The sequence below is a fragment of the Lactuca serriola genome, chromosome 5, assembly GCF_051521515.1.
Source record: "Lactuca serriola cultivar US96UC23 chromosome 5, Lser_US96UC23_V15, whole genome shotgun sequence".
NCBI classification, from domain to species: domain Eukaryota; kingdom Viridiplantae; phylum Streptophyta; class Magnoliopsida; order Asterales; family Asteraceae; genus Lactuca; species Lactuca serriola.
Genome location: NC_136412.1, coordinates 48,670,475 through 48,742,563, shown reverse-complemented (window position 1 = coordinate 48,742,563; position 72,089 = coordinate 48,670,475). Strand labels below are relative to the sequence as shown.

At 36.7% G+C, this 72,089-nt stretch overlaps 3 protein-coding genes across 3 annotated transcripts; 2 read left to right on the top strand and 1 right to left on the bottom strand.

The window, feature by feature from the left end:
• Positions 1 to 2,521: 2,521 nt before the first annotated feature.
• On the top strand, positions 2,522 to 9,115 carry LOC145052428 (formin-like protein 20). Its single transcript, XM_079000248.1, has 17 exons — positions 2,522 to 2,659; positions 2,879 to 3,579; positions 3,655 to 3,876; positions 3,985 to 5,963; positions 6,070 to 6,193; positions 6,310 to 6,381; positions 6,466 to 6,564; positions 6,662 to 6,703; positions 6,781 to 6,861; positions 6,965 to 7,015; positions 7,110 to 7,191; positions 7,258 to 7,352; positions 7,427 to 7,498; positions 7,586 to 7,702; positions 7,780 to 7,848; positions 7,933 to 7,999; positions 8,213 to 9,115. Exons 1-17 carry the CDS (start codon positions 2,587 to 2,589, stop codon positions 8,365 to 8,367), a joined length of 4,101 nt encoding a protein of 1,366 aa, XP_078856374.1. The 5' UTR covers positions 2,522 to 2,586; the 3' UTR covers positions 8,368 to 9,115.
• A 48,711-nt stretch (positions 9,116 to 57,826) lies between these two features.
• On the top strand, positions 57,827 to 61,387 carry LOC145052427 (SNF1-related protein kinase catalytic subunit alpha KIN10-like). The gene is made up of 11 exons (XM_079000247.1): positions 57,827 to 57,979; positions 58,603 to 58,793; positions 58,890 to 59,074; positions 59,208 to 59,390; positions 59,585 to 59,716; positions 59,841 to 60,026; positions 60,138 to 60,227; positions 60,307 to 60,390; positions 60,703 to 60,831; positions 60,915 to 61,094; positions 61,183 to 61,387. The coding sequence occupies exons 2-11, from the start codon at positions 58,607 to 58,609 to the stop codon at positions 61,300 to 61,302; spliced, it is 1,476 nt and encodes a 491-aa protein (XP_078856373.1). The 5' UTR covers positions 57,827 to 57,979; positions 58,603 to 58,606; the 3' UTR covers positions 61,303 to 61,387.
• A 152-nt stretch (positions 61,388 to 61,539) lies between these two features.
• Positions 61,540 to 65,518, bottom strand: LOC145052426 (zinc finger (C3HC4-type RING finger) family protein). Its single transcript, XM_079000246.1, has 17 exons — positions 65,176 to 65,518; positions 64,693 to 64,791; positions 64,412 to 64,579; positions 64,232 to 64,318; positions 64,098 to 64,159; positions 63,807 to 63,994; positions 63,662 to 63,722; positions 63,408 to 63,585; positions 63,295 to 63,333; positions 63,143 to 63,204; positions 63,014 to 63,050; positions 62,813 to 62,862; positions 62,649 to 62,718; positions 62,459 to 62,534; positions 62,012 to 62,091; positions 61,858 to 61,926; positions 61,540 to 61,764 (listed from the first exon to the last, which is right to left on the bottom strand). Exons 1-17 carry the CDS (start codon positions 65,410 to 65,412, stop codon positions 61,705 to 61,707), a joined length of 1,623 nt encoding a protein of 540 aa, XP_078856372.1. The 5' UTR covers positions 65,413 to 65,518; the 3' UTR covers positions 61,540 to 61,704.
• Between the last annotated feature and the right edge of the window lie 6,571 nt (positions 65,519 to 72,089).

Genomic DNA, 72,089 nt, shown 5'->3' with positions numbered 1-72,089 from the left:
TAAAAAAAACCAACACATACTAAATGATGAACGTTTTTATCTCTAACGAGTGAGTTATAGGGTGAAGAAAATAACATCTGCGAATTGTCAAAGGATATTTTTATATAAATTTAGAGCTATTTTTATTGGATTATACTTTAAATGAATTAGTTATTTTGGCTATTAAAATATAAAATATAAGCTTTGAGAATCTTGATTTAAACATTTTTTTTTAAAACATTAAGGTAATTCATTTAAAAGATTTAAGGTAGTTCTTAATTTTTATTTCTATAAAACTTGTTAAAATAATAAAAAAAAATAGATCGGTCAAGTCATCCACTTTTATTAAACTTATCCTCGTACATACCTAGTTCTTTTGACCTGCAAGTCTAAGTTTTGCTCTAGTGGCATTGTGTACAACATAATCACTATCATACATGACATATTCTATAAGGAAAATGGTAAACATTTTTTTATACATTTTATTTTACATAATACACTTTAATGTCCTCCAATACTGCTATCATTGATTTTTTTGTTATAATTGATAATCTTGATTTTGATAATAATTAACCGATGTGTGTTATAATAATAAGTTCAGAGTTGAAATGTTTACGACTTTCAAATTATAAAGTCGAGGAAGGTGAAATGTTTACCACTTTCAAATTATAAAGTTGAGAAAGTAAAAGTATATTATTTTGATAAAATTCACTACTCAATTTTGGAAAATGCATCAATAAACAACCCTTAAATAAACTATCCATCGAATAAGACCACTTGTCCATATTTGTAAATTGGGTAAGGCCAATAAACAGTGTTAGCCTTAGCCGTTAGGTGTCAAAAATATTTTAATTGACAAAACGTGTTTTAAGGCCCCTCATGTGAAATGCTATTATACTTCATGGTGGTTAAGATTTCAATTTTGATAATAAGATCTAGATCCTACAAATTAAAAACGATACCGATCACATTATGATCCAATTTCACCTCATTGGTTTTATTATATAGTCAAGTCTCCAAATTCATCTATTCAATTTGAAATCGAACATCGTAAGTTGCAAAAGTCTTGTAGAACATTACTATGACATCAGATTTAGGCATAACATACTCATAAGAATCCACTTATGATTTTTTTTAATTAAGATGTCTTCTTAATTTTTAGGGTTTACAACAACAAAAATTATGATTCATACTTAAGAAATTAAAATTGATTCCACTATACATGTATTTCTTAATCAATATCAAGTTATAATGTATACATCACACCAATGATTTTGCGAGCAAATTTGATATATAAGTTCATTTTGATAGGATATTTCGATCCCAATCATAATTTTGGAAAACATGAAACGATATCAGGTAAGATTTCGATCATAACAACCTTACTTCTAATATATACATATTTCAATCCAATTTTACCTGATTTCTACACGGATTATAAAATTTGTAAAGATTAGTATTTTTTAATTGAAGAATGTTATATTAAAGTAAATAATTCTACACATTTATTTTTCTCTCTATTATACGTCAAACAAGAACTTTGAAATCACCTTCAAATTACGGATCAACCATAAATCAAATTCAAGAGTATCATAAAATATATATTTTCAAAACGTATGTCAAACAACATTATAATTGCGACAACTTTGGAATATACGATACGATGAAACGAATGTTGGACTTTATGTTTATGAGTTAAGTAAAACATAAATAAGATATACGTATAAATAATAATTTAAAACATTTTGATCCAAGTAAATATATCTAACTTAGTGAAATTCGTTTAAAACATATAATTAGAATATTGGGACCACAAATATAAAAGTATTAAATAACTTAAAACGTTTAGAACGTGTGATACCACTCTTATGCAGTGCAATAAATAATATTATATTTTATTCTTCGTAAATTAACAAAGAATAAAGAAAATTACGAGAGATCATAAAAGCATTTATTATTTTTGTGTTTATATTGTTGAACTTAAATTAATTAATCTTATGTTGTTTTTCTTAATAATTTACGAATAACGAACTGAATACAATAATCGGAAAAGCTGGTCAGTGTTCTTCCTTCCCCCTTTCATCCCCCATAATCTCCTTTGTGTTACGTCCAACAGAAATCAAAAAAATTTCAATTGCAGTGACGAAATTCCCAGAATCAATTGCAATTTTTCCTCACTCCCCTCACTTGATAGATTTCCCTAATCATCGAATTCCATATAATCAATTCATAGTTGTATGCAATTTTTTCGATCGTCATTATCGTGCCCATGATTTCTCAGAAAACCCTATCAATCTTGCTGTCACTAAACACATTAATTTCTTAAATTCTCTCCATAACCTGAATTACGTGCATTATCATAATCATAATACCTCATCTAGACACAATAAAAACCCATATTTTGTGGGTGTTCTTTTCAATTGAATTGGTGAATGAAAGCTTTCCGTGATCACATTCATATTATTGTTTTGTCTTCAAATTTGACGAAAATTGGAGGATTTCAAGATCGGTTTCTACATGTCATGGTCAACATTTCTGAACAGGCGAAATTGGGGATATAGGGAATCAACATTTGGGATCCGGTCGGGAGGGTAACAGCGCCATTCAATGGCGCTGTTCAGACGCTTCTTTTATCGTAAGCCGCCGGATCGCCTCCTTGAGATCACCGAGAGGGTTTTCGGTACGTACGCTACATATTTCACGTCCAATTCTCCCTCAATTTTCTAACTCATGAAAAGCAATCAACCTCCTCAATTCTCAAATTCGAGTTTTAAGCTCATGCATGATCATAATTTATATTTCGTTTTTTATTCCTTGATTGGATTTACGAAGCTGCGTTTGCAAATTCCTTAGTTCAGCTACCAATTCAGCTACCAACCGTGTTTCTTTTTGTTTACAGTTTTCGATTGCTGCTTCTCGACTGATGTAATGGAAGCAGATATATACAAGACCTACATGGGGGGCATTGTAACTCAACTCCAAGACTATTACCCTGAATCCGCCTTCATGGTCTTCAACTTTAAAGAAGGTGGTGACAAAAAGACCCAACTTTCTGATGTCTTATCTACATATGAGATGAAAATCACAGAGTACCCATGGCAATGTGAAGGGTGTCCGATGTTACCATTAGAGATGATGAATGAATGTTTAAAATCTAGTGAGAACTGGCTATCACTTGCAGGAAACAGAAACGTGCTTTTAATGCACTGTGAAAGAGGCGGGTGGCCTGTGCTTGCTTTTTTACTTGCTGGGCTTCTTTTGTTCAGAAAACAGTACACCGGTGAACAGAAGACTCTTGAAATGGTGTATAAACAAGCCCCTCGTGAGCTTCTTTATCTTTTGTCCCCTTTGAACCCTCAGCCTTCACAATTAAGGTACCTTCAGTACATTACAAAGAGAAATTTAGGGCTTGAATGGCCACCATTAGATGCACCTCTAGCTTTGGATTGTATCATACTTCGTGTTCTTCCTGTAATTGGTGGAAAGGGTTGTAGACCTATAATCCGTGTATATGGTCAAGATCCATTTTCATCAGTTAAAAGTTGTAAGCTCTTGTTTTCAACCTCAAAAACCAAGAGACATGTTCGTATGTATAGAAAGGTAAACTTATGAAAGCCCAAGTAATTACAAGTTTTTCTGTGACATAGATAGAATCTTATAGATGAAATTTTGCAGGATGAATGCCAACTGGCAAAGATAGATATTCATTACCGTGTAAATGGGGATGTCGTTCTTGAATGCATACATTTGGATGATGATCATGTAAAGGAGGAGATGATGTTTAGGGTTGTGTTCCATACAGCTTTCGTCAGAGGATATGTATTGATGGTAGGACATGATGAAGTTGACCATATGTGGGATGCACGCGACCAGTTGCCAAAGGACTTCAAGGCGGAGGTAGGCCGCCGGCCGTTGATTTTTTTTTTATTTGAAATTTTTGTTTATTTTAACAAGTTTGGTAGAAGTTAAAAAAAAATGCATACTCATATATATTTGTATCATCAGGTACTTTTTGTGGATGCTGATCATCTACCATCTATTATCACCACAGCAGGAGTTGCAGAAGATGAGAATGAGTCAGAAGGAAGTAATTCAGCTGATGAGTTCTTTGAGGTAGAAGAATTATTTGATGCATTCGACTCACATCATGACTTTAAAGAGGAACCTTTTTTCCCGGAAGAAAATGAGCCGGATGTCGAAAGTGAGGAGGTTGATCCTGGTATCCATTCGGTCAACGACGTTGACTTGAAATCTACAGTGGTATTGAAAGAAGTTGATTCAAAGCCTATGGTAGCAGAAGGTGTTGATTTGAAAGCTACGGCGGTGGCAGTGGAGGATGTGGATTTGAAGGGTAAAGTGGTGATTGGTGACGAATTTGACAAGATGGAAGTAAAATCGGAGGGTGTAGAAAAAGAAATAAAAAGTAAAAAAGACGGAGAAGAGAATCAAGAGGTGAAGAGGGTGGAGGATTTGCAGGGAAAGGCGAGTGGCCGGAAAAGTTCGGCGAACTCAAAAGCAGGGACAAATGTAAGACAGGCGAAACCAGATGCTCTGTCTAAATGGATTCCTTCTAATAAAGGATCTTATACGAATTCAATGCATATATATTATCCTCCAACAGCATCGAGACATGTAAGTGCACCTCCTGTGCTAGCTCAATCGAAGGATCCTAGATTAGTGGAGAAGAAGGTGGTTGGAAAGGGAGGGCGTGTATCTGGGAAACAAGCTTCATGTCCGCCATCGTTGGATGTTGAACGAGTTAAAGTTGCAGCAGGTGCTTGCCGACCTTCTGATGGATCACTTGACTTGCCAAAATATTTGAACAATTTAAAATCAGATGCGGGTCCGGCCCATTCCCAGGTTCAGGCCCAAGCCCAAGCCCATAACCATGTCACTCCATCACCGGTAGCGGCAGTGGCACCTCCACCTCCAAGTTCCGTTGAGCTTGAAACTTCAACAGCGAAAGCTACAAGTCAGATCAGTCTTCCACAGCCACCACCGGTAGTCCATGGGGTTATTCCGAATGAATCAGCAGCTGGTGTTTCTAAAATTGAAAAACCTATACAAGCTGGTGTGGTTGTTCCACCCAAGGATAACCTAAAACCTCAACAACCGGTGGCTCCTGTATCTCCACCTCTTCATGAAGCTCCATCTAAACCTCTGGTACAAGTTTCTCTACCAAAACCTGCACCTACACCCCCTACACCTCCAGTGTATGATGTTCCTACGACTCAAGTATCAGCACCTACACCTTCCCCACAAGTTGCTCCATCAGCGCCGCCTCGGACTCCTCCACCAATTAGCCATGTAGTTCCATATGCCGCACCACCTCCAACGCGGGGACCCACACCTCCACCACCACCCCCCATGATTGAAGTTCCCCCTCCAGCTCCGCCGAGTAGAACACTGCCTCCCCCACCCCCGGTCCCTGCACCACCTCCTCCTCCTCCGTTGCCTGGAGGTGGTCCACCGATGTATGGAGCGCCACCACCACCTCCTCCTCAACCGATGTATGGAGCACCAGCAGCAGCTCCACCTCCTCCGCCACCTCCGCCAATGTATGGTGGAGCACCACCACCACCACCTCCACCGATGTATGGCGGAGCACCACCACCACCTCCTCCACCAGGTGGTTTTGGAGCACCTCCACCACCTCCATTACCTGGAGGAGCACCTCCGCCTCCACCGCCACCTGGAGGAGCACCTCCACCTCCACCGCCACCTGGAGGAGGACGTGGACCTCCTGGACCTCCACCGCCGCCTGGAGCACCTGGACCTCCACCGCCGCCCGGAGCACCTGGACCTCCTGGTGGGCCACCACCTCCACCTGGAGGAGGGCGAGGTATGGGACCAGGTAGAGGACGAGGACGTGGAGGACCAGGAGCACGAAGATCTAACTTAAAGCCATTGCATTGGAACAAAGTGACGAGGGCATTGCAAGGAAGCTTGTGGGAAGAATTGCAAAGACATGGAGAGCCCCAAAGGTTTGCTTTCTAATTCTTCTTTTGTGCTTCACTTCACATATTACATATGATAACTCATGACTCATGTCATTAATTACCTTCCTTTGCAATTGCATTGGTATTGTAGTGTGCCAGAATTTGATGTATCAGAACTTGAGACACTCTTCTCTGCCATAGTCCCAAAGAAAGCTGCTTCTAAAGAAGCCGACAAGAAAAAGGCTGCAGGTTCAAAACCTGAAAAAATCCACTTGGTAATGTACATTGAATTGAGTACCTACCTAATCAATCGCATTTTGCTTTCTTTTTATGTGTCTTTTAGTTTTAGATGGTCCTTTAGTTTTCATGGTTGCATTCTCAATTACTGTAGATTGATCTGAGGAGGGCCAATAACACAGAAATCATGCTTACTAAAGTTAAGATGCCACTTCCTGATATGGTGGTAAGTGTGTGCCCTCTAGTTAATTGACTTGTGTTCCCTTTTCAGTCAGACTAATGTAACGACACCTTTATCCCTCATCTGCAGAACGCAATGTTAGCTATGGATGAAGAACTTGTAGATTCCGATCAAGTTGAAAATTGTCTCAAATTCTGTCCTACCAAAGAAGAGATGGAGCAACTCAAGGTGAAGAAGCATTTACTTGGTATTCTTTGTAGATAATATTCTTATGTAAAAAATTCTTGTACTTGTACTGATCTTCTTCTGCATTGTGATTGTTCAGAATTTCACAGGTGACTATGAGACACTTGGCAAGTGTGAACAGGTCAGTATCAACCCACCATAACTTTGTATTTCATATCTTTCAAGAATTTATCTTATGGAAATGAAATTTTACTGCAGTATTTCCTGGAGCTAATGAAGGTGCCACGTATGGAGGCCAAATTAAATGTTTTTATGTTCAAAATTCAATTTAACGTTCAGGTTTGTGTTTCGTCAGCTTGTAATTGTTATTTGTTAATGTAATATTTTGGAGTGATTATTTATTGTTGATTTTGATTATATTTGAGTTGGGATTTTGTTTCAGCTTACAGAATTCAAAAAGAGTCTAAACACAGTAAACTCTGCATGTGATGAGGTGAGGTGGTCTACTATAACGAATTAATTCTACCCTCTTCTACTTTTACTAACTTGATAGGAGTATTAATTAATTCTGTTGTTGGATTTGTTAGGTGCGGAAGTCCACAAAGTTGAAAGAAATCATGAAGAGAATTTTATATTTGGGGAATACATTAAATCAAGGAACTGCTAGAGGTAACAACATCAACATCATTAGATAAATAAATTAGTTTTATTGATGTTAATATCCAAAATTTGCAGGTGCTGCTGTTGGATTCAAGTTGGATAGTCTTTTGAAACTGACTGATACAAGATCTTCAACTAGCAAGATGACTTTAATGCATTATCTCTGCAAGGTGTTAAACTACTCCATACAAAATGTGACATATTTAATGCCTTAAAATTATTAATCATCAACATTTGTGTATAGGTTCTTGCCTCCAAATCCCCAAGCCTTTTAGATTTCCATGAGGATCTTGTTAGCCTAGAAGCTGCAACCAAGGTTTGAGTTTATTTTTTAATCTGTTTAATTGCACAGATTTATCGCTAGTATATAATAAAACCAATGGAGGCTTTTTAATTTGCACAGATACAACTAAAAGTTTTAGCAGAAGAAATGCAAGCCATTCTAAAAGGGCTAGAAAAAGTTAAACAGGAACTAGCTGCATCAGCAAATGATGGCCCGGTGTCTGAAGGTTTTCATAGGGTAGGACAACTAATAAAAAGTTTAAATTTAAATCTATAAAAGATTAGAAATTCTGATGAAGGATTTTGTGCCATTAGACATTGAAGGAGTTCATTGGGCAATCTGAAGCAGAAGTGACAAGTGTAACAAGTTTCTATTCCATTGTGGTAAATAAATGGCTGAATTCACCACCTTTTCTTTTCTTTTCTTTTTTGGACCATTTTATTAAATGTTACATACATTATATACAGGGTAAAAATGCTGATGCATTGGCCTTGTATTTTGGTGAAGACCCTGCTCGTTGTCCTTTTGAACAAGGTAACTTTGGTGATGTTTGTTTTATACTTAATGGACTGAACAAGGAAAGAACATATATGAGTATGAGTGTTTCTTTTTTACTTAATACAGAGAGAGAGGGATCAATAATGTCACTAAAAGCCAACTAACCAACTAATTCATAAGATTATTTAGAGAATAAGATGAAGATAATTGTTGATTTATTGGTTTGGGGTTGTGGTTGTGATTGTGCAGCTACTCAGACCCTTTTGAACTTTGTGAGGCTCTTCCGAAAATGCCATGATGAGAACGTTAAACAGGCGGAACTTGAGAAAAAGAAAGCAGAGAAGGAGGTGGAAATGGAGAAAGCAAAGGGTATTAATTTAACAAAGAAGGGTGGTGACAAGTAGGGAAGCATTCAAATTTTTACTTTTTTTAAAAAAAGAAATCCATGAAAAAAAATATATATATTCATGGATTTATTCTTCATAAGATCAAGCAAAAAAGCGTGTGGTCAATGAAGAATCTACTGCAAGCCAAGTAAGTGCCAACAGAAGATCCAAAAGGAATTGTTATTCAAGTGAAACAAACAGGGCTCAGAGACCTTGAGGTGGCTTGGCTTGCACACACAGCTCTGGTGTAAATACACACACACACACACACATACTCACAGAGCAAGGTGAAAGTGAAGTTGCATTCACTATTGAAGGATGCAGACCATGAAACCATAACACAACCATGGTGATGGAGATGGGGATGGGGAGTCTGTGTTCTCGGGAATGATACAATGAAACAACATTTGGACTTTACACTTGGCATCTCATGGAGTCGGGTGGATCCATGGTGTATACTAGCATAACCATAACCACAACCATGTACAGATAGATAGATAGATTTCTAACCTAACAACAGTCCACAGCCTCACTTATTCATTTATTTATTCATCTTTGTATCATAACACAACACAAATTATTTCTTTCTTTGGTTCCCATGTAACTAGGTTAGATTTTTATTATTGGGAAACCAAACCAAAAATTGTTGTATATAAGACTAGGAGTAGAAGAGCGAGAACAAAAAAATATATATATATAGGCTATTTGAGTGTAATTTTTTTGTATACATTATAGGCGATTCAAAATGAGGAATTTTTTTACTTCATTATTTATTTCTTGGATAATTTTCGTTTTTTACATTAACATTATTACTTTACATAAACAAAATGTTATTCGTCTATATCAACATCACTTTATGCCTTGTTAAAGCAAATGCTACTCAACTTTTATTCTCCTTAATGGGACCTATTTTTTTTCTCGTTAATGGGACTAGGGTACAAAGTAAGCAAAAACAGGGAGAATTTAAACTGAAAAGTTGAAAGTTGAAACAAAAAACTAGAAGGACCTTTTTATTTTTATTTCGGTTAGATTTAGATTTCTATTTATACCAAAAATACAACTCCTTTAAGATAACATGTGAATTGCCTAAACTATCCCTAATTTTTTCACTAAAGCCCGTGGACTTATTGTAGGTCACAAAAAAACGCCGGCAAATAGAGGAGCTCTTTAGTCTATTCCCATTGATGATCTTTTGAGATTGGCTCACCAAAAAATTAAAAAAGAAAAAGAAAAAAATAAAACATTTCCGGTTCACCAAAAGGTTTGTGCATTTTTATTTCTTTATGTTGTCAAGTCCGGTTCACCAAAAGGTTTGTGCATTTTTATTTGTTTATGTCGTCGAGTGTCCCTTTTAGATAGATGGAATTAAATTAACTTTTATATTTAAATTTAATTTAGTTAATAACTATATTTTATACTTGGTAAAAAAATCAAATAAAATATACTAAAATATATAATTTATTTTTCTCTACAAAACAAGATCAATATTAATATATTTTTTAATATAAAATTGGATTGGTTTGGATTGCTAATAGGTATGAATAAGACCGGATGAAATGATGCGTGGGGAAGGCTGCGGGACTCTTCCCGCACGGTGGAACACCACACCATCGGTGCGGGAAAGGGTGGTGCAGGGAAGGGTGGGGGATTAGGTTGCGGCATTCTCCCTCCTTCGATGATTGGTGTAAATTTTTTTTTGAAGTATCCGTTAAATGATTGTAAAACACACACACACACACTAGTCGTATACCCGTGCAAAGCTGCGGTAGCAAATAATTTCTTTTGGCAATTAGTTCCATTCGACAACAAATTGTTTTTTTTGTGTAATATTTTTAGGCGACGATTTTTTTTTGGCACACTATTTCAGTTTAATAGTTTCCTTTTCACGGATATTTTCTTTTTAAGAAACATGTCTTCGAGTTTTTAATTTCATTCGGAAATCAAACCTTCAAGTTCACTCCAAAAGCATAAATTAAAAAACCAAACATTACCTAACCTAAGTATTAGACGGGTGGGGAGAGGGATGGGAGAATTATTTATCTTTCGATTTTGGTTCTTGTTTCTCGCCACAATCATTTTATCTTTTGATGGGTGATGAATAGTTATATTTCGACTAATCATTTTTTTTCCTTTTCCTTGTAAGATAGATAAGGCCGCAGGTGCTCGATTCGATCTATTTCTTTACCTCCCCGTGAATCGTATGTTTGTAACAATATATGTTATCCATTTATCATCAACATTTATTATGAATTAGAACCTGACATTCAACGCCCTAGCTTCTTAATATTTTAAAATTTACAAATGTTTGTTTTATATTTTGGTGACCATAATGTTGTTGAATATTATAATATTTAGTACAAATCAATGTGTTATTTGAATAAATGAATTAGAAATGGACAAAAAAAGTATATCACCAAATACAACGCATATATTTTAACAATTTGTAGTAATTTGTGTGTATATATATATATATATATATATATATATATATATATATATATATATATATATTAAATTATTAAATTTTCAAAGTTTATTTTTAATAATAAGAACATGTTTTCTTGATTTACTTTTGATTACAATACACAAAACACAAAACGTAAAAAGAACCAATATGCCCTTAACCATTAGTCAACTTAAGAAAAATGTTTAAACCATAAATGGTATATAAGATTTCCATTAGGGTATACTTTATTTCTTTAAAAAATACATATATTAGCAAAATAGTAAAAAAAAATGAGCAACAAAAGGTTCATAAAATGGACATTGTTCTTCATTTTGCAGCTCATTTAGAGCACATATTGTAACCTACATCAAGCAATTTAGTTTTTGGACGATGCTAAGCTACCTTTCTGTTGGTTGTTTTTTATTTAAAATATTATGTTGCTGATATTTATTGCAAATAATAGTATGGGGTCATTTTGGGATACAAATAAAAATATATTGATATTTATTTATTAAAAACAAAAGTAAATTGTTTTGGGTTAAAAATAAATTTGCATTCTTGTTCTAGGTAAAAATAAAAGTTTTCTTTCCTTTGACTAAAAAATAAAAATACATTTTTGTTTTCGGACTAAAAAAAATATTTAAACAAATACCCATAGGTCAAAGAAATAGTAAAGCAAATATCTAGAATTAATTTATTATTCGATTATTCGTTGACATAGGAAACTATAATTTTTAAAGATTCGCATACAAAGTAAACTTCATGTGGTTAGCGTCCCATTTTATGAATTTTAGATATTTAGATATACATAAAGTCGTATCAAAAAAATATACAACAATAAAAGTTTAATGACAAACCGTCAATCCCATTTCCAAGAACAGAACGTGTTATTATTGAATGTATATGTTCGACCCTTTAATTAAGTTTTACATATCCTCCCTAATAATAATAATCATCTCTAATAAATAAAAATAATTTTGTCACATGTCACTCTCTTATTAACTTGGACACATATCATTTTTGGTATTTTTTAATATATGTTTTTTTCATATGTCATTTTCTCATTGTTTGTCTTTTCTTAATTAACATATCATATTTACACCTCAATTAATAATTACCTTAATTGAAAATAACCATTAAATTACAATATTACAACTCATATACTATTGAATATGTTTCCTATTAAATTCAAATTTTAAATTTTGAATTTCAAATTTAAATAATTTTTTGTTTAAACCTTCATATTTAATTTTTTTTGTTTTATCCAACCCGTATAACATACGGATATCACAACTAGCATCTCCAATAAACAATAAAAAATTGGCCAATTTGTAATTCGAATTTGATGGGAACGATACAAATAAAATGGTATTTAGATAATCAAAATGTACAATGCTATATTAATTGAACTAATAAAGGAGAACCGGGCAGATCATATCCAATAAGACAACAATTAAACACACACCACTTGCATAATTGTAAATAAACAAAAAATATCATCATGTTTATATAAACAGAAATTCAAATAGTATAATGCTATATTGCTTCTTGGGGTACGGTTCCTTCGAGATTGTTGTCCGAAAGCAACCTGATGAGAGCTTTTAGTGACTTAAATGTACGAATTTGGGAAAAATAGAAAAGATGGGAAAAAGGTAAATTTATTAACTATAGTACTATACGGGGTGGATGGAGATAAAGAATGACACATGCCATGTCATAATTTAGGTCCATAAATTGTAGCTAGAGATTAATAATCTCCAAGGAGTTAAAACATTATAGAGCACATAAAACCATATTGTCCAGTTTTATAATGTATCAAAACACTAATATTTATGGAAATGAAAGACAGCTAGAACTTAGCCAAATTTTTAGAAGTGAAGCAATACCTTATCTTTGAGATTGTGTTTTGAAGGGAGGAGGAAGAGTTGAAAGACCTACATAACGCCAAAAAAAAGTTGATCTTGCATTTAACGTTTTAGCAACGATGAATGAAAAAAAAATCCATGATTACCATAATCATGCAAACCAAAAAGTACAAGGTGTCACAGCTAGCATTTTAGCTAGGAAATTCTATTCTTGTGTAATCATTCAACTATTGTAAATCATTTGCTCTAGGTAAATCTCATGCAATGCTCTTATAGACCCATCAATTATGTTCATCAAAGAGTCTGAAAACTCTAGGAATCCCGGTTTAAGTCCATATTGGACTAGAATTTCCTTATTGGGCCTAATGGACCAATAAGCACCCAATTAAACTTTATTGGACTTAGAAGCCCTAATTGGATCCTAATTGGACCCAATTCATAAATCTAAAACATTTTGGACCATTTGGGCCTAGAATGATCCATTCTAACCCTAATGGGCCTTATGGGGTCATAATAATCCAATTAACCTTAGTGGGCCATAAGCACATTCTTTTATTCTAATTGGGCCGTGAATGCTTCCAAAGGCCCAATGGGCCGAAATTTTTTATGTTTAGGATCCAAATATCCTAGCTAAAGTTAATGGGCCCAAACTACTCCATCTTTTCTTCTTGGCCCAAAATCTCAGCCCATGTATAAAAGAAAATTAGGGGGTTGACTTTGGAGGTGTCACCTCCATAATACTCAACATACATCAATGTTTAGACCATCATGCAACCAAGCTAGTCACCTTACCTCTCTCTCTCCCCTTTCATCTTCTACTCTCGGCCGAAGACAACACACACACATTATACCAAATTCTCTCTATTACTCTCAAGAATCATTCATCTTCTTCCTCCAAAATTCTCAAGACTTTGCTTGGGTTTCAAGAGGATTTTCACAAGGAAATCATCATTTCCTGGTAAGTCTTTACACATCCAAGTTTTATAACTCCATTTTCATGATGGATTACTCTTTTAAGCAAAGTTTTTGGTGATCATACTCCTAGAAATCTTCTTAAGTTTGAGATTTACCCAAGGGAGTTTCTAGGGCCAAAAATCACTTCATCTCTTTCCACTTCTTCTTTAAAAAAACGAACATCAAGCAAAAGGTGAGTTCATACCCCCTTATTTTTAGTTTTCACATGATTTTTGGGGGAGAATGCAAGTAAAATGTGTAGATCTATGTGTTATATGCATGTTTTGTGTGAATTCTTAGTTTGTTTGGTGACAATGGGTTAGATCTTAGCAAATCTTGAAATTTTAAGTATTATTTAACAAAGATCTATGAACTATGAAATTATATACATTACATTATCAAGCCAAAAGTGATTACATGTTTAAGATGCAAAAGAATTCAGCAAAAACCTTATTAAAGGTCAAAATTGTCAAGAAAACAAAAGATAAGGGTAAAAAGTGAAAAGTATGTTTTTAAAAGGGCCAAACAGGTGCTACATGTATAAAAAGGTATTTTTATGCAAAACATACTTTAAAAAGGGCCAAATATGCAATTTTAAGCTTAATGGGCCAAAACTTTTGTACCTCACGGTTTTGGGCCCAATTTGCAAAAAAAAATAAAGTTTTGGGGTTAAAAATGTTATTTGGCCAAAGTTTGAGTCATAAATATAAATAAACCAAATTTAGAGGTGAAAATAACATTTATTATCAAATTTGACCAAAAATGTAAAATTTTCCAAAAATTGGGCCAAAAGTGTAAACTTTTGCAAACAAAGGGCTGAAAATGTATTTTTCTGCAAAACAAGGTTCTAAATGTGAAAATATAACTTTTTTGGGTTAAAATCGTAAATTTTTTAGACATTTGGGACAAAATTGCAAACTTTTATAAATTATGGACTAAAGTGTCATTTTTACAAAACTTTTGGCCTAAATTAAAAATTGGAGGATTATTGGTCAAAAACGTCGTTTTTTACAAAAGAGAATTATTTTTTTATCATCAATCTATTACACATCGAGCTTAAACAAACCATAGAATAAAGCAAACGAACGAAATACGTCGATAACTATTTACTGGGCCTAATATACACGTTACTTGGTCATTGGGCCCTAAGGGCCCAATTAAGTGTATATTGAGCCCAATGTTTTCCATGACGTGTTTATTGGGTCTTGCGACCCACTTACATGTTAATTTGGGCTTAAGTTATGGACTACATGTTTATTGGGCCTTTGTGGTCCATTTACATGCCTATTGGGCCCAAATTACCCTCTTACATGTTATTGTGTCGTTGGGGTCTAATTACATGCTAATTGGGCTTGGAATGGAATTCATATGCTAGTGGATCATAACTATACCTTTGCGAAATCATTAAACATCGTATACTTATATATGTACCTTTTGAATACAAAAAACGTACCACAAATACGTAAACATTAAACATACTAAAAATGGGTTAAGAATCTAGTGAGACATGTCGGTTGGCACCTCTAAGTGTACAATCGTAGCATGTAGTTATAATTAGAGTTTCCTGGTAGGAAAGCGGGAGTTTGTGTATAGATCTATACGGGATGACCCCCCACGCCTTAGTTGTTCGCTACAACTACACTAAGCTAGTCTAGGGCGACAAAATCCTTATCAAGACCGGCATTTGGAAAAATACCAAGACGGGCGACCTAGTCATTATCATGCATGGTTATAACGACTCATATAGGGATTCGATACCAAAAGTTTAACCTTTTGAAGATAAACGCTTTAATTGTGTCAACGCAAGACGACTTACTTAACGATACAAGAATCTAGACGTTGTTATAAAACAAAAAATATCGGATTTTCGGGGGAAATTATTCATACACACTTATCATTATTCAAAATGCAATGAATCTAAACTACACTCATATAAGTTATAACTATGAAATTCACACATGCATTTATACTTTATTTTTACATAATTTTCAGACATTTTACAGAAAATATCTGATTTTTTGGGTTTTTATGAAAACTACAAAGACTTTTACTCAAACATACTTATGAACTCACCAACATTATATATGTTGACCGTTTTCAAAATGACTTGTATTCTCAGGTAATCGTTAAGCCGGAAGATTTACAAGTGTGTATGGTTTCGTTTATGTAATAGCACTTATCGTACTTTTAACAATTAAAACTTATGTATTTTAACAATGTACTTGATGTGAACAACGCTAGTTGTATTATGTAATGTTGGTGATGAATGTGTTATGATTCATGTATATTCATTGTGATGATTATTCAATTGTTAGTCACACGAGCCCCCGGACGTTTCTGTCGTCTGGTTTTAGGTGTGACAGGTTGGTATTAGAGCAATGTTTATAGTGAACTAGCATATCTAATCATATATGATATGCAACTATAAACACAATGGGACTAAATAACTTTAAACAAAACAAAATTTCACACTTATGTGCGCATAGTAGGATAATAACCTAACAATAGTTAATAAAAGCTTCTGGAGGAAATGGAACATTATGATTAAACCTGGGCAGTTATATAGTTATATTAGGAATAAATATAGCTTGATCAACTATATTTATTCAGAATATAACCGACATGTGTTTAGGAGTAATCATAGCAGGAAATGAATCCATAAGCCTACCCCACTCTCCAATAACTCTAGGGAACCCAAACACAAATAATTAAAAACACTATGAGAGTAATTAAAAATGACTTATATACATGCACTCCTGTGTAGTCAATATGGCCGGTTTCCACCTCCCGGGAGATCCCTACTTTCCCAATCAGGGAAATAACGGATGGATAGAGGAATCCGACAAGGAACCTGAAGAGGAACCTAAAGAGGAACCTGAAGAGGAGCCTGAAGAGGACCTGCGGAACCCGTGGCTGACGATGGTGAAGAAGAGCTTGGTAATGACAGCGATGATGATTCGGACTCAAAGTCCGAAGTCAACAACCCACCATACCCAGTGAGGGTGTCGGCTCATCAAATGGGCCGGCAACAGGGACAACGACCCCCGTTTTGCATGGCACGTGAGTTCTATGACCTAAGGGAGGGAGGACCGGCTGATCGAGCCCTTCCAATCGTGGTGAGACGATTGAGGGATACTGGCGATCTGGCTCAGAGCACCGCCGATTAGATGCACCAGATGCAGAACAGGGTTGAGCGGGCGGAGCAGGAAACGCGAGAGGTTATCCGAGAGTTCCAAATGAGGTAGGTGAGGTGGAAGACTTGACTCCGAGACGCAGAGCGACAAGTGTATCACCTTCAGGGAGCATCCACTTCCTCAGCACCACCCCCTGACACATCCCACCATCATGACTAGGACCAGATGTATCTTTCATCAGTATTATGTAATGTGATCTATACTATGTACCATCGACTCTATGTTTAAGTGATTACACTACTCATAAAGTCATTATGCTGCCGAATTTTATAGTTCTATGCACTGTATGCCTCTTGGAAAATTTTCATGTATCAAAACTATTAGTATTAATGAAAATGATTTATGTTTATCATGACGTTGTTATCTGCTATGTGTTTTACTTCCTTGTTTTATGTCAATGCATGAAATAACTTAAATACACATACTATACACATAGTCTATAGGATCACAAACTCGCAAATACCCTAGGCACTCAACATCTTTACGTTCCATGACAGAAAGATGCCTCAAAGACTCAACCGTGGAAACAACGCAACACCAACCCCGCCGGAAATAAACTCGGTTGCATTCCAGGCAGCAGTGTTCGCTGCGGTCACTACAACACTTGCATAGATTCGTAATGGAAACAACAGAGAAGGCAACGGGCAGGGAGCCGGAAGCATAAATCAAGGGAAAAACCATGGAGCCGCACGATCATGCACCTGCAAGGATTTCACCAACACCAAACCTCGGACCTTTAATAGGACAGGAGGCGTCATAGCTCTGAAGAGATGGATTGAGAAAGTAAAGTCTGTTTTTGAAATCTACAGGTGTCCGGATGAGTGTAAGGTCAAGTTCGCAGCCTGCACGTTCGTTGATCAAGCTCTCTCCTTGTGGAATGGCCACATAGAGGCTATGACACTCCCGGTGGAAAACGTGATGCCCTAGGAAGAACTGAAGGAGATGATGCTAGCGGAATACTATCCTAGAGGAGAGATTCAAAAGATGGAACAAGAGTTGTGGAACCTCACGGTCCAAAACTCCAATATCGGCCATACATATCCAGATTTAATGAGCTATCTCTTCTGTGTCCCGGAATGATTATCTCAGAAGAGAAGAAGATTGAAAGGTTTATCTGGGGACTGACTGAACCTATCCAAGGGAATGTCATTGCGGCAAACCCTAAGACATTGGATAGTGCCAAGAGACTGACCAAGAAACTGTACGACCACGACAATAAGAAGGGTGCTAAGATAGTGGTAGCGGAGGTTAAGAAGGAAGAAGAGAACAGGAAGGGGAAGAACAACAAGCGAAAAGGAAAGCAAAACTCGGAATCGTCTAAGAAGCAACAAACAGTGTCTGTCCATGCGGCAACACAAGCTACTACCACACCACATGCTCCAACCTCATCCACACCGAATGCTTCCAAGCAGTACTCGGTGCACACGGTGCAATCGGAAAGTCCATCACGGAGAGTACAGAGAGATGAGTTGCACACGGTGCAATCGGAAAGTCCATACAGCGAAGTACTGTAGGACTCAGCTTCAACAGAATCAGATGACAAACAACAACAACAACAACAACAAAAACACCAATACTGGAGCTAGCTATACCTGTTACGGATGTGGGAATACTAGGAATATCAGGTGAAACTGCCCCAACACGAACAATCAAGGGGCAGGAGCAGCAGGGAGAGTACTGACACTGGGTCAGGGTGAAGCAGTACATGACCCAACCGTTGTCACTGGTACGTTCTTACTTAACGACTCATATGCATGCATCTTATTTGATAGCGGAGTGGAGTGAAGTTTTGTGAGTAATAAGTTCAAATACTTACTAAAACAACAACCCCAAAAGCTTAATGAAGCCTTCACGGTGGAAATGGCTAATGTGAAGACTGAATCAACTGAGGATATCTATATGGGGTGTACACTAACTGTAAATAGTCACACCTTCCAAATAAACTTAATGCCTGCATTGGCATGGATTGGTTAAGCCCCCATCATGCCGATATTATGTGTCATGAGAAGGTCGTTCGCTTTCATCTTCCTAACCACGAAACCCTAATAATCTACAGAGATAAACTCGGCGCAAACCTTCGTCTTATCTCGAGTATCAAGGCGAAAAGGTGTCTACAAAAGAATAACTATGCGTTCCTTGCTCACGTGGTGGATAAAACCAAAGAGGAAGTGAGCATTCACGACATCCCAGTGGTGTGTGATTTCCTGGATGTGTTTCTAGAAGATCTTTCGGGAATACCCCAGAGTGACAAATTGAATTCCGAATCGACCTAGTGTCTGGAGCCACTCCAATCGCCAAAACACCCTATAGGTTGGCCCCTACAGAAATGCAAGAATTGTCAAGCCAACTGAGCGAACTCCTGAATAAAGGATTTATCAGACCCAACTTCTCGTCGTGGGGAGCTCCGGTTCTTTTTGTTAAAAAGAAAGACAGATCCTTCAGGATGTGCATCGACTATAGAGAATTAAATAAACTCACCATAAAAATGGTATCCACTGCCACGAATTGATGATCTATTTGACCAGCTTCAAGGAGCTAGTTACTTTTCAAAAATAGATCTGAGATCCAGTTACCATCAACTCAAAGTCCGAGATGAAGACATTCCTAAGACTGCTTTCCGAACTCGTTACGGTCATTACGAATTTGTCGTGATGCCCTTCCGCCTGAAGAATGCCCCCGCTGCATTCATGGACTTCATGAATCGAGTCTGCCACCCATTCCTTGATAAATTCATAATCGTTTTCATTAATGATATTCTCGTATACTCTCGAAGTGAAGAAGATCATAGCCAATACCTCCGACAGATTTTAGAAACCCTACGGGCCGAAAAGTTGTATGCAAAACTCTGCAAGTGTGAATTCTGGTTCCGTAGCGTAAACTTTCTGGGCCATGTAGTCAGTCAAGAGGGAATACATGTGGACCCCTCCAAGATCAAAGCAATCGAAAGCTGGGCAACTCCAGCAACACCAACGAAAATTCGTCAATTCTTAGGCCTCACAAGCTACTATCGAAGATTCATTCAAAACTTCTCCAAGATAGCCAAACCCCTCACCACATTGACCCAGAAAAGCGTACCATTCAACTGGACCGAGAAGCAAGAAATTGCCTTCCAATCCTTGAAGCAATCTCTCTATAGTGCTCTAGTTCTATCTTTATTGGAGGGAACCGAAGACTTCATAGTTTACTATGATGCTTCGAATCAAGGTTTAGGTTGTGTCCTTATGCAACGTGGGAATTGCTTATGCATCTAGATAGTTGAAAACGCATGAAGTAAATTACACCATGCATGATCTTGAACTAGGGGCGGTGGTCTTCGCCCTAAAGATTTGGAGGCACTACCTATATGGTACCAAGTGCACCATCTTTACAGACCACAAGAGCCTCCAACACATTCTAAATCAAAAGGAACTAAACATGAGGAAATTGAGATGGGTTGAGATGTTAAATGATTTTGAGTGTGAGATCAAATACCATCCAGGAAAGGCTAACGTAGTAGCAGATGCCCTAAGCTGAAAGGAGTATTCTGATGGGTTTGATCCATAAGAACTTTCCTATGTGCACACGCAAACCCTAATGCTTGGATCTAGGTTTCTCTAATTGAACATGCTTTGTATCCAAGACTTTGAATCATAGATGTAGTGTAAAGAAACAATTCATAACATATGAAATCAGATCTAGAAGAATACCTTGAGTTACTTGCTTGAAAACTTCTTTTCCTTGGAGCTTAGAGTCACAATTGTCACTCCTCTAATGGCTTACAAACACCTACTAGCAAGAAAATGATTTGAGAGAGGGAGAGAGGTGAGAAATCGACTCTAGGCTTTCCGCAAAAACATAGAGTATCCGATTTCTCCAACCCCTAGGGTCTATTTATACTATGAGCTCCTAGGGTTTCACCTTAAACCCTAATTGGATAACTTAGCCTCAAAGCAATCCAAAGATCCTTCTAGATAAGGCCTTGGACGATTTCTAAGATATCCATATCCTTAAAATCGTCCCTTCCCATATCCATAAGGATTCATAGCCCAAAACACAACTATCACACATTTGACAGTTTATGCCCCTTTATTCAATTAATCTCTTTAAGTCACCAAATTAATTCCTAATTAATTTATGACTTATATCAATCAAATAGTATTATTATTCCTTTAACATATTATTCTTATAATACATTAATAATAATAATATCTCTTCTCTCTATATAAATCACCTTTTCAAGTTGCTATGGTGAAGGCAACCCAAAAGGACCAGGCACAACCGGGTCAAGTACTTACCAAATATAGTTACAGCCTTAGACACTAATCCAACAGTCTCCCACTTGGATAAGTCTAGTAACTATAAATGCAAACACAATCTGATTAGCAATCGTAGCTCTCAAAGACGCTGTCAACTCTGATCTTATCAATATCATGTCCTTTAGATAAGGGATTGTACACTCCTCTGTTTTGATATCGTGCAGATAATCTCATGAAACATTTTTCATACTTATTGTCTAGCAATTATTTTCTTGATCTCAGATTTATTTGACATAGAACTTAATTGAACACATCAATTCATTCCTGACCGGGCCCGGCACATAAGTCAAATCAAATCATCGAGCGGCCGTGATATCGCTTTTACCCTCTTAGCATAAAAGTAACAAATAAACTTCGACTTATATGCATTTACTTATCCACTAATCAACTATACACAACAATGCGTTTTATAACATCAATTTACTGATGCGGTGTCGCATTATTAATGCAAAACCAATTAGTAAATAATAAACCATATATCTAGGTTTTAAGACCATATGATATTATCGTCTTGCGATCACTTGTGGTACATTCCATAAGGTGATTCCAGCAAGCGCGGGTTTATTCCAATGCTCAAAACTTGTTCATAAGCACTCATGAACGTTGTAGCAAACCTTTGCTATGTCTAATACCATTTAGACAATCTACGCACCAATTCATGACAATCTTCATTCATACCTACTTCCAACACATGAATTATTGTGGACTGTTTGAATAATTCGATTATTCCTAATAAACTCAATTATTCTGGAAGTCAAAACATGCAAAGTGAAACAATAGTTAAACAATTAACATAAGACAAAACTTTTAAATAATACTCCTTTATTTAATCATCAAAGGTCAATTACATTTATCTATTACAAGTTTCCAAACTATCTAATCTAAACTAATACCATCCTTCAGCCCAATACTCCTAGCATGCTGCAAGTGCTTAACCATACTTAGTCCCTTCGTAAGCGGATCTGTTGGGTTATCTTCTGATGATATCCTCTTAACCACGATGTGTCCTTCTTCTACTCGATGTCTAATAAAGTGATATTTTCTGTCGATATGCCGAGATCTATGGCGATAAACTTAGTTCCAATCTTCGCATCATATCTTGCATCAAAGCTCAAAAGCTTCTACGAAAGGAATGTTATGCATTCCTAGCTCATGTAATCAACAAGAAACAGGAAGTTAAAGACCTCGAGAGCATCCCCGAAGCCTACAGCTTTCCTGATGTCTTTTCCGAGGAGCTTCCAGGAATTCCTCCCAAACGTCAAGTCGAGTATCGCATCGACCTAATTCCTGGAGCTAATCCTGTAGCCAAGTCCCCTTATCGGTTAGCGCCGGTAGAAATGCAGGAGTTATCCAGTCAGCTTAATGAACTTCTCGACAAAGGGTTCATCAGACCGAGTTCCTCACCCTGGGGAGCCCCGGTGCTTTTTGTGATGAAGAAGAAGAATGGGTCCTTTCGGATGTGTATAGACTACCGCGAGTTGAACAAATTGACCATAAAAAAAACCGTTATCCTCTTCCTCGAATAGATGACCTTTTCGATCAACTTCAGGGAGCCAATTACTTCTCGAAGATAGACCTCAGATCAGGGTACCATCAGCTTCGAGTTCACGAGAATGATGTTTCCAAGCCAACATTCAGGACTCGATATGGACACTACGAGTTTGTAGTGATGCCCTTCGGTCTAATCAATGCACCGACGGTGTTCATGGACCTGATGAACCGAGTGTGTCACCCTTTTCTGGACAAGTTCTTCATCGTGTTCATTGACGACATACTTGTCTACTCCAGAAGCGAGGAAGATCACAAACAACACTTGATATTAGTGTTGGAAACTCTTAGATCAGAGAAGTTGTACGCGAAATTCTCCAAGTGCGAATTCTGGATTCGAAAGGTAGCTTTTCCTTGGTCACGTGGTAAGCGAGGAGGGTATACACATGGACCCATCTAAAATCAAGGCGATAGAGAATTGTTCGGCACCAAAGACACCCACAGAAATCCGTCAATTCTTGGGTCTTGCCGGCTATTATCGCAGATTCATCTAGAATTTTTCTAGAATCGCCAAACCCCTAACTACTATGACACAGAAAGGTGTACCCTTTTGTTGGAGCGAGACACAAGACACCACATTCCAAACGTTGAAGTGAACCTTGTGCAGCACACCTATCCTGTCCCTACCCGAAGGAACAGAGGATTTCGTTGTATTCGGCGATGCGTCTAATCAGGGTCTAGGTTGTGTACTTATGCAGAGGGGAAAAGTTATCGCTTATGTCTCAAGACAGCTCACGACCTGGAGTTAAGAGCAGTGGTCTTCGCACCGAAGGTTTAGAGACATTACCTCTACGGAACCAAGTGCACGATCTTCACCAACCATAAAAACATACAGCATATCTTCAATCGGAAAGACTTACACGAACCTACATCCAAGAGATAGTCCGACTACATGGTGTGCCTGTGTCCATTATCTCCGACCGAGATAACAGGTTTACCTTAAAGTTTTGGCAGTCCCTTCAGAAAGCTCTTGGAACTAAGCTGGATATGAGTACAACTTATCATTCTCAGACAGATGGACAGAGTGAGAGAACCATCCAAACCCTGGAGGACATGCTGAGAGCATGTGTCATCGATTTCGGAAAGTCGTGGGACACCCATTTACCCTTTATCGAGTTCTCGTATAGAGTCAAATCCCTGACAGTGCCCTCACTGGCTAGCCAAGAGTCAAATCCCTGACAGTGCCCTCACTGGTACTGAAATCATCCGCAAACCCACCGAGAAGATCATCCAAATACGAGAACAATTGAAAGCTTCACGAGACAGACGGAAGAGTTACGCCGATAAACGACGAAAACCCTTAGAATTCCAGGTTGGAGACCGTGTCCTATTGAAGGTCTCGCCCTGGAAAAGCATCATAATCCTTGGAAAGCACTAAAAACTTAACCAGAGGTACATAGGACCTTTCGAGATCCTCGCTAGGATCGGTCCCGTAGCCTATAAACTCCGACTACCCCAAAAGCTTAGCAACCTCCATCCTGTCTTCCACGTCTCAAATATTAAAAAGTGTCTATCCGATGAAACCCTCATGATCCCTCTTGACGAATATAGATCAACGAAAACCTAAACTTCATGGTAGAACCCAGCGAAATCATGGATCGAGAGATCGAAAGTACGAAACAAAACCGTATACCGATAGTGAAGGTGCGCTAGAATGCCAAGTGGGGTCCGAAATTCACTTGGGAGCGCGAAGACTCGATGAAACAAAAATATCTGCATCTCTTTCCAATTATACGGTTTTTATCTTAATTTTGAATTTCGGGAAGAAATTCCCTCTAACGGGGGGATAATGTGACAAGCCGTAAATTACTCTGTCACGGTAACTCGTTCCCGTTAATAAAACCGTTTGTATTTCCAATTTATCCGTTAACTTTTGGGTTAAGTTAGTTAAATTGAGGCTTGTATTCTAATCTCGTGAGTGTCCAAACCCATTTGAAACACGTTAAAACATCCCAATTTTTAATTAGAAAATTTTTTAGTTTCAACCACGTCGGGTTACGACAACTAAATTGGGTACCACCATAAGCCTCGTTTAACGTCGGTATCGGGTAGATTTCCACCGGGTCTCAAAGTCAAACCATATATAAAGTTGAGTGGACCTCATTTGAGGCTTTTCCACTCTCTCTCACTACTCTCTCTTCAATCCAAATCTTTGATCCAAAATCACCCATTTCAAGCTCCAAATCGGTATGTAATCCATCCTAGATCATAGTATAGCTTGTTTAACATTCAAATCCGTGTCTAAATCATCCAAAAGGACCAAAGACATGTTTTTACGGTCCAGGAACAACCCAAAACCGCAAACACACATAAATGGGGTTTTGAAGCCCCAAAACCCTTCCAAACCACTTCTGGAGCTTAGATATGACTTAGGGGCTTACATGAATGGACTTAGAACACCAAAACCTTGATATCTAGGGATTAAACATGATTTTATGGCCCAAGAACATGCTTGGACCGTAAACACCCCTTCTAAGTCCGTAAACACCTTTTAAGGTGTTAAAATGCCCCTTAAACACCTCCTATGCCTTGGAATAATGTCTAGAATCAACCACCTTTGTGTTAGGGACCTTAAGCATGATAGAAACCACCTACTTAGGAGATTAAGGCCGTAAAACCCCCAAGGAATGGTTCATGGGCCGTAAACTCCTTTATAGTGGTCAAATGGTGCCCTAACTTCCTTCCATGGCTTATACTTTGGACTAGAACCACTTATACTTAACCTAGGATCACCAAAACACAAATAGAAAGGGTATATGAGAGTTTATGGCCGTAAACTCCTAGTTTATAGCAGTAAACTCCTTAAAAGGGTCCATATGTTGATCAAATAATTTCCCTTGCCTTAGAACTAAACCTAGCATCATCCCACAAGTGTTATAAGACCATTAAGCATCTAAGAACACACCACCCATGAGTTTACGGCCGTAAACTCATGGGAATATGGTCATACGGCCGTAATATCCATTAGGAGTTTACTCTTGAAGAGCAAACTCCATATCTAGACCTTAAACCCCCTTAGATGCAACCCGGATCACTCCTAACACTTGAAATGAAGTGTTTTCGTGCCTCGGATTGTATATTCTTATTTAATTAGTAGTTCAAAGTCTAATTAGATACAATTATGTATCTCTTCATATTACATAGGAACCTCACGTGTATTCAAGCTCCGAACTGACACTTAGCATCCTAGCCGACACATTTATCGTCTGGTGAGTTCATACCCCTACACCTTTTTCTGTGTTTTTCAATGTTTTCAGGGGGAATACAAGCAAAAGTACAAGTAAATCTTGTACTCAAACTTATTATTTCATTTGAAATGTTTCATATTCCGTATACTTTTAACAATCGAAACCATATTAACCAACCGTTTGACTTGCAAAGTTAGTTTTCAAACCGATTGTAAATCTTATTATATAGTGTTATATTGTACATTTCACAAATGATTTTCCACTTCATTGTTGTTAAAAACCATTAATCTTAGAACTTTAGACGTCCACTGTAACACTCCATAGAGATACGCGAGTGGAGGACCATCTTTGTAACTAGAACTTAAAACAAGATTTTCCACATTATTACTTGTAAATTCGTTATTCTTAGGGTTGGAGACATGTCCTCTATAACACTCCACAGAGATACGCGAGTGGAGGAACGCCCTTGTAACCAAAATCTCTTAGTAGGAGAGCGTGCCTTGAGTGTATAGATCTATACGGGGCTGACTACCCCGCACCTTGCTGCTAGCTATAGTGGGACCAGCGGGTCTACGGGTGACAAAAGTCATAAATGATACTGGCCTTCCGTTGCCATATCTAGTTTATCTTATGGTTATAAAACTCGCAAACTTAGATAACGGAAATTTACTTTTAATTAATAAAGAACTTAGTAAATTAATAACTTTAGAAATTAGTTTACTATTTAATTAATAGTTTTATATACGTGTTAAAACTAGCATAGTTTTCAATGATAACCAGGCTTTCAGGAAACTTCACACAAACACTGCAAGTATGGTAGATACTTGTACACTTCATTATGGATCAATAACCAACTTTTAGGAAAATAAGGGTTTTTCCTGGGATAACTTAACTGTTCTTAACCAAACTGTGTAACATTGGATAACTAGACTTTTCTTATAAGAAAATATGGGATTTTCTTGGATAACAACTGTTTCAGAAAACTAAAGGAAACTTATTCATTTTCAGAAAAACAAACCGCTTATGAACTCACCAACTTTATGCTGATATTTTAAAACTGCTTGTATTCTCAGGTCAACATTAGACAGGTATTCCGCGTTCTTTTGCAAAAGATGGAGCCTATGGAAGTCACGTCTTTACTTTTGTTTAAACTAATGTATCTATAAAACCTGTATTATCTTACTTTCAAACAAATGTAATGATTCTATGTAATGTAATGTTTTGTGTTTACTATGCTTACTATGTACATTGGTTGTGATACTTTACATGACGTCCTCCGCCCCAGAACGTTTCCGCCATCAGTTTCGGGGTGTGACAGCTAATCTCAGCTATCTCGGCTTCAGTACTCGGATTTTGAGTCTTACTCAACTTGGCATTACTTTGTATCGGTAGTTCTCCCTTCTTCGAGTTTTCCATACTAAAACGTTTTAGTACTTTATCTAAGTAAGTATTCTGACTAAGTCCTATTAGTCTCTTACTTCGTTCTCTCACTATCCTTATTCCCAAAATATAGGAAGCCTCTCCGAGGTCCTTCATAGCGAAACACTTCCCGAGCCAAGACTTAACTTCCTGCCAAGTCGGGATGTCGTTTCCCATGAGCAGTATGTCATCGACATACAAAACGAGGAAGCTAACTATACTCCCACTGGCTTTGACATATACACATGATTCAGCTTTGCTTCGTACAAATCCAAACTCTTTGACTTTCTCATCAAAGCAAAGATTCCATCTGCGAGATGCTTGTTTAAGTCCATAAATGGACTTTTCAAGCTTGCACACTCTATTGGGATGCTTGGCATCGAAAAAACCCTCTGGACGAGCCATGTAAACATCCTCAGCCAACTTCCCATTAAGGAAAGCGGTCTTGACATTCATTTTCCATATCTCATAATCATGAAATGCAACAATGGCTAGCATCACCCTAATAGATTTTATCTTTGCAACTGGTGAGAAGGTCTCATCATAGTCAACTCCAGGAGTTTGAGTAAAGCCCTTCGCCACCAGTCGTGCCTTATACGTGTGCACATTCCCATCCACGTCGGTCTTCTTCTTGAAGATCTATTTGCACCCAACTGTCTTACGTTCGCGAACATTGTCAACCAAATTCCAAACATGGTTGTCATACATGGACTGAATCTCGCTGTCCATCACCTCTTTCCATTTTGCAGACTCTGGGCCTGCCATGGCTTCCTTATAGCTATTAGGTTCATCTAGATTTATTAGTGTACCATCACTAATATACGTGTTCCCTTCGGTAGTAATATGAAAACCATAAAACTGGGGTTGAACTCTAACTCTTTCGGAACGTCTAAGAGGTAAGGACTCGTCACTTGGTTCAACCGGAGTTTCCTCCTCGGGTTGAGCGCCAGCGGTAGAGGTTCCTTCATCACTCGACTCTTGAATCTCTTCAAGATCGATCTGTCTCCTTGGCTTATGAGTTCTCGCTCTCGGAAAACCCCTCTCCTCGCAAGGAAGACAACATTGTCACTCAGTCTATAGAAGAGATATCCAAAGGATCTCTGCGGGTAGCCGATGAAAATACATCGCTCACTACGAGGTTCGAGCTTGTTGTGAGTCTCTCGTCTTACGAAAACCTCACAGCCCCAAACCTTGATATGTGACAACGAGTGAGCTTTACCTGTCCACATCTCGTGAGGTGTTTTGGCAACCTTCTTTGTAGGGACTCGGTTAAGGATATGTGCGGCAGTCTCTAAGGCATACCCCCAGAATGAGATAGGTAGTGAAGCACGACTCATCATAGAACTGACCATGTCTAACAAGGTTCAATTACGCCTTTTTGCCACACCATTCAACTGCGGTGTCCTTGGTGGCATCAATTGCGAAACTATTCCGCATTCCTTAAGATAATCGTGGAATTCAAGACTTAGGTACTCTCCTCCTCGATCGGATCGAAGCATCTTGATTTTCCTGCCCAATTGATTCTCCACTTCATTTTTGAACTCTTTAAACTTTTCAAACGTTTCCGACTTGTGCTTGATTAAGTAAATATACCCATATCTACTATAATCATCGGTGAAAGTCACGTAGAAGCGGTTCCCATCCATCCTTTGTGGTGGATCTAAAGGGCCCACATACATCGGTATGTATGAGATCCAATAAACCCTCACCCCTCTCACAAGTGCCAGTGAAGGGTGACTTGGTCATCTTTCCAAGTAAACAAGATTCACACGTGTCATCTTCCCTATGGTCGAATGACTCCAACACTCCATCCTTTTGGAGTTGGGCTATGCGCTTCTTGTTGACATGTCCAAGACGACAATGTCACAAAGATGCTTTATCCATACCATTGGAAGAATCCATACACAATACATCATTTCTATAACCATAACAGTTTCATAAATTCCATTACAAGGCATTGCTTAAAAGTATAAAACACCATTTAGATATGCATAAATAGAACCATTCTCATTATTAAACGAATATCTAAATCCTTGTCTAAATAAACCATGAAATGAAATGATGTTTCTTGCCATATCTGGCGAGTAGAAACAATTATTTAAATCTAAACCTAATCCATTACTAAGCACTAAAGAATACACTCCAATCTTGGTGACAGGCGACGATCTTCTGTTTCCCATGATTATATTTATTCTTCCAAGCTCCACATCCCTATTTCTTCCTAGTCCCTGCAAATCAGAACAAATGTGGTAACCACATCCTGTATCAAGAACCCAAGAAATAGCATGAGATGAATCATTAGATTTAATTGTGTATATACCTGCAAAAGATGGCTTGATCTTTCCATCCTTGATGGCTTGCAGATATTCCGGGCAGCTTCTCTTCTAATGCCCTATTTTGTGGCAATGATGACACTCTGCCTCCTTTGGGTTAGGGTTGGGCTTAGCAGGATCAACCTTGGTCCCACTAGAAGAGGAACCATCTTAGGACTTTCCCGTGCAATGGCTCTTTGACGGAGCCTTCCTCTTCTTGCCCCTTCCCTGCCCTATAGCCAAAACAGGAGCAGCGGATGGATTGGGAGTTGGTGCAACAGACTTGTCCTTTAGGTTGCTTTCAACAGTCCTTAGGAGCCCTTGGAGTTTGCTTAGGGTGACATCTTCCTTGTTCATGTGGTAGGTCATCCTAAATTGGTTGTAGCATGAGGGCAAGGAGTGAAGAACAATGTCGATGGCCAAATCCTCCCCAAAGTTAACATTTAACTTGCGAAGACGATCAACATATCTTTGCATCTTTTGCTAGTGCACGGTAAGGGATTCTCCACTTCCCATTTTAGCAGTGATCATATTCGTGATGATCTCATAGCGCTCTTGCCTCACGCTTTGGTGGTACCTCTCCATTAAGTCTTAATGCATTTCATACGGATACATGTCCTCATAGGACTTTTGGAATTCTTGGTTCATTGTGGCTATCATGATGCAATGGACCTTCGTTGCATCACGTTCATGGGTCTCAAAGACATCCATCTCTTCGGGAGTAGTGATTTCTGGGTTGACTTTCTCGAGCTTTTCGTCGACGACATACTCTTTGTCCTCGTAGCGTGAGATCGTGTGAATGTATCTTATCCACTCGCTAAAGTTCGATCCATCGAAAGTCACCTTTTGGCAAAGACTCATTAACGTGAATGAGTTAGCAGCAGCGTTGTTTGCGTTCGACATCTACAAATAGAAAGGACAAAGTTTGATTAGAATTGAATCCCTAATTAAACACCCAAAATGAAAAATTAGGGCTAGGATCCAACAACATTATTCACATATTAGAAAAGGGATGTCGTAATCCAACACGCAAATAATTTGGAGGTAAGTGAATGACGACTCACTAATTCTTCACCATGAAAACATAATCTTAAGTTTTAAATGCATTGAGAATTTCTAGATTTTCTTGGAGATTCATTGAACTTTTCAATGGCATGTTTAAATCTCGATATGCCCTCTTGTTTGTGACTGGGATACCGAGGATCACAAAGTGGGTGTGAATAACCATGCTAATATACACGGTGCCTTCATTGTTACAATCACCTATTTGATGTGTCGGTAAACCACACACACTCCATCGAACTATGATAAACAATGAATCACCCTTTGCCACCTTTGCTTAGAACCAATTAGTGTGCCGGTAAACGACACACGCTCCACAAACTTCTTAGCAAGGGTGCAAAGTGTAATTTCATGGGATTGCATCAATTCACTTTTGCCTAAAGTAACTAGAATTGGGAATTTGGAAAAAAAACATGTAGTTACTTTATATTTTAACATTATACTTTTAATGAGAAGAGAGAGTTGCCCTATCATACCCGTTCGACTAACAACCCTCCACCAGTCAAGCAAGCGGTGGGTGTGAGTGTACACCCATTAAACGCCATTTTATAGGCAGCAACCTTATACCCACCTTATAGATTGGCTTCGTGAATGAGGCTTACTAACGGTAAGACTAGCATTTTAATTATACTTATATATATATATATATATATATATATATATATATATATATATATATATTCATTAAGCTTTTAATAATATAATGGTATAGGGTTGAATTTTAAATTTGTAAAACTCTAGGGGTTGAAATTTAAATTCTTCTAAATTAAACTTTTAATCACAAAATTCAAATCTCAAAACTTCGGGACAAATTTTGAACTTTTCAAAACTAAAGGGATAAAATAACAAATAATTCAAATAACTAATTTCATAATTATCTATATTTGACCTAATCCAATTTTAGTCATTAGATAATTACCAAATAATTTTAAATAGTCCATATTTATCATATAAATAACCAATATTCAAAAGATTTGAAATTATCTATTGTTATGTCAAGGATAATCATAAAATTAAGTCAAAATTCAGATTTTAACATAACAAAATGATTTAGGTATCAAATCCAAGACAAAACAGCAACAAAATCCCGAAATATCCTCTGCCTGACGCTCGGACTCGCCGAGTCCAGACACTGACTCGCCGAGTTAGGTCGGGCAGAGGCAAAGAAAATGATTTTCAGCAAGCAAAATAGTTAAGCATCACATTCAATTGAAACCAATCAAGGCTCTGATACCACTGATGGGTTTGAGCCATAAGAACTTTCCTATGTGCACATGCAAACCCTAATGCTTGGATCTAGGTTTCTCTAATTGAACATGATTTGTATCCAAGACTTTGAATCATAGATCTAGTGTAAACAAACAATTCATAAAGTATGAAATCAGATCTAGAAGAATACCTTGAGTTACTTGCTTGAAAACTTCTTTTCCTTGGAGCTTAGAGTCACAATTGTCACTCCTCTAATGGCTTACAAACACCTACTAGCAAGAAGATGATTTGAGAGAGGGAGAGAGGTGAGAAATCGGTTCTAGGCTTTCCTCAAAAACATAGAGTATCCGATTTCTCCAACCCTAAGGGTCTATTTATACTATGAGCTCCTAGGGTTTCACCTTAAACCCTAATTGGATAACTTAGCCTCAAAGCAATCCAAAGATCCTTCTAGATAAGGCCTTGGACGATTTCTAAGATATCCATATCCTTAAAATCACCCCTTCCCATATCCATAAGGATTCATATCCCAAAACACAACTATCACACATTTGACAGTTTATGCCCCTTTATTCAATTAATCTCTTTAAGTCACCAAATTAATTCCTAATTAACTTATGACTTATATTAATCAAATAATATTATTATTCCTTTAGCATATTATTCTTATAATACATTAATAATAATAATATCTCTTCTCTCTATATAAATCACCTTGTCAAGTTGCTATGGTGAAGGCAACCCAAAAGGACCATGCGCAACCGGGTCAAGTACTTACCAAATATAGTTACAGCCTTAGAAACTAATCCAACATATTCAAGTCATCGTGTGAAGACTTTATCAATAACCATCCAGTCTCATATTGCCTCACAGATCAAGGAAGCCCAATTGGACGCATTGAAGCCGAAAAATGTCGCTAGTGAATCACTGCGTGGAATGGAGAACGAGCTCGAAGTCAAGGACGACGGAAATTACTACTTCATGAATAGAATATGGGTCCCCAAAATTGGGGGACTTAGAGAGGTAGTTATGCATGAATCCCACAAGACGCGATATTCTATCCATCCGGGGTTAGACAAAATGTATTTGGATATCAGGCAGCAATATTGAAGGGCTACTATGAAGCTGGAGATAGCCACTTTCGTGGGCAAGTGCCTTACTTGTGCCAAGGTGAAAGTAGAATACCAAAAGCCCTCGGGACTAATACAACAACCAGTGATACCCGGGTGGAAATGGGAAAGGATTACTATGGACTTCGTGACCAAATTGCCAAAGACGGCAAACGTATTGGATGCTATCTGGGTAATCGTCGATAGATTAACAAAATCCGCTCATTTCCTGCCAATAAAAGAATCCTACAAGATGGAAAAGCTGACCCGAATCTACCTCAAGGAGGTTGTGAAACTCCATGGAGTGTCGGTATCTATTATCTCGGATCGAGATAGCAGGTTTACTTCAATATTATGGCAATCTCTTCAGAGAGAAATGGGAACACAACTAGATATGAGCACTGCCTACCACCCACAAACGGATGGTCAGAGTGAGCGTACCATCCAGACACTCGAGGATATGCTCCGAGCTTGTGTGATTGACTTCGGCAAATCATGGGATGCCCACTTGCCACTGATTGAATTCTCTTATAACAACAGTTACCACACGAGCATCAAGGTTGCTCCCTTCTAGGCTCTCAATGGTCGTAAATGTAGATCGCCCCTATGCGGGTCCGAGGTGGGTGACACGCAACTAGCAAAAGGGAAATCACCAGCCAGTGCTCTCATAGGACCCGAAATCATTCGTGAAACAACCGAGAAGATAGTCCAAATCAAAGCTCGACTTCAGGCATCGTGAGACCGACAGAAGAGCTATGCTGACAAGCGGCGAAAGTCACTAGAATTTCAATTCAGAGATCGCGTACTATTAAAGGTCTTTCCATGGAAGGGAATGATTTGATTTGAGAAGATAGGAGAATTGAACTCGCGATACATTGGATCGTTCGAGATTCTTGCCCGGATTGGTCTAGTGGCTTACAAGCTGCAGCTACCCGCCGAGCTTAGCAACGTACACTCGGTGTTCCACGTCTCGAATTTGAAAAAGTGCCTATCAGATGAAACCCTTGTCGTTCTATTGGAAGAGATTGAAATAAATGAGAACCTCGTGTTCGTCGAAGAACCAGTCGATATTATGGATAGGGAGGTGAAGCGTACAAAGCAAAGTCGCATCTCGATTGTGAAGGTTCGATGGAGTGCAAAACATGGACTGGAATTCATGTGGGAACGTGAAGACCAGATTCTCTATATTACTCTCAAGAATCATTCATCTTCTTCCTCCAAAATTCTCAAGACTTTTCTTGGGTTTCAAGAGGATTTTCATAAAGAAATCATCATTTCTTGGTAAGACTTTACACATCCAAGTTTTATAACTCCATTTTCATGATGAATCACTATTTTAAGCAAAGTTTTTGGTGAACATACTCCTAGAAATCTTCTTAAGTTCGAGATCTACTCAAGGGAGTTGCTAGGGCTAAAAATCACTTCATCTCTTTCCACTTCTTCTTCAAAAAATGAACATCAAGCAAAATGTGAGTTAATACCCCCTTGTTTTCAGTTTTCACATGATTTTTGGGGGAGAATGCAAGTAAAATGTGTAGATCTATGTGTTATATGCATGTTTTGTGTGAATTCTTAGTTTGTTTGGTGATAATGGGTTAGATCTTAGCAAATCTCGAAATTTTAAGTATTATTTAACAAAGATCTATGAAATATGAAATTATATACATTACATTATCAAGCCAAAAGTGATTACATGTTTAAGATGCAAAAAAATTCAACAAAAACCTTGTTAAAGGTCAAAATTGTCAAGAAAACAAAAGATAAGGGTAAAAAGTGAAAATTATGTTTTTTAAAGGACCAAACAGGTCCTACATGTATAAAAATGTATTTTTATGCTAAACATACTTTAAAAAGGGCCAAAAATGCAATTTTAAGCTTAATGGGCCAAAACTTTTAGGCCTCACGGTTTTGGGCCCAATTTGCGAAAAAAATGCAGTTTTGGTGTTAAAAATGTTATTTGGCCAAAGTTTGAGTGATAAATGTAAATAAACCAAATTTAGAGGTGAAAATAACATTTATTATCAAATTGGACCCAAAATGTAAAATTTTCCAAAAATTGGGCCGAAAGTGTAAACTTTTGCAAACAAAGGGCTGAAAATGTATTTTTCTGCCAAACAGGGTTCTAAATGTGAAAATATAACTTTTTGGGTTAAAATCGTAAATTTTTTAGACATTTGGGACAAAATTGCAAACTTTTATAAATTATGGACTAAAGTGTCATTCTTACAAAACTTTGGGCCTAAATTAAAAATTGGTGGATTATTGGTCAAAAACGTCGTTTTTACAAAAGAGAATTATTTTTTTATAATCAATCTATTAAACATCGAGCTAAAACAAACCACGGAATAAAGCAAACGAACGGAATACGTCGATAACTATTTATTGGGCCTAATATACACGTTACTTGGCCATTGGACCCTAAGGGCCCAATTAAGTGTATATTGAGCCCAATGTTTTCCATGACGTGTTTATTGGGTCTTGCGACCCACTTACATGTTAATTTGGGCTTAAGTTATGGACTACATGTTTATTGGGCCTTTGTGACCCATTTACATGTCTATTGGGCCCAAATTACCCTCTTACATGTTATTGTGCCGTTGGGGTCTAATTACATGCTAATTGGGCTTGGAATGGAATTCATATGCTAGTGGATCATAACTATACCTCTGCGAAATCATTAAACATCGTATACTTATATATGTACCTTTTGAATACCAAAAACGTACCACAAATACGTAAACATTAAACATACTAAAAAGGGGTTAAGAATCTAGTGAGACATGTCGGTTGGCACCTATGAGTGTACAATCGTAGCCTGTAGTTATAATCAGAGTTTCCTTATAGGAAAAAGGGAGTTTGTGTATAGATCTATACGGGGTGACCCCCCACGCCTTAACTGTTCGCTACAGCTAGACTAGGCCAATCTAGGGCGACAACGTCCTTATCAAGACCGGCATTTGGAAAAATACCAAGACGGGCGACCTAGTCATTATCATGCATGGTTGTAACGGCTCATATAGGGATTCGATACCAAAAGTTTAACCTTTTGAAGATAAACTCTTTAATTGTGTCAACGCAAGACGACTTACTTAACGATACAAGAATCTAGACGTTGTTATAAAACAGAAAATATCGGATTTTCGGGGGAAATTATTCATACACACTTATCATTATTCAAAATGCAATGAATCTAAACTACACTCATATAAGTTATAACTATGATATTCTCACATGCATTTATACTTGATTTTCACATCATTTTCAGACATTTTACAGAAAATATCGGATTTTCTAGGTTTTTATGAAAGCTACAAAGAATTTTACTCAAAGATACTTATGAACTCACCAACATTATATATGTTGACTGTTTTCAAAATGACTTGTATTCTCAGGTAATCATTAAGCCGAAAGATTTGCAAGTGTGTATGGTTTCGTTTATGTAATAGCACTTATCATACTTTTAACAATTCGAACTTATGTATTTTAACAATGTACTTGATGTGAACAACGCTAGTTGTATTATGTAATGTTGGTGATGAATGTGTTATGATTCATGTATATTCATTGTGATGATTATTCAATTGTTATTCACACGAGCCCCCGGACGTTTCCGCCATCTGGTTCGGGGGTGTGACACAAGGCGCAAAACATTAAAATTGTGTTTAGATAGTGCATCGCAATTTCATGAATTCAAAAGAATAAATTAATAATTGGGTTGTTATCGCATTCAATAAAACCCTCTTAATAGTTTTGTGTTCATATTTAGTATATGTTAGAATCACAAAATAGTATCAACAATACCCCAAATCAGAACCATTAACCAATATATTCATCCATCGGCCGTTTTTATGTGCAAAAAAAGAGGCATTGAATATGGAAAGAACCTCTAGTTCAACTTTTATTCCATTTCAATCCACAAAAACGAACTCATTGTACAAAACCTACAACATTATATGAAATATTGATGTTTTAATGAAATAAAAAGATTATTAGGAAACAAATAAATCCAAATAATAGAAAATTTTACTATTTTCTAATTCATAAATATTTAACATTGTTTCAGCTTAGAACGCCCACAAAATCACAAAATAAATTAGTTAGACACACCAATTCTAAATCCCAAAAAGAAGACCATAAATTGTACAATAACTATATGTGGAACAATATAAAATCCAAAGCACATTAAAGATCCTATTAATCTTTAAAAGATGGTCTTTTTATATAAAAATAGTAACCAACACATATGTGAAATGATAGTTATTTTCCAGCTTATCTTGTAGCTATCAAGACTACAAACCATTACCAAAACGAAAGATACCATATTCTCACATCATTAGCCAAATAATTACTAAATAACGTTTACTTGGTTAGTAAATGACTTACATTTTGCTTACTTCTTTTCTTTTGTATTTTGTTCTTCATCCATGACCTTAACTTTCTATAAACAAATAAATTTTTAGAAATCAAAAGAGAAATAACCATAGAAGTATCCATATCGGATTTCAATGTTGCTTCAAAACCCAATCAAACAAATCTACCATAAATAATATTTTTCTCATTTCATTAGGTATTCAGAAATTAAAATAACATATGAAATACATAAAAAGCTTACCTAATTTAATGGTTTAAGATTCCATCGAGAAGGATAGAGAAAGGAAACAATTTGTTAACCTAAGAGACAGATGATGAGTCGATTTTTGGCCATCGTCTTCACTATTAACCCCCTTTTTCTCCCGTCATACCCTTTTCTAAATCCAAACACATATCTTATCTTCAAACCAAAATGGAGAAATAAACCCAAACCAATCCCAAAGCAAAACAGAACCCATATCTAACCTTCGATCACAAATTCAGTTGAATCCACCTGCAATTTTTTGGGTTTAAGCAATAATCAGTTCAAAATGAAACCCAAAATCTCAAACTATTATAGAAAATGTACCTGGTGCCAATGGATATACCTTTAAATTTCGAGGAAGTCACATTGGCTATAAGGATGCAAATCGTAGCAAGAGAAAACAATTATTGGGAAAGAGCTTTTTCGAAGTGGGCTAGGGAAAAGAGGAAGGCGGATTCTATATGATAGAAAAAGCAACAACACCGGAGGAGTGCTGGTGGAGGTTACGGGTTAGGGAAGATAGAATATGGAGAGTGTTGATGGTTGTTACATTAACTAATGAGGGAAATGATGGGTTCGGCAGCTTCGTTTTTTTAAGAGAATAAAATGAGAGAGTTTCTGGTGATCATCATATAAGGAGATGGGGGCCGAAATATTTGGGAATTTTGGTTTCAGTACGGTTTTGCCGAGATATTTGGATTCGAGAGGATTCATACGATTCGATCAGGGGCTAGGTCAAAATCTTGAGTGAAATAAGGAAACTTATGCATTAAGTGATTGTATTTTATGCTTAAACATTTGAACGACTTAAATTATAATAATATTATATTGATGCTTTGTTGTACATTAAGCTTAACAAATTGGACATCTTAAAAAATAATATTATTATATTCAATCTATTTTTAGAAATAGTGAGATTTCTTTTATAAGATAGTGTGTGTGTGTGTGTGTGTGTATATATATATATATATATATATATATATATATATATATACACACACACTAGCCGTCTACCCATGCCAAGTGTCGGGTACAATTTTTTTTTCCATAAATTAGTTCGTATAGGGATTAATGTTTTTGCGCAAATAGTTTACTATATATAAACAATTGTCAATAAGAGTCATGCTAGGAGAAACGAAATAAAAAAATATTAAAAATGAAAAGTTGAGATTCTTTACAAATGCATATAACAGACATGATTGGTTGATCATTATTGATCATGAAATACTTCTTTATACATCACATTTGATGTATAGACTTCACTGCCGTTAAATTGTTCATCAATGATTACTAATACTTTTATATTAACACGTGATATCCCTCTAGATAATGTCACATAAAGTTGGTCATGCGAGAAAACCGATTCTGGAAGATAGAATCCTATATTTGGAATTGTTTATCCATGAGTTTCATTGATTGTCATCGTGGAACATAATCAAACGGGGCGAATAGTTTCTTTCGTAAATTATTTTTAATCGAAACATGTATGATTGGATACCCATTAACACGAAGGTAATGAAAAGTTAAACCCTTAACAATGAAATCTAATTTGTTATGGAAGATGATAACTTGTAATTTAGAAACTAACTCATGTTCTGTAAGTCAAGATAAAAAAAGGAAAATAAAAAGATATCCCATCTAATTTAGAAACTAACTCATGTTCTTTAAGTCAAGATAAAAGAAAAAAAAAAAAAAAGATATCCCATCTTCGAGCAACTGTCATTAAATGAATATATATCTTAAATAAATACTTATTTATATATATAATCAGATCCATACATTTTTTTATCTTTATTATACAATCCTTTTATAATATTATTTTTGTTTATAAAGGTGATTAGTATGTGACTTTTCATTTACCGTCACTCCAATAGACAAAACAATATATCTCTAACCATTGTTATAAATACCATATAAAAGATGTGATTGGGAAATATAGTTTGTACCCACTCATCATTTTTAAAGCCTAAAAAAACAAGTATATAATCGCAAACCTATTGCTAAAATAAAGTATTAAACTCTTTTTATGGCTAAAAGAAAGAAATAACAACCAACTTTCATTTATTGGTGAATTATAACATCATACTTGCATATCATTCTACATTTGGCATAGTGTCATGCTATAATAAGCAAATAAATGAAACTACAATATTATTTCTTGGACTTACCTCAAATTATAACATATATTTCATTCGCCAAGATTATTTCATTCGCCAAGAAATCATGAAGTCCTTATCCGGATAAAATTATTATTTATCTAGCTCTCTGAAATTATATCATACACAATGAACGTTGTACCGGTCCAAGACCCGGAAAAACAGGCATTCGTATGCCACAGTGGGTTGTATCCACAATCCTTACATACCTCCCAAAACGGTTTTGGCATCTGATCCGACCCAAATGTTTGCCCCTACTTGAATGAGTAGCTGAAGTTAATTACTGCTTCCAAATGTATAATTTCAAATCATATCATATCTTAATTAATGATTATTATTTACGCTTTGTTCTAAGAAAATTATGAATGAAACTATAAAATTTTTCAATGAAGATGAATAAAAGTTCATATCTTAAAAGTTGATAGAATTTTTTAGCCGAAGCTAACTATTGTATATTTTATTATATAGATTGCATTTAAATTTAAACTTGATTCACTTTAAGGGCACATTATTTTTTAAACACACGAATTGATCAAAAACAGAATAGGGAGTTTTCAATGTAACTTTATTCATGTAAATTGTTCAATTTCATATAATTTTATAGGAGAAATTAAATATCCTCCTACTATTTCTTCCTATAAATCCTCCTACCCAATTGAATAGTGACATGTGTATCATTTAATGTTTATTTAATGATATTTTAATACATTAATATGACACATGTCATCATTTAATTGGGTAGGATGATTTGTAGGAACAAAAGTAGGAGGATATTTAATTTCTCATTTTATAGACGATCAACTAACTTTTATAAATATTATTCAAAGAAATTAAAAAAAAGTAAAAGAAAAGTGATTATAACTTGAATGCCAAAACGTAAACCAAAATATATAAGTTTGAATCAAAATTTTGTTTAAAGTATAAAATCAGTGTATTCCTTTTGATAATATTAGCAAAAAGTATATAGTTATTTAAAAGGCAACACGAATATAATGGATCGCAAAACTATTTATTAAAAAAAATTAATAGAAGAAACACATGAAAATAAAATTAATTTTAACATACACATACAAAACGTGGTTACACTTATAAAATTAAATCATCTCTTTTGTTTTTGACAACTTTGGTCATTGTTAATGTACAAATTACTATGTATACAGAGCTAGAAGCCAACTTGATTACTTGATTCCAAAAACAACCGATTCAAGGAGATCCATGTTGAGATGTTCAAACAGGGTAGGCGATGTTGATGGGTATTTTGGTCCAATTTGTAGATTATACCTAGCCACTCTCTATCACACCCTATATGCATCAAAATATTAATGTCATAAGTGATACCCCATCATCCATTGACAAGGGTATAATCGTCCAATTTTCCATTAGCTACAAGACCATGATTCCAAACCTCAGATTGTTTCTACTTCCACTTAGCTAACTCGGTATATTTTATAAACTTGGCTAAAATAAAAGACATTAAACATGCCAAAAGTAACTGAAATATTTATTCAAATTCTTACAAGTTATTAAGTACATTGCCCTTTTCACACACAAAACCATACCATGTGACAGAAATCAAAACAAAAATCAAAGTAGAATGTCCTTTATGGAAAAAAAATCATACCAAGTGACAGAAACTCAAACAAAAAAAATCAAAGTCCATTGCCCTTTCATGCAAAAAACCATACAGAAGACAAAAAAAACCAATAAAAAATCTATTAACCGAAATGATCCCTGTTTAAATACAAGAACCCGTATAATGGTTTGTTACATAATAACATACTAAGCTTTTGAAACTATCTCTAGTTTGTGAATAATTTTCTACGAAGAAGAAAAAAAATACCGCAAGAGACCGAACATGTCATTTGTCTATAAAAGTAATGAAAACAAAACAAAGCAACTCTTTTGAAACTATCTTTAATAAAAAATTGTCAAGTAATTGAATTGAAACATACTCCATTTGTTATCAATAGCACCAATAGATGGATTCGATCACCAACACATTCTGTTATCTTCACACAAAACTACTTATCAAGAAAAAAAAGTAGCATTGTGGTGATAGTATGAAGAATAACAGGGCAGCAACACCTATAATGCAATTATTATAGTAGATAAAATGAAGATGCTATGACATTATCAAGAAAACAATGAGTATCCAGATTGAACATTATACATACAATGTTTTTTAACACAACACACAGTGTCTGCTGATGTGTGGCTGGATGTGTGTGAGACTGATTGAGAGTAAGAGGGGAAGGCTTTAAAGGTGTCATAGGATCACGGTATGATTGTAATTGCTCTTTTTAAGGTACGATTGTAATTGCTCTTTTGTATGAGTTTTAAAATACAAATTGTGACTGGATAGATATCAGTATTCAACACAGATCGATCAGGGATTAATAGAGGACTGTTTCAAAAGTTTGACCAAGTCCATTCAAATCTGTTTTGGCTTAAAAAGAAGAGTTAGGGAGATGTTGGAAAAACGTATGAAATGAGATGAATAAGCATGGGAAAAAAGATCATTCAAGAGCAAATAAACTATTTTCAAGCATTTTTTATTGTCAAGTTTTTTAGAATAAGTATTGTGTTAGGGGTCAGATGAATAACAACAGGGGGAAATGGTCATTTAAGTTAAAAGGGCCCATAGGCCATGTACTTGAATGATGATCAAAATAGAAGCAAACCATCTCAACTCACCTGCAACAAATTTCAACTCAATCAATGTATCTTATCCCTTCATGATTCATGACAAGGACAAATTTCAAGCAATCCACCCATGTTGACTTGAGCGATTTGACAAACACAAAAAATATTTAGTGAATAATGATAAAAGTGGAAGAACCTATACACATGGTAGGTTGCCATTTATAGTACCCCAACCCTTTTTTATACACAATCATATAGTCACATAAATGCATACAATCACATACACACATACATAGTCACATATTAGCATACAACTTGAGGATTAGATAGAATTAAAATCAGAAAGGGTAACTATCTTCTGAGATTGTAAATAACAATTTCCTATGGAGAGGTTTCAATACTTTAACTGGAATAAAAAGATAGTTTTTTAGTAGAGTTGTTATAGCATTTGAATGATAACTCCCCAACAACAAAATTGAAAAATGAGGTATTAAAAAATAATAGGTGATAGAAAGCAACCTGTGATGAAGTAGAAGCTCCATTTCAGTGCGTATATGTGTAAGACATGTACCTGCTTCAAGAGCTCAAAGGAAGAACCCTAGGATCATCATAAATCTTCTCTTTGTAGTTATATTTCCACATGTAACCTATCAGTATTCAAGTGTATTAAACATCACTGATGGAAATAAGAAAAATTTAACAATAATCACAAAACTTAACTAATATCGATATATCACTTCCAAATGGACCAATAAATTGATGAAAACATCAAAATAAATGATATGTGATATCCAACCATATGTATGCACAAAATTTAAGAATCTTAGAAAAAATATATGTCAAAAAATACACCTCCATCAGTAGCAACAACAGTATCCAAAGGTACACCTTCAAGTCCCGCAAAATTCCTTGACAATAATTGTCACACCCCAAAACCAAGAACGGCGGAAACGTTCTGGGGCGGAGGACATCATGTAAAGTATCACAACACAGTAAATGTAAATAAGCAAACAACATCATCCATTGCATTAAATATATAATTTTAATACAAGCGTGTTCTGTACAGTTTTAGACACCAAAAATATAAGGTAAATCAAAATAATAATATGATGAGTCTTGAATGCGCTCCATCTTCTCAAAAGCTGGCATCGGTACCTGTCTACTGATGACCTGAGAATACAAGTTATTTTGAAAGAGTTTATCAGCATTAACCTGGTGAGTTCATAAGTATTTTAGTGTCGGTGTTTGTTATAAAAAACGTTTGAACGTGTCTCAAGTATAAGTTTGTAAAATGTATGTAAGTGTTTGTAAAAGTTTGAATCTCTCAGAAAAAACTATATTTTCTATTAAAGTAGCCTTCTACCAAGGCCTAACTGTTTTGTATGTTCGTTTGTTGTAAAAGTGTGTAATTTCCCAAGTGTAACTATCTTTTAACAAAATATAGTTTGTACATTAAAGTTCAAGTGAGGTTATCACTAAAAATATGTAATGGGTAAATCATTGTAGTACTGTAGCTTAGTTTTATAGTAATTACTGTTGTACTAACTACCTTAAACCGGATTTATATAAAGGTAAAATGTGATAATTGCACCATGCTATCGACTGGTAACAACGACATACGAATGGTTGTAATAACGGAATGACGTTTGGCACCCGCAGACCTGCAGGTCCGGCTGTAGCTAGCAGCAAGGTGTAGGATAGTCAATCCAGTATAGATCTATACGCAAACTCACGCTCTCCCTCCAAGAAAATTCTGGCTACAACTCGGGCCATGACATTTAAGGCATGCTCCGATACAGTGGATCACAATTGTTAACGTATTAATGTAAGGGTAATGTTTCTTGTTCTAGTATAGTTGTATATGTTCTCTTCCTAGTATAGTTGTATATGTTCTCATAGTATAGTTGTATATGTTCTTATAGTATAGTTGTATATGTTCTCTTTCTAGTATAGTTGTATATGGACTCATGAATGAACTGACTCATTGATCTAGCAGTTGTAATAGTATGATCCTGTGTTACCCCGATGGTAACTTACTAATGGTGTGTCTAGTACGTATGAATATGGAAGTACTTTTATGTCTATATATGTATATTTGATATATAATTAATATTGAAACGACCTTCGGATGGTCACACGAAATCCCACCAGACCACATCCAAATCGAGAAAAAGGAAATAGGGTGGATGGCCTTCCTAAGCCCTTTAAACATTATTTATACATCTATACATATATGGGCATGCAATTTATAATATAAAAGCATAAATAAGTTTTTATAAGACATTTGAAACATAAGTATTATTTTAAGAAAAGATCGACTTGATGTCAATCTATAAAACAATTTGAAGGCATAGGTTTGATAAAACAGTTTAAGTATAAGGAACATTTGTTTGAATCACAGTTGTAAATAAGTTTGAAAAGTAAAAGGGTTTGTAAAACATTTTGAAGTAAAACAGTTTGATAGATAGTTTGAACAGTGATAAAATCACTGGTTTCCCTAGTTATTAATCACATGTGATTAATGCAATCACATGTGATTGAAACAATAACTATAAGTATTTAACTTGTATTCCCCCCCATAAGTATTTAAAATATTTAAAATCATTTCAAAGGTTGATTAAAGGGGTATGAAATCACTTGAAAGTTTGAAGATAGCGAGATGGAAAACCGGCCAGAGTTTCGTCTTGGGAAACGGATTTTTCTCGGGATTCTCGGGAATCTCTGGAGTAAAATCGACCCTTGGGACTTGAGCAAAAAGACCAGAGCTTCGGGTTTGAACGGGCACGGAAATCGAGGCAAGACCGTGAGAGAAAGGAGAGAAATGGGGTGATTTTCCCGGAACCCTCGCATTTCTATTTATAGGGGGTCTGAGAAGCCTCGGTACGCGGGGCGTACGCTCGTACGCAGCGCGTACGCGTACGTCATGCATGAGCGAGTCCTCGACTGCCTCGGCTTCGGATGGGACGGGTCGGATGGGGCGGGTCGGTAGCTTCGCATAGGGGCGACGTGGACGGACTGAGACCAAGGCCCTCGGGTACGCGGGGCGTACGGGGTTACGCAACGCGTAACTCGGATGAGGACGCTGACTCCTCCTTCGGATATTACCGGATTTTTGAATTAAATTTATATATAATTTATTTAATAAACTTCAAAAAATCATATCTTCTTCATACGAACTCCGTTTTCGATGGTCTTTATATCCACGCGTAGGTGAGACTACGCTCTACAACTTTCGTTTAGACTCCGTTGGCAAATTCCGAAATTATTTTTATTATTTAATTTTAAAATGACGTGATTAAGGAATTTCTTTAAAAATTCATAACTTCTTTATCTGACGTCGGTTTTTGCCAGACTTTTCACCGCTGAAATACCATTGTCGAGACCTTCGATTCTCATTTAGGTCATTCCGGCCAAAAGTCGCTCGATCTCCGATTCGAGTTTTTAGTTGTCTGTTGCTAAGCCGAACTTGGAAAAATCTTAACTTCAATATACGAAGTCGGATTTGGGCGCTCTTTTTACGTACGATCATGGTTTAATGACATTTAAACATAGACGAAATTTAAATAGAACTTTTTGGACATTTTATTATCAAAGTTAATTTTATTAACTCAAAAGTGGTTACAATACTTGACTTTTTAGGTCATTACAAAGAGTTGAAATATCGGGTTGTCACATCATCCCCCCGTTAGAGGGAATTTCGTCCCGAAATTTAAAGTAGTAAAGATACTAGTGAACATGAAAGAGATGAGGGTACTTTTGTTTCATCTGATCTTCGCGTTCCCATGTGAATTCAGGTCCCTGCTTGGCGTTCCAGCGAACCTTCACGATGGGTATGCAACTTTGTTTTGTCTGCTTGACCTCACGGTCCATGATCTCTACAGGTTCTTCCACGAAGTTGAGGCTCTCGTTGATCTCGATCTCGTCGAGTGGGATTACAAGAGTCTCGTCGGATAGACACTTTTTCAAGTTAGATACGTGGAATGTAGAATGTACGTTACGAAGTGCGTCTGGTAGGTCGAGTTTGTAAGCTACGGGGTCGACTCTTGCAAGAATCTCGAAAGGCCCTATGTACCTCGGATTAAGCTTCCCACGCTTGCCGAAGCGTATCAAGCTCTTCCAGGGTGAGACTTTGAGAAGGACTCGGTCTCCCACCTGAAATTCCAAAGGTTTCCTTCGTTTATCAGCGTAGCTCTTCTGTCGGTCTCTAGAGGCTTTCAATCGTTCACGGATCTGAATGATTTTCTCTGTCGTTTCCCGAATGATCTCCGAACCGGTGAGAGTACTGTCGGAAGCTTGCCCCCTGGCTAATTGGGTATCACCCATCTCAGCCCAGCACAGAGGGGATCTGCACTTTCGGCCGTATAGAGCTTCAAATGGAGCAGCCTTGATGCTCGTGTGATAACTGTTATTATAGGAAAACTCGACAAGGGGTAAATGAGTATCCCATGCCTTCCCAAAGTCAATCACGCAGGCTCGCAACATATCTTCCAGTGTTTGGATGGTCCTCTCACTCTGTCCGTCGGTTTGAGGATGGTAGGTTGTGCTCATGTCCAGCCTTGTTCCTAGGGAATGTTGTAGTGATTGCCAAAATCTTGAGGTGAACCTACTATCTCTATCGGATATAATGGACATAGGTACACCATGTAGCCATACGATTTCCCTAATGTATGTTCTCGTAAGTTTCTCCATCTTGTCGGTTTCTTTGATAGGCAGGAAGTGTGCAGACTTGGTCAATCTATCAACGATGACCCATATGGTGTCAAGTCCACCCGTTGTCTTGGGCAACTTGGTTATGAAATCCATAGTGATCCGCTCCCACTTCCATTCCGGGATCTCTGGTTGTTGCAATAAACCAGAGGGCTTCTGGTACTCGACCTTAACCTTTGCGCAAGTAAGGCATTTACTTACAAAGGTAGCAATCTCTGCTTTCATATTAGGCCACCAGTATAGCTTTTTAAGATCCAGATACATCTTATCTAAACCTGGGTGGACGGAATACCGAGTGTTGTGCGCCTCGGTCATGACCAGGTCTCGGAAACCACCGTGTTTCGGTGTCCAGATCCGGTTCATGAAATATAAGGCTCCGTCACCCTTGGCTTCTAAATTCTTGTCCATTCCTCTAAGGGATTCATTCGTCACATTTTCAGGTTTCATGGCTTCAAGTTGAGCCGCCTGAATTTGCTTAGACAAGTGTGAATGGATGGTTATTGACAATGACTTGACTTTACGACCAGAATATTCTTTCCGACTTAGGGCGTCTGCTACTACGTTGGATTTACCCGGATGATAACGAATATCGCATTCGTAGTCACTGAGTAGCTCGACCCACCGTCGTTGTCTCATGTTGAGCTCCTTCTGATCGAAGATGTGTTGTAAACTCTTGTGGTCGGTAAAGATAGTGCTTTTCGTTCCGTACAAGTAATGTCTCCAGATCTTCAGAGCAAACACTACTGCTCCTAGTTCAAGATCGTGGGTCGTGTAGTTAACCTCGTGTGTCTTCAACTGTCTCGAGGCGTAGGCGATGACCTTACCTCGCTGCATCAGAACACATCCGAGTCCTTGATTTGATGCATCGCAATAGACTACGAAGTCTTCTATTCCTTCGGGAAGGGATAGTATTGGCGCGGTGCACAAGGCTCGTTTAAGCGTTTGGAACGCTCTTTCTTGTTTCTCTTCCCAGTCAAAGGCCACGCCTTTCTGGGTCAGGGTCGTAAGAGGTTTCGCTATTCGAGAGAAGTTCCGAATAAATCTGCGGTAGTAGCCAGCGAGACCTAGAAATTGGCGAATTTCAGTAGGCGTCTTAGGCGCTGACCAGTTCTCAATGGCTTTAATTTTGGATGGGTCCACGTGGATTCCCTCTTCGCTTACCACGTGTCCTAAGAATTCGACTCTCCGGATCCAAAATTCACATTTCGAGAACTTCGCATAAAGCTTCTCTTTTCGTAATGTCTCTAGAACTTGTCGCAGGTGATCGTTGTGCTCTTTCTTACTTCGGGAGTAGATCAGGATGTCGTCAATGAAAACGATGACAAACTGATCCAAGTAAGGTCGGCATACTCTATTCATCAGATCCATGAAGACTGCGGGCGCATTGGTCAATCCGAACGGCATCACCACGAACTCGTAATGTCCGTAACGAGTTCGGAAGGCTGTCTTCGGCACATCCTCCTCTAGCACTCGTAACTGGTGATATCCGGATCTTAGATCAATTTTGGAAAAATAGTTCACCCCTTGCAGTTGGTCGAATAGATCATCTATGCAAGGCAGAGGGTAACGATTCTTGACCGTCAGCTTGTTGAGTTCTCTGTAGTCAATACACATACGGAATGATCCGTCTTTCTTCTTAACGAACAAGACCGGTGCTCCCCAAGGTGAGAAACTCGGTCTTATAAAGCCCTTGCTGAGCAGTTCGTTAAGTTGACCAGAGAGTTCCTGCATCTCAGCTGGTGCTAAACGGTAGGGCGACTTGGCTACTGGGGTAGCTCCTGGGACTAAGTCGATTCTGAACTCGACTTGTCGTTGCGGAGGTAACCCAGGTAGTTCTTCTGGGAAAATGTCGGGGAAGTCGCTCACTACTGGGATGTTCTTTAGTTCTTTCGTTTCGAGGCTCGTGTCAACGACGTGAGCAAGGAATGCATGGTATTCCTTACGCAGATACTTATGTGCTTGAATACTTGATATGATGCGAAGACTTGCACCGGGTTTGTCGCCGTAGACTATAAGAGTTTCGTTAGACGGAAGGTTTAGACGGACTGCTTTCTCGTAGCACATGATGTCGGCGCGATGAAGGCTTAACCAATCCATGCCAATGATAACGTCGAAACTTTTTACCGAGACTGGCATGAGGTCGATTGGGAATGAATGGTTATCTAGAGTTAGGGTACAACCTAAGTATATGCTACTCGTACTTTCAGTTTTTCCATTAGCCATTTCTACTGTGAATAGTTCTTTGAGTGCGTGCGGTGGTTGATTAAGCATGCGAGCAACTTTATGGTTTACGAAGCTTCGCTCCGCTCCACTATCGAACAGAATGCATGCATAGGAGTTATCGAGGAGGAACGTATCAGTCACCACTGTCGGGTCAGCAACTGCTTCCCCGTGGCCTATAGCTAGTACCCTTCCTGCTCCACCAGCATTCTTTGCTTTGGGGCAGTCCCTCTTATAGTGGCCTGCTTCGCCACATCCATAGCAGGTCGGGCTCGTGTCAGAGCCAGGGACTTGGTTGATAGGTTGTGCTGGGAACTTACAGAAATGGACGGTGTGTCCTTTCCTGTTGCAGTTAGAGCACTGCATTTCACGGCAGGGGCCGTTGTGGTGGTAGTTGCATTTGTTGCACTTGGGCGAACTTCCAGCATACCGACCCACCGGAGCAGTAGTAGCAGCAGCAGGGGTTATTGCGGCATGTATTGCCATAATTTGCTGCTTTTTGGCAGCCCGTTGCTTCTTCTTTTCATCCCAGAATTTCCGCTTAGTATCAGCGGGTTTGGAGGGTTCCAGGATGGCTAGGGTGGTTGTGGTTGCAGGGGTTTTGACTCCATGGTCAATGAGTCGTTGTGCCAATCGTTTGGCACTGTCGAAGGTAGCGGGGTTTGATGCTAGAACATTCCCCTGATACGGAGGCACTAGCCCCCATATGTACCTCGAAGATCTTCTTCCCCTTGGTGGGAACCATATTGGGGCAGAGGGCCACCAGCTCGCTGAATCGGGCAGTATAAGCGACCACATTGGTGCCCTTCATCGTCAGGTTCCAAAGTTCCTGCTCCAGTTTCTGGATCTCGCCCCTCAGGCAGTATTCCTCAGTCATGAGGTCTTTCATTGTTTCCCAGCCTATGTCGTTGGCTACGACGAGAGTTAGTGCCTTAAAATGGCTGTTCCACCATGTCAGGGCCTTTCCTTCAAAGGTGCATGCGGCGTACTTGACTTTACTCGCCGCAGGGCATGAACAGATTTCGAAGACTGATTCAGTCTTCTCGAGCCATTGCGAGAGGGCAATGACTCCGCCGGTGCCGTAAAAAGGCTTCGGTTTGCAATTTGTGAAATCCTTGTATGAGCACTCTCTCGAGCGCACAGGGGTTTCAACCGGGGTTGATTCCACAGGGGTTCCACCTCTGCTGGCATCAGAAGAGTGATACTGAGCCATGGCAGTTGCCACTGCTGCAGCTACGGCAGCATTCAGGGCTACAGTATCGATGACCGGAGGCGGAGGAGGTGGTGGTGCAGGATTATTCCTGGGAGATTTGTGAGGAGGCATCTTTCAGCTATAAGTTTATAAAGATAAGAAAAATGGTAAGAATCAATTTGTAAGCAACGTGAGAGTGACACATGGACTAACTAACCATAGCCCAACAGTTGAATGAGTGTTTGAAATCACAATAAGAAATTTTAGTAGGAAAGCACAAGTGTACAGATTTTTCCCACAGATTAGATAGATTTCAATAATACTGGTATTACTGATGTAATAAGTTCAGGGAAAATCGACCTAACAGTAGGTCTTACATCATACCATATAGAAAAGTTTGACAGTTCTTAGATTCCTAATTAGAGTACTGAAAGTTAGGAATATTTTACAGACAAGTGCTACTTAGAGCACAGATGTTAAAGGCTATTCTTTAATCAAAAGACAGAGATGTACTAGACATCATCTAACGGCGATGGGAATTCCCCGGGCGAGCCCTGAGGTCAGACACTTGACGAAACACCTCTTGAAGGTGTCAATCCTGAGCCCTCTGACGAGCTCGAAGTTCCAAGATTTCAGCTCGTGAGGCAGCCAGCTGCTGCTGCAGGGTTTCATTGGTTCTCCGGGTCCGTTCCATGTCTTCTTCAAGACGGCGGATGCGGACTGTGTTGACACCTAAGTTGGCATCAATCTCCATGACCCGGTCGATGGCTGCTCGACCTTGCTCGACATTACGAGCTATTCTGCGGATAATGACAGGCAGAGCTCGGTCAGCAGAGCCACCATCGCTGACGTTGTAAAAGCTTCGGTCCCCAAAGTATAGTAAGGGTTGACCCTGTTCATCACTCCAACAATTCAAGTTGTTTGCCCACAAGGGAGTAGGACCTGGAAAAGCTGGTCGAGGATTGTTGTTCGGGGATTGACCTACGAGCGGTAGGTTGTTGACTTCAGGCTCGGAGTCGGATCCATCAGAAAAGCCTTCTGCGAGGTGATCATCCAAAGGGATTGGATGCTCATCTTCGGGCTCTTCATCGATTCACACGGCATTGCCTTCATTTGGAAAGTACTGGTCGTCGTGATGGAATCCAGCCATTTAGATCTACGCGAGAAGAGAGGTATAAGAATATAGTATACGTGTAACTAGTAGTACAAAATACACCTATAGTATTTTAAGTTTAAGTTCTACTGATCTTCTTGTGGTATTGTTGGTAAGTTTTTAGACTTGTTAACCTATCATAACCATTCTAGGGCATATGCTAATCACTCCTAGGACTAGCATAGTTGATCAGGCTATGCCATTCCCTGGACTGACCATACATCCCCGAGCTCACTTGTGATATTTAACAATCGTAATACTTTTGTTCTTGTCATTGTGACACTGATTTTAGTATGAATGCAGACTAGTATACTTAATTAAATATTTTAATATTTAAAGTATAGACTCTTGGTCAGAGTGCTTTAATCCCTAATGGGTTTATAGTTTAGTATATCTTTTATGGGTTGATATACTTGATTCACTATAAACAATGCTCTGATACCAATCTGTCACACCCCAAAACCAAGAACGGCGGAAACGTTCTGGGGCGGAGGACGTCATGTAAAGTATCACAACACAGTAAATGTAAATAAGCAAACAACATCATCCATTGCATTAAATATATAATTTTAATACAAGCGTGTTTTGTACAGTTTTAGACACCAAAAATATAAGGTAAATCAAAATAATAATATGATGAGTCTTGAATGCGCTCCATCTTCTCAAAAGCTGGCATCGGTACCTGTCTACTGATGACCTGAGAATACAAGTTATTTTGAAAGAGTTTATCAGCATTAACCTGGTGAGTTCATAAGTATTTTAGTGTCGGTGTTTGTTATAAAAAACGTTTGAACGTGTCTCAAGTATAAGTTTGTAAAATGTATGTAAGTGTTTGTAAAAGTTTGAATCTCTCAGAAAAACCTATATTTTCTATTAAAGTAGCCTTCTACCAAGGCTTAACTGTTTTGTATGTTCGTTTGTTGTAAAAGTGTGTAATTTCCCAAGTGTAACTATCTTTTAACAAAATATAGTTTGTACATTAAAGTTCAAGTGAGGTTATCACTAAAAATATGTAATGGGTAAATCATTGTAGTACTGTAGCTTAGTTTTATAGTAACTACTGCTGTACTAACTACCTTAAACCGGATTTATATAAAGGTAAAATGTGATAATTGCACCATGCTATCGACTGGTAACAACGACATACGAATGGTCGTAATAACGGAATGACGTTTGGCACCCGCAGACCTGCAGGTCCGGCTGTAGCTAGCAGCAAGGTGTAGGATAGTCAATCCAGTATAGATCTATACGCAAACTCACGCTCTCCCTCCAAGAGAATTTTGGCTACAACTCGGGCCATGACATTTAAGGCATGCTCCGATACAGTGGATCACAACTGTTAACGTATTAATGTAAGGGTAATGTTTCTCGTTCTAGTATAGTTGTATATGTTCTCTTCCTAGTATAGTTGTATATGTTCTCATAGTATAGTTGTATATGTTCTCTTCCTAGTATAGTTGTATATGGACTCATGAATGAACTGACTCATTGATCTAGCAGTTGTAATAGTATGATCATGTGTTACCCCGATGGTAACTTACTAATGGTGTGTCTAGTACGTATGAATATGGAATTACTTTTATGTCTATATATGTATATTTGATATATAATTAATATTGAAACGAACTTCGGATGGTCACCCGAAATCCCACCAGACCACATCCAAATCGAGAAAAAGGAAATAGGGCGGATGGCCTTCCTAAGCCCTTTAAACATTATTTATACATCTATACATATATGGGCATGCAATTTATAATATAAAAGCATAAATAAGTTTTTATAAGACATTTGAAACATAAGTATTATTTAAGAAAAGATCGACTTGATGTCAATCTATAAAACAATTTGAAGGCATAGGTTTGATAAAACAGTTTAAGTATAAGGAAGATTTGTTTGAATCACAGTTGTAAATAAGTTTGAAAAGTAAAAGGGTTTGTAAAACATTTTGAAGTAAAACAGTTTGATAGACAGTTTGAACAGTGATAAAATCACTGGTTTCCCTAGTTATTAATCACATGTGATTAATGCAATCACATGTGATTGAAACAATAACTATAAGTATTTAACTTGTATTCCCCCCCATAAGTATTTAAAACATTTAAAATCATTTCAAAGGTTGATTAAAGGGGTATGAAATCACTTGAAAGTTTGAAGATAGCGAGATGGAAAACTGGGCAGAGTTTCGTCTTGGGAAACGGATTTTTCTCGGGAATCTCGGGAGTAAAATCGACCCTCGGGACTTGAGAAAAAAGACCAGAGCTTCGGGTTTGAACGGGCACGGAAATCGAGGCAAGATCGTGAGAGAAAGGAGAGAAATGGGGTGATTTTCCCGGAACCCTCGCATTTCTATTTATAGGGGGTCTGAGAAGCCTCGGTACGCGGGGCGTACGCTCGTACGCAGCGCGTACGCGTACGTCATGCATGAGCGAGTCCTCGACTGCCTCGGCTTCGGATGGGACGGGTCGGATGGGGCGGGTCGGTAGCTTCGCATAGGGGCGACGTGGACGGACCGAGACCAAGGCCCTCGGGTACGCGGGGCGTACGGGGTTACGCAGCGCGTAACTCGGATGAGGACGCTGACTCCTCCTTCGGATATTACCGGATTTTTGAATTAAATTTATATATAATTTATTTAATAAACTTCAAAAAATCATATCTTCTTCATACGAACTCCGTTTTCGATGGTCTTTATATCCACGCGTAGGTGAGACTACGCTCTACAACTTTCGTTTAGACTCCGTTGGCAAATTCCGAAATTATTTTTATTATTTAATTTTAAAATGACGTGATTAAGGAATTTCTTTAAAAATTCATAACTTCTTTATCTGACGTCGGTTTTTGCCAGACTTTTCACCGCTGAAATACCATTGTCGAGACCTTCGATTCTCATTTAGGTCATTCCGGCCAAAAGTCGCTCGATCTCCGATTCGAGTTTTTAGTTGTCTGTTGCTAAGCCGAACTTGGAAAAATCTTAACTTCAATATACGAAGTCGGATTTGGGCGCTCTTTTTACGTACGATCATGGTTTAATGACATTTAAACATAGACGAAATTTAAATAGAACTTTTTGGACATTTTATTATCAAAGTTAATTTTATTAACTCAAAAGTGGTTACAATACTTGACTTTTTAGGTCATTACAAAGAGTTGAAATATCGGGTTGTCACAGTAATAACCAAACATAAGAAAGAGGGTTAGATCCAAGCACAAAACATGATAAAATTAAGTAAAATGTATGTCAAAAGCCTGCATCCATACTTTGCTTCTTCCCCGCACGCTTCCATACTTGCTTCTTCCCCGTTCGCCCATCAACATCTTCCAGACTGTTTCACCAAGTTCTTATAACGCTAATAAATGAGGAGTTATGATCTGTTTCTTAGTTATGATCGATTCATCTTACTTGTGAAGCATACAACTAAACAATTAGAGACAACAACACCACGAATCGATTCATCTGAGTTTTAACAGGACTTTCATCAAACAGCTAATATGCATAAATCAAAATAAGAAAAAAAAATCTTTTTTTCATAAATAGGTAAACTGATTATAGATTAAATCATAAACAGAGGTTAAATCAAAACAATTATGAAACAGAAAAGTCGAACCTTTTAGAGAGGAAAATAGAGAGAGGTAGAGAGTTTGGAGGTTGATAATCAAGATTTATGGTTCTTGTGATGGGTGAACTTGCGAACCTGGAATGGAGATGCATTCCTATATCTGTGGTAAAGATAGAGAAATCGAGCAACTAAGATGATGGTTCTAATGTTTGCAGCTTCAAGGGGGAAAGAGTTGAGAGAATAGTGATCGTGTTGGTTGTGCGTCATAGTATGATATTACCAAAACCCTACGGATGTTGGAGATAGCATGAGTGGTTTTGACGGTGAAGATCTCTTGTTCCGTCAGTTGTGAAAGGGGGTGAGACGGAAGAAGAGGTTGATGAAATATGAAATGGATGTTAGGCTATTTAGAGAGATTGGGATGTTGGCCTTCTTGTCCCCAATGCGCTAATGCTATATAATGTGTAGTTTCCTCTTTGACCGATTCAATTGGCCTAACTTTGAGGAATATTGGTTTATCTTTTGACCAATTCAATGAAAAGTTGAGGAGTATATGAATAACTTGTTGACCGGATAGGATTCAGTAACATTTTAATGCATAAAGTCATTGTAAATATGCATTAAAGGCTTGTACGACTTAAAATTCAGCATTTAACTAAAAATGCTTTATAAGGTGTGTGTATATATATATATACACATACACACACACACACACACCAACGGCTATATGCATTTAAATGTATTTTTTTTACCCTTTAAAACATCTATAAATACTCATACTCATTTACCTTCTATCAAACCTTCAAACAAACCCTCTACAACCTCTATTTTCTTCAAAAAAAAAAAAAAAATGAATCCCGACAATCAAACCCCAACCTCCGATAGAAGGGACAAAAACTCATGTTTCGAGTTTAAGCACCCCTACTCGAAACATTTTTGCTATCGATTCATCATTACAAGGAGTTTATCGTCCCCAACTCGATGTTCCTATTCAATCTCCACTACAATTTTGAATACCAAAATGTTAGACAATATTACCCGGTCCAGGTTCCAAATGTTACTCCGCAAATGTTTTCAAACTTTGTTGTTTTTTCCAATCAACTTTCGCCAAATCAACCTCAAACCCAAACCCAACCCCAAACCCAAACCTAAAACTCAAACCCAAACCCAACAACAATTCAACATGTCGATGAGTTGGATGACTCGGAAAAAGAAGAGATGGTTCCCAAAACTCAACCTACACCACCCCACAATGACGCAAAGGAAAACAACAAGCGCGCAAGGGTGTCGCACAACCGGGAAGACAAAAGCCGACATCATGGCTTCCACAAGAAGAGCTAGTTTTGGTAAAAGCTTGGGTTGACATTTCTGAGGATTCGAAGACGGGAAATGCACAACCGGGAGAGCATTTTTGGTTTCTCATTTTAGAACGGTTTCAGGGGGAGCTAGAAAAAGATGACGACTACCGTACGAAACACCAACTGAATTTGAAGTTTCGAGAAATAGCAAAGGAGGTTTCAAAAATAAACGGGTTGTACAACAACCTAAAAACCTAACGAAAAAGCGGCCAAGGCGACGAAGAAATACTTCAAGAAGCTTTGCAATTTTACCTTGAGGAAGTCGGAAAACCATTCAAGTGACACGATTGTTGGAAATTATTGGTTAGATGTCCTAGGTGAAAAAATACGAGCAAGATTTTATTTTTGGAGTACAACAATCAAAACGAACGAAAACGGATTATAGTGGTTACACAACTTCCTCCGATGCTCAGGTCGATCTAGATTTAAATCAAGAGGACGAACTCGAGCTAGAAGAAATTGTCTGACCGATGGGTAGGGACAAAGCAAAGAGGAAAGGAAAAGGGACTTCTTCAGGTGCATCGGATTTCAGCATGGACGTTGACGAAATGCGGAAAATAACAGCGTCGTTTGATCGATATAATCTTAATTTCTCTGAACATTTGGCGTTCGACAAAGAAAAAGAAGAAGCAAGGAAGGAACGCGCGGAGAGACAAGAAATGGAGGATATGGAGTTCTTTATGGAAAACACTGACCATCTCTCGAGCTCGTGAGAAGAAGAGGGAAAAAATTATGAAAATATATTTTCCATAGGTGGTTGTTGGTTTGTTTGATTTTTTGTTTGTGTTTTTTTATACCTTTTTAAATCTTAGGTTTATTGTAATTTCTATTTTAATTAATGAAATGCATTTTCTTTTTAATTAAATTTTTTGGTTGTTATTAATTTAAAAATTATAAATCATAAAATCAATTAATTTTATTTAAAAAAAATAATGAGAGAATCTTCTCACCCATTCCTTATGTTTAGGTGAGGAAAATGGTGATGTGACCCACAAAAAGTGAGAGGGGTTTTACACCCAAACCGTCCGGTCTAATTTGATTGAATTGGGTTGTACCGATGGAGGAAAGAAAAATTATTTTATTATAAAAAAATTGGGTTGGATTGAGTTGCTTCTTGGTTTTATTTTGTATAGGATAGGACATTCTTTGTGAATCAGTTAGATTTTTAAAAGAATAAGAAAATTAGGGACTTAATTGGCATAATTAAAAGTGAGGGTATAGATTGTTTTTACATGTAAAATCAAGGGGGTATACTAGAAAATCTGGATCACGGCGTATGCATATCCCTTTGTGGCTTCGTCTATGCTGACTCAGAGTTGAAAGTAAATCAATCTTGAGGATTAAACTTCATTATCAATCTCCTGCTTCTAAAAGTTCCGTGAATTACACCAACAACTGTTCCTCGGATGTGATCTTCTCCTAGCAAAGGTATTTTGATTTTAAAAATCATGTTTTCTTTCATTTCAGAAATCGTTTATGAGCTACTTATTATTGTTCGCCTTCTACTTCAATCTGATTCGATTCCGTGGATCGTTTTCTGGTTTAAATTAGTTTCTGTCGATCAGTTTTCTCTTGGTATTGTTTATTCTGAGTAACTGATTCAAATCTCTTTGGCTTGTGAAAGAACGCTAATCCGGATAAAAAAAATTAGACCCAAAACCCGAAAATAGGATCCAAATGCAATTAATCGGTTCTTGCCTATTGTTTTTTGTTTTCCCCGAATTTTATCTGCACTTCATGCTTGAAATGGTGTACCTTGTATCTTGAACCTGTTTAATTTGAGGTCAACTTTGGGGACCTTGTATGAAAAGTTTGCAGATATTTAAAAAGATCTTATTTGGAGTTATATTCAAATCCGAGTTCTATTTTGCTTTCGATCTTCTTTTTGTGATGGTTTTCCAAGAAACTTGTATAAAGAACAATTTCCATTATAGATGTCCGATGAAAATCTGACCATTTTACTTTCTTGAAAATTCTTATATAATGTAGAATTACAGATTTACCACTTTGTAGTAGTTACTCAACAACTAATCATCTCATGTGAATGGCAGAAATATGGATAGAACAAACAGGGGAGGTGGAAGCATCGAGACACTATTACGTAATTACAAACTCGGGAAAACTCTTGGTCATGGTTCTTTCGGAAAAGTCAAAATTGCTGAACATGTGTTGACCGGCTACAAGGTAGCAGTCAAGATTCTTAACCGTCGCAAACTTAAGAACCCTGAAATGGAAGAGAAAGGTATAAAACCAAATATACATACATACATTGCTTATCTTTTCAATTTATTTTATTTTTTCTGAAACTTGTTCTTTCTTATGTGATTTTTCTATACAGTAAGACGAGAAATCAAGATTTGTAGGTTATTTGTACACCCACATATTATAAGACTTTATGAAGTGATAGAAACCCCCCTCGATATATATGTTGTTATGGAGTATGTGAAATCCGGTGAGCTATTTGATTATATTGTAGAGAAAGGGAGACTTCATGAGAATGAAGCTCGCAAAATTTTCCAACAGGTATCAAAAAGAATTGTTTTTTTAAATTTATTTAGGTTGTATTTTGTCATACGAGAAGGGCATTTACGTCTTTTGCCCCATTTACATCAGTCTCAGTCTAAGTCCAATGCATGTCAAACGCACTGTGATACAGATTATCTCCGGAGTGGAATACTGTCACCGGAATATGGTGGTTCATCGGGATCTTAAGCCGGAGAACATTTTGTTGGATTCAAGAGGGAATGTTAAGGTTGCTGACTTTGGATTGAGTAATATAATGAGAGATGGCCATTTTCTTAAAACAAGTTGTGGAAGCCCAAATTATGCTGCTCCTGAGGTACTCATAAAGTTTGCTTCCTGTGTTTGGTTGGCAAAAGAAATGGAATGGAATGGAATTTCCAACGACACACTGGAATCCCCAATTCCAGTTCCGTGGGAATCCACAAACCAAAACACACCCGAAGTTTTTTAATCTTGATTAAAAACATATATTGCTACAATCGGATCCTAAAGTTGGTGCCTTTTATGCAGGTTGTTTCGGGTAAACTTTATGCAGGGTCTGAGGTGGATGTTTGGAGCTGTGGGGTAATCTTGTATGCTCTTCTATGTGGTACTCTTCCTTTTGATGATGAGAACATTCCCAATTTATTCAAGAAAATAAAGGTATAGTATAGTCTTTCTTTGTGTTAATGTTAACAATCACATGAAAGTTATAACATTTGTACTCATGGTTAAAGTTAGGTGATATTTAGATTTTAGATTTATATGTTGTGTGTGTGTTTTGTAGTCTGGAATCTATACCCTTCCGAGTCATTTGTCAGCAGGAGCAAGGGATTTAATTCCAAGAATGCTGGTGGTTGATCCAGTGAAGAGAATAACAATTGCTGAACTCCGTCAACATCCTTGGTTCAAAGCTCAGCTTCCTCGATACTTAGCTGTTCCTGCCCCTGATGCAACAGATCACCTCAAAAAGGTATTATTATTAAACAAACACTTACACTTCATCAAATCAACATGTATAAGTAAATCCCATTTCCCATTTTAATTGAATTGTAATAATTGATTCTTTTACTTTACCTGTTAGCTTGATGAAGACATAATTCGAAAAGTTCTCAACATGGGGTTTGAAAGGGCCCATCTCACACAATCACTTCAAACCCGGATACAAGATGATGTATGTTTTTCTTTTTTTCTTTTTTTAAATGTCTTTGGCTGTTTTTATAACTGAAAACTATTTGTATTGTATCATTCAGGCGACAGTTGCGTATTATCTGCTCTTTGATAACCAGTCTCGTGTTGCTGGTGGGTATCTTGGAGCTGAACTTGCAGAGAATCTGGTGCGTTGTTTTCATTTTTTTTTTTTTGTTTACAAATTTGTTATATATTTTATGTTTATAAAAAAAAAAGTAATAATAATAATAAAGGAACTGTGTGTCTGTAATGATGACAATGGCAAAAGGGTAACTTTAAAGGTTAAATGCAAGAAATACCAGCATTTTAAATGAGACAAAATGACCATTTTACCCTTGCATTCTGAAAAACAAATTTCACGATGTTCTATTATTAATATGTTGGGAGGGATTAAGTATACAAAATGTAATGTCCTATTAAAAAAGAAAGTTAAAGTAGAATGGTATAATTTGTTGCAGGAGGGTGATCTTGCTACTATGCATCTAGACAACATACCAGACAGGGCTACAATGAATAATAGATTTGCTAGAAATAACTCTGTGAGGCCTAACTTACCTGGTGAAAGAAAATGGCAAGTTGGAATGCAGGTGTGCATAATAAAAGCTATGTCTTTTACATTATATATATAGTCAATAGATTAGTATGATCCACAAGTTTTTTCTTTTTGAAGATTCCAGCAAATCCACGTGAGATAATGACACGGGTTCTTGAAATCCTGAGAGATTTAAACGTCTGCTGGAAAAAGATTGGGCTTTATAACATCAAATGTAGATGGCTTTCAAGCATCACTCATGAGAACCATTATATTACTTCTGGTATTACACCGAATGTTGTGAAATTTGAAATTCAGGTAAAAAAGTAATTATAAAAAGCTTTTGTTGTTTATTTATTTGTGTAAGTGTAAATAAATGAAAATTAATCTGGTATTGATGTAACAGCTTTACAAGACTCCAGAGGATAGCTATTTGGTGGACATCCAGAAGATAACAGGTCCTCAATTGGTGTTTCTGGACTTTTGTGCTGCTTTCATTCTGCAGCTAGAGAGTGGCATCTTGTAGAATCTTGAGTACATAATGCTTCATGCTTGTAAATACTATGTTTTCATTGTTACAAATGATTATGAAATCCTCTTTTTTTTTTGTAGGTCATTATGTTCTGATAATTAAATGTTTTAAAATTTGAATGGTATGATGTACTATGATCCATTTATCGAAATAAACATATTTTCACCTTTGGACAAAGTAAACATAAATTGTTCTCAAATTTAAACGATCTCACGATATACAATACTGAAATGGTTAAAAACATCATATTTTCACCTTTGGACAAAGTAAAATTTTACAAGATATTCAAAGAAGCTCTTCTTTACCATGAAAAATATAAAAAGATTGTATTTTTTTTTTTCTTTGTTCTTAGCCAACAAAAGAACAAATAAGAACAAGAAAAGTAGACGTTTACTTTCATTGCAATCCACAGCCTTGTTCTGCTGCTTTCAAGTAATGATATGCCCTCCCTAACCTCTGTAATTAACAGTTCATGCTAGTTATTAACAATTGACACTTTGACAGCTGGCATGTTGTATAAAATGATAAAAAAGAATTTAAGAAATGTACTGCTGTTGTATCTTTCATGCGAAGGAGGTCCAATCTTTCTTGTGGTCTTCGATTTGATAAAGTAGCAAGCTGCATCCAGATGATTATATCTCATAAAGATTAAAATTCGGGTTTTATGATTTTATAAACAAAAAGTTTAAATAATGATTCTTACCCAAAAACTGAAGGATTCAAGATCCCTTGTTGATGGCATCATACCTTGTGCTTTATGTAGTTCTGTGAGTCTCATTTGATCTTCATCACAACATATAACACAAACATAAGAGAGGAAGAGACAAGCAATGAAAATGGAAAGACTAAATTACTAAAATCGTCCCTATAGTTTGGTCAAAATTACACCTTTGGTCCCTAACATTTTTTTTACACTCGGATCGTCCCTATGGTTTGATTTTGTTGTGTTTTTTCGTCCCTATGGTTTGCTTAAAATTGCACGTTTGGTCCCTAACTTTATGTATATAAGGGACGAAAAACGCAACAAAATCAAACCACAGGGACGATCCGAGTGCAAAAAAAATGTTAGGGACCAAACGTGCAATTTTGACCAAACCATAGGGATGATTTCAGTAATTTACTCAAATGGAAAAGATTTATAAAAGTTTACCTCCTTGTGCTGCTTCTTGAGCTAACCTTATCCAAGATCGAGCATATTCTGCCACTATATCTGTCATATCCTGCAACTATAACCACCAAAAATATACAAAAAAAACAACATTTTTTATTTTTTTTACTCATATTCCCATCATACCCTTCAAATTTGGTAAAATTATAAGTTGAGGTAAAAGTATAATTACATCGGATCTCTCTTTTGTCCCTTCAGTTGGAGATAAATCTTGCACCCATTCAATCTCAGCAACACGATACCTTCATTATATATGGGAAAAAAATACGAATCACCAACTTTAAAACCAAATTTTAAATCTTGAAAAAAAAAAGTCATGATAAGAATGATGCTAACCCGTCTTGATCCCAGTTTCGAAGGATGTGGCACCTTCGCCTACTTTCAACCTGAAAAATTTTGATCTCTTTAGCATCAAAAATAACAGTTAGAGCTTCATTTTCAAAATCTTCTATGATACCCCTGAGTTTCCTAAAGTATAGATCAATCATAAAGAGGGTTACAAGAAATGAAACAATTGATATTTGATTTTGATCTCACCTCCAAGAAAAAACGCCCATCTGGAAGTGGCTCACAACTGCATGATTCAGAACAAATTACTACTAATTATTAAACCTGCTTAACACAAACTTTAAAGATATAAAGACTGGAGATTGAAAAAAAAAATACTCTGTAATTTCCACTTCACATGCATAATCAGCTACAGATCCGGTGCTAGTGTCGAGTATAACCTACATTATATGCAAAAAAAAAGTGTTAATGAGACTCTAACAATCAACTTTTATCAATGGATCCAGAAGAAGAACACACAAAGTATCTACCATTCCCATTCGTCGATTTCCTTCCATGATTCTCCTGACCTGTGATTTAAGCATAAAGATAATTCAAATATATTCAAAGCAGATGTGTTGATAGCATGGATTAAAAAACTCACCATAAGTCTATAACGGGCTTCAAATATATTTAAGTGGAACTTCTGGCAAGGTAGCACAACATCCATCACAAAAAGAGGTAACAAATCAGGACCCATTTTACTCAAACTCTCATTCTCCAATTTCCTTTCTGCATATTCCACAGGGAAGTTCCTCTCTATTATACTTTTCAATGTCACACTGCTCAATAAAAGATTGTATGTTACTTAAGATGGTTAAAAAGAGCATATTAAAATTTTATACCGAGTCAACTCACCTTATTGCACAAGTTCTTGGACTGATAAACAGAACTGTTCGACACAATGGGCATCTGTTTCCTGAAACAGATATTCAAAATCCAAAGAAAATTAGTGAACTTGTAAGAGAAGTTATAGAGAAAGAATGACTCACAGCACACTTACCCTGGTCCATTGATTGGAAGAGGCATGAACGACAAAAGGTATGCCCACATGGAGTTGTGATTGGATCATAGAATAACTTGAAGCAAAGAGTGCAATCAAAGTCATCAGTACGTGGTGTCTGAATCTGACCATGTGTTCTTTTCCCAAATATATCGACTGTAAACCTTTCTAAATTCTTTAGAGCATTGCTAGAGAGAGAGAGATAGGGCGAGAGAAAGAGAGAGTATGTGATGCATCAAGAAAAAAAAACATGAAATTCTTGAAGTGGACAAGAATCTTGCAGAAACATACCTTGAAGCATCGAGTTGAAGACCTGTAAGAATTACATCACGGGCTTGTTCAAATCTTTCTAACTGCCAAAACATATGATCAAGATGAGTGTCATGAATAGAGGTATGATATAGGAACTGGGGTCTTATTCTTACCAAAATGAGTGCATTTGCCTTCAGTATGTATGCCATTACAGTGTGATTCTGTAAGTTCATAAAGTGCTCAGCATCCTTTAATGCAAGCTGAATAGAGTTCATGGATTCAAAGGATTTTGTGGTTACAAATGTAAACAGAAACAATAAAGCTTGAAAAAATAAAGATGATGATTTGCATACACTGGCATGGGTTGTAGGATCAAGCCCACTTAATGGTCTAAGTTCAGATGCAGCAGCTGGTCTGTGTTTCAGAAAGTGGCCAATCTTTAGGTAAGCAGCACATCGGTTGCTAAGAATGATAGGATCATCTGGCTTGATATTATGAGCTCTTGAGTAATAATTCACTGCCTGATTAATTAACATTAGTTATTAAGAACTATGAAGTTTGTTAACTCACTTTCAGGCTCAAAAGGAAGAAACAAAAGAACAGAATGTATAAAGCAAGTGGTTTAATTACTTACCTCTTCATAACGATTCACTCTGAATGCTTTGTTGGCCATTTTCATTAGGTCAAGAAGATGAGTAGAACGCCCTGTGTCCAAAGACTCTTCTTGATCTCCCTGAATTCAAACTTTAGAAGTTCAGATAGCAATAAACCAAAACTTCAAACTTCCATAGATATCCATTATCAAGCTAAAACACAGAAAATGCAAGTGAACTCAACCAATGAATTACATCCCCTCCTTGGGTGCAAAAAGAGCTTCGCTTCTATATCGATATCAATTTCCCCAAATTTTTCATCAACATTGTTATAGTTAGCAATAATAATAAAAAATTGCAGACAAAAAGTAGAATTCATTGTCTGCCAAAGTAAAGTGCAAATCTCTTTTCTGCACATAGATCACATAAAACTACGTTGATACGAAATCAATGATAGTAGAAACATTTTCCCAGCATTTAATTGCTATTTAAGCAATTTAGGGTGAATAATCCTAAAAACTCACCAAAACAAAATCCTCGACGTCTTCAATTCCTTCCAAGCTAAATCCAGCTGATGATTCTTCATCGGTAGCCATTTTGCAGACAGACCAAATAGGAGAAGAACGCAGCCACAAAAAGGTGTATATAATATAGTATATACAATGAATATGGAAACAAAGAAGAGAGTGAAAGGAGATTGTTAAAGCATTAATTGAATATGGAGGATAAGAGCGTGTTCTTTCAAGAATCCTTCGTTCCATACACGGACGACATTCATTTACGTGTACTCTTCACTTTCTCTTTAAATCTACTACATGTAGGTGATTAAAATTTAGAGCTTTCGCTCTCAAAATGTTGGATTCGTTTGAAGAATGACAATTCTACAATGACAAAGTGAAGTTTGTTGGACGTTGACGTGTATTTTGACTGTTCTGTGTGGTTCTTTCATAATACTTACCCAAAGAAATCCTAGTGATTTAGTATAAAATTTTATAAAATCATTTGATTTTAAAAGATGCCAATTTTGATAACTTGGAAATGAATATTATATTTTATGTGTTAAGGTTAAATGTTTAAAATAAATTGATTAGATATAAAAATGTGCTTAAAAGTAATGTAATTTATTGTGTAATACTTACTGGTTTTTGTAATTGTATTCAACACGTTTATTTTCTCCTAGAAAAAGTAAACGACTGATGAAAAAATATTATTCATGATTTCCATGTTTTTATTAGAGAAATCATAAGAAGTTTGATTGGACTTTGATTGCTATAAATATATTAGAAATGTCTATCTCACATTTAAGGCCGAACCAATATCTCCAAGTTATTAGGGCCCTAAATTTTAATGCCCAAGATTATAATTGTATTTGATAGTGAGGATAAGCATAAGCCAAAAGGAAATAAAGGTCGACCATGGAGTGAAAGTTGGAGAAAGCTAAGCGTCAATCGATTCTTCAGAAATTTAATTGCGTTCTCCAAGACGCTAAGACCCCAACGACTATTTATTTAGGGAGGTGATTCGTAACCGTGTTTAAAAATACCCGAATCCAAAAATCCAAATGAAAATCCGAAAGCCCGATTCGAAAGTAACCGAAATTTCAGATATCCGGATTTTTGGATATCCGAAATTTCGGATTCGGATACGAATAGTGATTTTATAGATTTTCAGACCTTTCGGATATCCAAAAATATGATTTTTTTTAATTAATATTAAATTTATTACTTGAAAATTGTAAAACCCCTACTTAATTATCAAATAGGAAATAATGTTTCTCCATGTTAAGGGAAAATTGTAATAAAGTCTTTATATATTGGCTTCATTATAGATTTAGTCTCTATAGTTTTTTTTATTCATTTAAATCCCGAAAACCGGTAATTTAATTCAATTTAGTCATTTTACCCAGTCAACAAGTCATCCAACTTTCAAAAATTAATTTTTGGCTCAGATTTTAAAACTTATTATAAATTTGGTCCAAATTTTACACTTTTAGCCTAGATTTTAAATTTTATTACAAATTTGGTCCAAAATTTACCTTTTTAGCCCAAGTTTTAGAATTATGTTATGAATTCATCATAACTTTAGTTTTTTTACAATTTTTTACTCAAAAAAAAAAAAATCGAATATGTTTTTTATTTATAAAATCATATTTATGCAAAAAAAAACATATATCCCCATAAAAAATCTTATATTTTCTATATAAACACTAGATCGGTTTTATCCGATTTTTGGTTGAACCGCCGGTTTTTTCCGGTTTGTTTACAAACGGTTTTTTGGCTCTAAAAACCGGTAACCTGACCGGTTCCGGTTGAACCGGCCGGTCCGGTTCAACTTTCAAAACAATGCTTGGAAAAGAAAATTAAATATTCGATATCCTGGTAAATGTGAATTCCACATAAGATACAAAGAGTTATAGACATGGGACAATCATACACATATATACATAGGCACTACACTTTTTAATAAGTGAATTTTACAAAATGATATAAAAAAAATGTACAGACAGAGTATTACAAACCAGTTGTGATCGCAACACGAACAAAAAGATTGTTTTACGACATGATTCACTATAATGATGCAACAAGATCACATCTTATTTTTTTTAATCCAAAAAGCCAAATGGGTAGCATATCTAACGGTTTACCGATAAAACTTTCGTTTCGTTCCACCAATCAAATAAAGTAACAAGAGAATACATGCACAACCTACATCTAGTACGTGATTCCCCATATCAAAACCAAATTTAACATTCTTTACACTATAATATGATATTATATGATATTTTAAAACTAATCTAGAGCACCAGGACAACTGCATATATACACAATAAGGCTAAAGGGAATGGGCCTCGCTAAGGAGGTCGCCACCGGTCGCCAAGGGCGCTGAACACCGCCCCCTTGTTTATGCCAAGGGAGTCGTCAACCATCGCTCGCCAACACCATAACGAGAAGAGAGAGAAAGAGATTTGGTGGTTTTTGGCTGGATTTCGTAATTCCCCTCTACAATCACTCTATGGATCCTTCCTTTTTCTTATCCATGGCGTCTCCATCTCAAGCAAGTCTCCTTCTCCAGAAACTGTTCAAAGGTCTTACCGGTTTCTCTATTCTAGGGTTCTAATTTTGATTTACTTTAAGTTGCTCTGATTCTTTAATTCTATTTCTTCTTGCTCAAATATTGTATCTCTTTCATACATGTAAATAGTTTAGAAGTTTAATTATATGAAATTGAGGCTGACACAGTCAATCGATTCTTTTTGTTATAACCAGTTCCTATGTTCTTGCTTTGATTATTGATTTGATTGGGTTTCTTGGGGGTTTTAAAGAGTTATATATGCATTACAACAGTAGATTACAGTTTATTCTTGGGGTTTTTAATGATTTATTGATTTGATTGTTCTTGTTGCTCCAGATTCGTTTTTGGTTGTTGCCTTGATTTGGAATTTTTGTAGCATGATATGTTAAATTGGTACTTTCTGTTTGATATGTGTTTAAAATTGATTATTTACCATGAATCTTCTGATTATGATTTCTATTTTCATCTTCAATTACACATTACATGAGTTTATGCTTACAGATTCATTTTGGCATTACAGGCATTTGACATAATCTACTAGTCAACATAAAGAACTCATTTTGTTCTGAATGCATAACTTTTGGATGTCGAATGTATGAGATTGTATACATACAGAAATTTGCAAATTGCTACTGAAGATTTCAAACCTGAAAATAAGATAGGATAGATGGATTTGTATATGTTTACAAGGTGATTTTCAAATATTTCTAACCATTATTCTTCATGTGTTTAGAATATCATCAAACAGCTTTAATTTATTGTAAAATTTTTATTTAATATTAAATGTATATGTTTTATAAAAATAAATTTTATTTAAGTTTGAAAAGAAATAAAAAATTAATTGAATGTGCTAGAGGTGTTACCACTCCTTATGAAATGCCAAAGAAAAGATGCCAATGAGGTGGCAACATGAAAAATGATGTGGCAATGTGTTAAGGGTGTTACCACTCCCTTTAGTCTAAGTAGCAAGAATTCAAAAAATACATAAACATTAGCACCTAATTTTAGAAAATACATAAAAAATAGCATCTAATTTCAAAAGATACATTGTAACAGCCCGGATTTTCAGGTACCTTTATGTTTATGTTTTTGGTGTTTTGAGAGGGGACTCGGCGAGTCTGCGCTGTTTAATGAAACCCTAATTTCTCGGGTTTGGGACCTATTTAAAGGGCCTTATGGCTGTCATTTGTGCTCACCAGTCCCTTGAGTGAAACCCTAATCGAGTGTGAGCGTTTGGAGCAAAGTAGGAGGCCATTATTGATCTTGGAGGTGTCATCTTGCAAGGGAAAGGGAGGATCAGCTAAGGGGAAAGCAAGGGGAGCCATTTTCTAAGAGTTTGGAGTCCAGAGCATCACTATTGTGGTAATATCTTCGAGCTATCCTCTTCTATGTTGATGTTTATTTGATTTAGGGTTTATTGAACCCTTTTGTGGCTAGATCTAGAGCCCCCTTGGCCCTTTAAGCGATTTAGACCATAGATCTGGACCCTTGGAGGTCCAGAGTGTCCCTTTGCCCAAGCTTTCTGTGAATCAATGGAGGTTTTGGATTGGAATCCTTATGCATTGGGTCAAAATGCTATTTATGAGCCATGGGGTGTGTTGTGAACACCAAGATAAGGGCTTTACGTGATGAATCAGTCTAGGAAGGCCAGATCTATGAATTGTTGGAGCGGATCTGATCTTAGAAGCGAGTTTGAGTGATTGCATGGCATGGACTCGCCGAGTCCGATGAGCAGACTCGGCGAGTAGCTTGAAGATTGCCCTTAGATCGGCCAGTGAGTGGTCCAGTCGAGTCATAGGTTGACTCAGTGAGTCAGGACGAGTTAGAGAGGTTGGTCAGGTGGACTGAGTCGAGCTGGGACTCGCCGAGTTGTTCTTGAGACTCGGCGAGTTGAGTCGGGGTGGCCCCGCGATTATGCCAGGTGGAACTCGTCGAGTCAGGGGGGGTACTCGACGTGTAAAAAAGGGAATCCTAGAGAGTTGGTGGAAACGTCTAGACTCGCCGAGTCGCCTTAGTGCACTCGCCGAGTCCGGTCAAAGTTGACCGTTGACCGTTGACCAGAGTTGACCAGTGTTGACTTTTGAGGGATAGTCAACCTTAGTGTTAAAAGTGTTAACTAGAGACATATGATGTTATAGGGAGATTGTAGCTCGGAGGATCGAGCACGTGTGATTTCGGGATTTGCTAGCTATCGATATTCACGAGGTGAGTCTTCTCACTATGCTTTACCTTGAGTAGGTAATCAGAGTTATGTGTTAGAGTATGTGTATGTTATGTGTATGCTATGTGTTGTACTGCATGATGTCTATGTGATTTATGCTGTGCATGTTTATAGAGTTGGAACCGGAAGGTTCCCAGAGTTAGAACCTGAGGGTTCACAGAGCTTGGGTGCACGGACCCACAGAGTTATAGCCTCGAGTGGCTAATATATATGTGTTTATGTGGTATTTTGGGGAACTCACTAAGCTTTGTGCTTACAGTGTTAGTGTTGTTGTTTCAGGTACTAGCGATGACCGTGGGAAGGCGCCGGCTTGATCTGTACATACGCATGGGATTTTTGATATACATTGATCTTGGGATTTTGTATAATGTGAATTGAGATTTAAACTTGATGTTTTTATGAAAAGTTAATGAGAAATATTTTTATAAATTGTGAAAAATTATTTTGAAATTCACGGTGTTACATACATAAACATTAGCATCTATTTCCAAAAATACATAACCAATAACATCTAATTTTAGTATAGATTCTAATATGATTCTAGAAAAAAATGATTGCTTACTGTTTGACTTGGTAAGATCGTTAATTCCTATATGGAGACAGCGAGAACATGAGAGTCTTGATCGGTGTTCAATTTTAGATGAAGAAGCTACGAACAAAAATCACCAAGTAAACAATCAAGGAGTCAAGAAGTTCAATTCTAAAATTAAATAATGTATTACGACATTAGATAATATGTTTAAATAAAATTTTAAAAGTAAAAAAATAATAATAAATTTAGAGGTAATAAAATAAATAAACAAACTATTTTTAACACTTTTTATTATATTAAAAAATTGTTTATATATTAAAAAAGATGCTTTATATATATATATATATATATATATATATATATATATATATATATATATATATATATATACTAGTGGTAGACCCGCGCAAAGCTGCGGCGGCGAATTATTTGTTTCGACGATATGTTTTTCTTTTACAAAAAGTTTATGATCCATTTTCTGAATTAAAGTGTTTAGTTTTACTTATTTTGTTTGTTTTAAGCTAAGTTAATTAAAAGAAAAAAGAAAATATAAAAAGTTGGTGGGAATTTAACCCGTATTTGAACATCTTTTTTCGATACAAAAAATTGAATTTGTAAATTTCTCTTTTAATATTCTTATTTTCACAGCTTATCCTTACAAATGATGCAAATGGAGTCCCTCTTTACAACCATAGTTAAAACAAATAGAAAATAATGAATTACAACATTATTTTTTGCAGTAGCATTGTGCTTTAGCAGAAATAGAAAATGATACTTGATCAGTTGATGTTGTGACTTATGCTGTGAAATGTACTTAAAATGTACATGTATGAAAGAAAATTGAAACACAGTGCAATAACACAATAACTGTCATAAACATCTATATAAAAATGAAGTACAATGCTATAATTTTCAAATCCCCTTAACATCTTATAAACAAAAACAATATCAAGTACAAAAACATCAATCTCATTTTATAGGTCGGGGTCTCTCTCATATTTCCTAAAGTTTTTAGATGAAGACTTTGATTATTTTGTGTTAAAAATAAAAATATATTATTGTCATGGATAAAAAGTATGCAAGTAGTTTCATGTTAAAAATCAAAATATGTGATATTTTCAAGTTTTTTTTTAAATAGAATAAATTACACATCTAGTCTTCTATTAGATTTTGACATGGTTGTCCTTTGTTTACATTTGTTGCAAATAATCTTTGGATAGTTTATTTCAACTTTTTGGTAGACTTTTATGCATTTTAATTACTTTAAATACTATATAAAAAACTAACTTTAAATTTTAATTTTAAGTAACATTACCCTCTTATAAATGAACGAAAACTACTATTATTTACAGTAACCGTAAAGATACACCAAATAATATTAGTTTTAGATATAAAAGCTAAATATTTTAAAAAATAATTTGTTAGAATCCGAATGGTTCAGAACTTCAAATACAAAGAAAATAAAAAAGGCTATCAAAAAACCCATTTTGTCCGACCATAATAAGTTACATGAAATCAAAAAGAATTTTGGTAAAAAATGCTATCAGGAACCGTAGCATCATATCTTGTGGTCAAGAATGCTACCTGGAACTCGAGCATTAGATCCCCATCAA

Excerpts from the sequence above, each read along its gene's own strand:
- LOC145052428 (XM_079000248.1), top strand. The coding sequence starts at position 2,587 with ATGGCGCTGTTCAGACGCTTCTTTTATCGTAAGCCGCCGGATCGCCTC. Across the intron at positions 6,862-6,964 it reads AAATTCAATTTAACGTTCAG|CTTACAGAATTCAAAAAGAG; the intron begins GTTTGTGTTTCG and ends ATTTTGTTTCAG. Across the intron at positions 7,016-7,109 it reads TAAACTCTGCATGTGATGAG|GTGCGGAAGTCCACAAAGTT; the intron begins GTGAGGTGGTCT and ends TGGATTTGTTAG.
- LOC145052427 (XM_079000247.1), top strand. The coding sequence starts at position 58,607 with ATGGATAGAACAAACAGGGGAGGTGGAAGCATCGAGACACTATTACGT. Across the intron at positions 60,228-60,306 it reads AAACCCGGATACAAGATGAT|GCGACAGTTGCGTATTATCT; the intron begins GTATGTTTTTCT and ends TGTATCATTCAG. Across the intron at positions 61,095-61,182 it reads TTGTGAAATTTGAAATTCAG|CTTTACAAGACTCCAGAGGA; the intron begins GTAAAAAAGTAA and ends TTGATGTAACAG.
- LOC145052426 (XM_079000246.1), bottom strand. The coding sequence starts at position 65,412 with ATGGAACGAAGGATTCTTGAAAGAACACGCTCTTATCCTCCATATTCA. Across the intron at positions 64,580-64,692 it reads GAGTGAATCGTTATGAAGAG|GCAGTGAATTATTACTCAAG; the intron begins GTAAGTAATTAA and ends TTAATTAATCAG. Across the intron at positions 62,535-62,648 it reads GGACAAAAGAGAGATCCGAT|TTGCAGGATATGACAGATAT; the intron begins GTAATTATACTT and ends TGGTGGTTATAG.